This window comes from Lepidochelys kempii, chromosome 10 (genome assembly GCF_965140265.1).
Source record: "Lepidochelys kempii isolate rLepKem1 chromosome 10, rLepKem1.hap2, whole genome shotgun sequence".
Classification (NCBI taxonomy): Eukaryota; Metazoa; Chordata; order Testudines; family Cheloniidae; genus Lepidochelys; species Lepidochelys kempii.
Genome location: NC_133265.1, coordinates 50,989,843 through 51,057,514, shown reverse-complemented (window position 1 = coordinate 51,057,514; position 67,672 = coordinate 50,989,843). Strand labels below are relative to the sequence as shown.

Genomic DNA, 67,672 nt, shown 5'->3' with positions numbered 1-67,672 from the left:
TACTACCCACACTCCTGCTGAATCACACTGCTCAGTCGCTTGCTGTGCACCACTTCCCTTCCCCCATCCTCCTGTGAAATATTGCCATTCAGATTGTAACTTCCTTGGGGCAGGGACCTTGCCCTCATATTTGACCGTAAGGCCCTTCGCACATTTTGGGCTCCAAATAAAGTAACTAATTATTTTTATTACTATAATTAATAATAAATAGTAGCAAAAAATTAAACCTCATTAGGACATAATTGGCAGGATTTGGGAGTGGCTTCTTAAGAGGCTGACTCGGCAGTTTAGGGACTTGCTGGCTGTGAGTTGTACCTGGCTGCCTTTTGTCATGGTTAGGGAAGAACTTGTCCACAAAATTCTTCTTGTCCTTGATTATTCTGTGTAATAGAGACTCCACATACTCTTGAAAATGTTCTGGTAGTGGGATCCATGCACCTGACAGCTCCTCCAAGGAAAATACTGTAGCTTCTTTACTGAAGGAAGAGGAAGTTTCCTTGGTAACCATCTATGATCATACAGAAGAGGTAGGCTACTCTTTCCAGCAAACTGGATCATTTCCAAATTTCATTTACTAACTCTCACCAATGCGTTAAGATTGTGGGAAAGCTGTCCAAATTAACTGATACTGGGACATTAAGTTAAAACCCCTGGATGTGATTCAGAAGGCATTCTAGAATTTGTAATCAGTCTTTACTTGTCAAAATTTGCCTGAGTAAGCAAAGTAAAAACAGAGATGGGACCTTTGCATTTGTCCCAACACAATACTGCAGTAAAAGAATGAAAATCTAGAAAATATTATTTAGTATAATTTCACAATTCTGTGGTATCCTGATTATTTGTAGACTGACTTTTAAGAGATACCTCTGTACTGATTGAATTTTAAAAGTACACACTAGCTACAAGGTGCTAATTAGGAGCCTACCAAAAAGGGAGCTACCCCCCACCAAGTTTCATACAGGAGGTGCACTCCCAGGCGGAGCTCTTAACTGCAGCATTAGTGTGGAATGTGAGTTCTGCAGAGAGGTGCTTCTCCTAGCTTGTGTCCCTGGGACAGGGAGTCAGTGTTCTGTTTACAAACAGAAGTTGGGTGATTAAGACAAGAAAAGGTTGGTAATTAAATTAAGGATCTGGAAATCCTTAGATGAACTTGTAAAACAAAACAAAAAAAAAAAAACAAGGATTACTTGTGGCACTTTAGAGACTAACAAATGTATTTGGGCATAAGCTTTCATGGACTAAAACCCACTTCATCAGATGTATGGAGAATACAGTAGGAAGATATATGTATATATATATATAACAGTACATGAAAAGATGGGAGTTGCCTTACCCAGTGTGGGGGTCAGTTCTAATGAGACAATTCAATTAAAGTAAGCTATTATCAACAGGATGAAAAATCACTTTTGTAGTGGTAATCAGGTGGCTCATTTCAAACAGTTGACAAGAAGTTGTGAGTAATAGTAGGGGAAAATTAGTATGGGGAAATTGGTTTTTAGTTTTTGTAGTGACCCATTCACTCCCAGTATTTATTCAGGCCTAATTTGATGGTATTCAGTTTGCAAATTAATTCCAGTTCTGCAGTTTCTCGCTGGAGTCTGTTTTTGAAGTTTTTATTATTGAAAAATTGCCACTTTTAAGTCTGTTATTGAGTGTCCGGGGAGATTGAAGTGCTCTCCTGCTGGTTTTTGAAAGTTACAATTCTTGATGTCTGATCTGTGTCCATTTATTCTTTTGTGTAGAGACTGTTCAGTTTGGCCAATGTACATGGCAGAGGGGCGTTGTTGGCACATGATGGTAACTACTTGTCAGCTGCTGGAAATGGGGCACCTTGATTGCACTGGCTTTGTTAGCACTACAAAAGTAATTTTCCTTCACTTGGTATTCACCCCTTCTTGTCAAATGTTGAGATCAGGCCACTTCCACCTTAATTGAATTGTGTCCTTAGCACTGACCCCCCACTTGGTAAGGCAACTTCCATCTTTTCATGTGCTATAATATATATTCTTCTTACTGTATCTTTCACTCCATGCATCTGATGAAGTGAGTTTTAGCCCACGAAAGCTTATGCCCAAATAAATTTGTTTGTCTCTCAGGTGCCACAAGGACTCCTCGTTATTTTTCCTAGCCTTTATCAGATGGCAAATGTGCAGGTAACTTTGATTTATTAAGGTCTTGGAGGTATCTGAAATCGTTATAAAATCAGCAGATTCAATAATCAGGAGTTTCAGCTCTGAGGGTTGCTTGAGCTGCACAGGATTCAAACTCAACCCCTGCAGAGCCACTCAGCTGACATGTCAACTCCTTTCTCTCCTCCATAGTAAGTAGTTTAGTGAAGGGGTTTGCTGACCGAGGTACATAGTGCTTGAAGCTCCGTGTGGGTTGCTTGGAAGTGGGCATGTGATTTGTATCGGAAAGGCACGGTCTCTGGTTTATCAGGATGGTGAATATGAAAGGTAGAGTTGGGAATCTGGTCCAGGTAGGGGCAAATTTTCAGGTGCTCAGCATGCACGGGGGGGCCAGATTTTCAGAACTCTGGGCCCGCTAAGGCACCTAAAAATAAGGACCAGATTTTCAAAGGAGCTCTGCACCCAATGTGCTGAAATGTTTTGAAAATTTGGCTGTTTATTTTGGTGCCTTAATAGGAGCACAGCTCTTCTGAAAATTCTGGTCATAGGAGCGTAGCTAGGGAACAGTTTTGGTTTGGGGCTGCATGTGCAAAATATGTTTTGAGCTTTGGGGTATCCTTAGGCTTCTGTGGGGAGAACTGCAGTGTGAGGTAGGTATATATGTCTGTGGGACACACAGAACTAGAACAAGTTGTATTAACAAATGCAAAGAACAGTGTATAAGAATACCCTGTAACTTGCTATATATAGATCCACCACTGGGGGAGCTTTTCAGCGTCTTGACCAGCACCAGCACTAGGGATTGGGCAGGCCCAAGTCTGGTTCTTCTGCAAAAGGTAAAAGGTGAGCTATATTGGCAATAATGGGCAGGTGAACTAGAGGATAGTCTGTGGGCCAGGAAGAGTGAGTGGTGGGTTGTGTGAATGCGTAGCCTGTAATAGAGATACAATGGAGAGTAAATGGGCATGAGCAAGGCCGGCCTTAGGGGTCAGCCACCCAGCCAACTGCCCAGGGAAGCCATGGTCAAGGGGGCGCTGTGCAGCAGCACAGAGGTACGCGCTGCCAGTGTAGAATCAAACTGCTCCCGGCTGGCAGGGGAGTGCTGCATGCGGGGGTGCCAGATTTCTCCCTGCTTCCTCTTGGGCGGGGGGGAGGGTTAGCAGTGCTGATATACAGATACTGCTCACACACACACACCCCGACATTCCTCTGCAGCCCCCTAGGGGGCTGTGAGGAAGGGAGCGAGGAACAACACCAAGCGCTCTGTACCGCCAGGTCACTTTCCCCACCTTGGATGTGCTGTGAGGCAAGCAGCAGGAGCTGCTGCTCTGCTGCCTTCCCCTTACGCAGCCCAGGTGGGGAAAACAACCTGGATGCAGGAAGCCCTGATGTTAAAGTAGCAGCCAAAAAGGGACACTAAATAAAAAATGTTTTTTGTTGTAGATAAAGAATTTTAACCTACATGGCTAACACCTTAAATACGTTAAAAGAGAGAGAAACTTAAAATCCAATTTCATTTTGTATGCGTTTTGTTTGATTACTATTATTATTAATCATGTTGCTATGGTATTGCCTAAGGACCAGTCTAGGACAGGATCCCATTGTGCTAGGTTCTGTACAAAAAAGCAGCAGACAGTCCCTGTCCTGAAGAGCTTAGAATCTAAATAGATAAGACAGAAAAGTTGTTTTTGTTGTGATTTTTTTTGGCGGGGGGTGAGAGAAAGGGTATGAACACGTGAGCAGAGTGAAGTGAGTTTTCTTGCATTCCTGTCAGCTTGGACAATGAAAATCAATGAACTATTCCAGCAGTTTCAGCTTCAATTTCCCTACCTAAAGAGAGCTTGGTGTACCAGAAAGGGACCATTGACAGAAACTGTAGCACCTGCAGCCACCGCAGTGACAAAGGGTTCCTAAACGCAACACTGTCAAGATTCTCAGCCTGTCTCTGGTAACACACATGCAGCCCTCACAATGAAACATTAATCACTCCGAGACTGTCCTTGTTCTGGCAGTGGAGAAGCAGACTGTGACCAGTTGTGGCAGGTGGAAAGAATCCTCTGCTGTCATCTTGGGAATGAATTGAGGCAACATTTAGCACTGCTTTCTCATTCATTTCAGTGGTATCTATCCCTTTCACGCAAGTCTCATCCAAGGACTGGATAGTCACACAGAGAGCATCTGTCTTTCTTGACAAGTATAGTATAAGCATAATGCCAGCAGCATTGCAACAAACTTGGGAAGCAAGGGAAATGAAGATAATAGGAAGATCTTTGTGGATGCAGACATAATCTCCAGTGCTCCTCTTTTGAAATGTGCTGGTTGGGACAGACATGAGGTAAAAGAACATCAGTTTTTTCTGCGGCTTTGTTTCCTGTTTCTTTCTTTGCTCACTTCTTTTGTCTTCCTTCCTTTCCTTTTTTTTTCTCTTGTACTCTTTTCCCTCCCTCCTTGTCCATTCAAAATTCCCAGACCATTTTATTATGGGATTTTACTTAGAGCTAGTCCCAAGCTACAAAGTTGGCATCCAGGTTCAAATCTGAAGTTTTCTAAAGCTCAAGGAGGTTCAGAACTAGGGTTTTGCTTTGAGTCCATCTCTTGCTTTTTCCCAACCCCGTGACTGCCCACAAGACCCTTAAAACTAGCCAAAGCTGCTACACCTTCCATATGGTGGTGCCTGGTCCAGTTGTAACAGATATTATGGGATACAAGGGGATCCGATTTGAAATCACAGCCATTCTCACCCTCAGATTTCAAGTATTGGCACAGGCAAACAGGAGGATGATATAATAGAAACCTTTCCTCCACAAATCTGAAACAACATTACAAATGTCAATGCAGCCTCCTCACCCTGTGAGGTAGGGAAGTATCATTATCTTCATTTTACAGATTAGGAAAACTGAGGCCCGTAGAACTCCAGATATACCCAGGGTCACAAAGTGAGTCAGTGACCGTGCCAAGAGTAGAATCTAGGAGTCTTTTCTTTTTTTTCTCAGTCTCCTGCTCTAGGCCCTGATTCAGCAATGCACTTATGCATGTGCTTAACTTTAAGCATATTTTTGGGAGCTTTTTTTAAGTGATTACTGAATTGGGATTCCATCCAGTGGACAAATCCTGCCTCCCATTCAATTAATAAGCAGTTACAAGTACAGTACAGAGGGCAGACAGCAATTAAGAAGAAAATGAACCTCCCAGAGGCTGAGACTGGCAGAAGCAAGACAATAATAATAATATCTAACTCTTACATGGTGCTTTTCATCAGCAGATCTCAAAGCACTTTTCATACCATTATCCCCATTTTACAGGTGGTGGAACTGAGGCAGGGGAAGGAAAGTATTAGTGAGGTTTATTTTGTGGGTGAAGCTAGGATGCCAATATCCAGAAGTTCTGAAGCTGCATGAAGAGCATGTTATAATATACTTAGCAAACGATAATATCAGAAAACTTTATTGAGACGGGAACCCTGTTTAGGAAGGCATAAAATATTTGGACCCCTGAACCCAGGAATTTGGGGCTGGATGCAGTTTTGTTCTAGCCCTCTTTCCCCATTTCTCTCCCCCCCCCCCCCACCGCCACCATTCTCCTCTACAAATTGATAGCTGTGTCTAATGATGACGACAATAATGCAGTATTTGGCACTTGAGAAAAATCATTCTCTGACTGGCATTGTGTGCAATCCAGCTGCAGTGTGGTTGCATGAGGTGCAACTCTGAGAAGAACTTGCCTTGTACAGTCCCTTCCATCAGAGGGGCTGATGTGGGCAGTGGAATTGGAGTGACTGAACAGCTTGTTCAGGGAAGAAAAGAGGAAAATAAAACAGTTAATTAAACAAATAAATCCTAGAAACTAAACTCCATCCTCCACTGGAAGCATTCACATCCCCAATATTTCCTACAGGGAGAACAAAAGGGTCAGACAGAATTGCAAGCCTTTCATTCTCCTGTTTAATGGCCTTTGTAGGTCAGAGGGAGCCTTTAAGAGCTGAATTGTTTTGGAAGAGGATCAAAAAGTATCAAGAGCAGCATTCCTCTTTGTGAGATACTTTCCAGCTATTAGTCTATGCTTACTGATAACTAAGCCCAGCTAACATTCTCTCCCCAGCTTCTCTCTCCTTCTAATATTGGTTTCTGGAAGGAGAATTCCTCTGTTCTTACCTTCCCTCCGTTGTTCATCGCTTTTGATAGGAATGGCCCTTTCTTGTGGGGGGGTGTAATTGGTTTTGTTCTCACTTAAAGCCACTTTTACGGAAGGGGTTTGGAGAAGGTTTTTAAAATATTCCCCTAGCTCTGAAATGCTGAACTGCTGCAAAATGCAATAGTTCTCAAAGAAACATCTGGTGTTTATTTGTCAGGATTAGAAGAAGGAAATGTTGTGAATGTATCTGTGACTTGCTCTTAGAAGGCACAAGATGTTAGCCCATGATCCAAAACCAATAATGAAACATCCCCACATTTTGATGAGTCTTCTGTGCATTGACATTACAGGAACTTTCATGTTTTGGAAGGTAGTATGTTGGCTTCTTACATGATGTCTTCTCAGCAGCCATCTGATGTAAAGTGTTATCCCCATTTTACAGATGGGGAACTGAGAGATTCAGTGAGTTGCCTGAAGTCAGACACAGTCAGTGGTAGACATAGGGATAGAACCCAGCAGTCTTGACTCTGAATCTATTACCTTACCCCCAGGACCATTGTGCCAGGCTGGTCTCATGGTCCTGTATGTGTAGGGCCCTAGTGAGGTCAGGGAGAGAGAGAGAGAATTATTGCCTGACCTCTGCAAGTATACGTTTTAAAATACTAGACTGGATCTGGGGCAGTCCCGTAACCACCCTGAGCCAGATTCTCTGTCTAGCCAAGCTGCACTCAGCACAGGAATGGAAACAAAGACAAAAGTAGCTTTCTGCCACCTTCACAGTTCCTGGGTGCTGGGGCCAGTTCCTAGCATAAGAGCAGCTACACTAGCTCTCTGCCACTTGGGGATTCCCTTTCATAAAACACTCTCCTGTAATAGGTGACTTAATGCATGTGATCATGTCTCTTGTATAAAGCAGCTGAGGTGGGGGCCAGAATCTGACCACCAACATGGCATCACATTGATTTCAGTGGACTTTCTGTGCGCAGTGCCCAGAGTACATAGCTCTTCAGCAGCCCAAGACACACAGCACATTCCATACATCAAGATCTGTGTAGAAAAACTCAATTAGAGCCCTTCACTGATTGACAGTGAGTGCAAAGGTAGACTGCAATAATTAGCTCAGCCACTATCAAAAGCCTCCCAGTTTTATGTGGTATACTCAGTATTCTGTGCCAACACTTTGGTTATTTCTAGAGTAAATAGAATCTAGGAAGCCTTAATGCCTAATGTCCATTTTTGTAGGTTGCTTGCCGGCTGAATATAAAGACACACACTTGGCTCGACCAGTCAGTTTCTCTGCCACTTAACTCTGTGTCACTGCACTGCTTTATTATTGCAGCCTTCAATGCCACTTTTGTCTCCATCAACACTGTCTCATGCATGCTGTCTGCTTTGATAACTTTACTGGGCAACCACCACTTCCATGTACTCATCCCCAAGTGAGTGAGGCTCATTCTTCTCCAGTTTGTTTATCTGGCTTGCACATCTTTGTGAATGTTGTTGACAGTATTAAACTTGCACAGAGGAGCTACCCTTCAGGATAAACGCCAATGCAGTGCCTGCTCTGGTTCCCATTGAAGTCAGTGGCAAAGCTCCCATTGACTTCAACAGGAACAAGATTGAGCACAGCACATTGACATACCATTATGTTAAGCTGCCTTCATATGAGGTGCTTGCGTCAAAGCATATTATTACAGGGATAATACATGCCTATGGCATCCTTCTCTGGCTGTGGAGACAGGAAGCACTGTTTAAAGCCCTGATGAGGCAAAGCATGCAATTACATCTCATTTATTTTAATGGGACTAAAGTACGTGTTTAAATGTTGTGTTGAATCTCTGCCTAAAATACTGCATGTTGGTGTGTTTTACACTTGTCCCCACTAATGTGAGTTCCTGCCAGGATCATTTCAATCATCCCCAGTAGCATGGTGGCCACAGCTGTTTGCTTTTAGGTTTATAAAATTAATAAAATACCTGACCTTGAAGAAAGTGATGGCTTTGTGTGTTCTGGGCCAGTTGGTGGCTAGCCCTGTGTGCTAGGGGGAGAGAAGGTTTAAAGAGATTGCAGTTCTTGTACATGGGTCCCTGCGCTCTATGGGCTTGATCCAAAGCCTACTGAAGTCAATGGAAAGAGTGCCATTGACTTCATTGGACTTTGGATTAGCACTAGTGAGTGGACAGCTCTTGCCAGCAGCACAAAGACACTCCAGAGTTTGGCATCAATGAACATTGCACCTCCTGTTTTATCAAAAGGCAGGATTTGGTCCTGTGAATGCTCCTATGGGAAAGCTCATTTTCTGAACAGTGCAGCGTCTGAGTTAGTATATTGGGTGGTGACAGGGAATTCCAAACTAGGGGTGGGAGAACTCTAAACTTGGAGTTTGGCTTGGGTATACATACACTCCAGAAGTTCAGACGATCCTCCTAATAGGACATGCAGGTCTACAAAATAGCATGGGAAAACCTATTGGAACAGGCTATCTTGTAATATTATTAGCATTTTCTGCTTTTGGGTGGGCTGAAAATGCCCTGAGGACAGCTTTTACCATGGGGTTTGGGCACTGCTGCTTCCACTGTCTAGATAGAACAAAGATGACTGGGTAAGGTAGCTTTTGTGCCTCGGAGACTCACTAAATATATTTATGATGTTGCTGCTTGAAAGATATGAGCAGGATCCCCAAATACAGTACTTGGGCTTAGTGACTTTCAGAAGTTATTTGAAAGAGAAAAATGTAAGAGTCTGTGTCTGAGCAGGCTAGGGAATTTTAACACCATATTTGTATTCATACCCCAGTTAGCTCAGCCGCAGCTTCCCAGAACTTAGTAATGGAAGGAAGTCATACAAGACATTTCTGTAATGACACCTGGGGATATGGAAGATCAAGTCATCAAAAACATCAGGCCAATGTTGGTTCTGCATGAAAAGTATGACTCATTGACCCAACACTTCTGAGATTGGAAATGAAGAGCAACCTTTAAGGCCCCCTCCACATGCCATCAAACTTTGCAAAGTTCACTAAGTCACTAAACCCAGTTTACCAGCCTTAGTTCATTCCCTACTTCCCTTACTACCTTTACTGATAGGGGGCCTGATACTACACTCCTTACATTTGCAAATCTCTCAGTGAGTAGACTAGGAGCTGTGTCTGATGAAGAATGCAGGATTGGTCCCATACCCAAGACATTAGTCTTCAGACAGAAGCTGCTTTCTGTCTAATTAACTGCTTGGAGTGAAATTCGTTGATTTGCAGAGGGGCCAGGGCAAGTCCTAGGCACCACCTAAGTCCCACTTAAACATTCAAAACAGAGCTTAAGGTGTGCATAACCCTTGTGCTGGCCCCTCTAGGTGCATCTACACTGCAAAGAAAACCCACAGTGCCGAGTCTCAGAGGCTGGGTCAACTGACTCAATCTTTCTGGGCTTGGAGTGTGGGGCTAAAAATAGCAGTGTAGATGTTCCCACTCAGGCTGGAGCCCAGGCGCCGAGACCCTCCGTTCTTGCTAGGATTTGAGCCTGGCTCCAGCCTGAGCCAGAATGTCTACACTGCTATTTCTAGACCAACTGCCAGAGCCCCACAAGCCCATCAATAGACCCAGGCTCTGAGACTTGGCACTGCCGGTCTTTTATTGCAGTACTGTATAGACATAGCCTTACTGCACAGATTGAATTTCACCCCTGTGATGTATCAGCGCAGTGTTTGAGATGCCTCTTTTGCCAGGGAAATAACAGAGATGTCTCAATCCCTGAAGTGACATCGTCGGATGAATTTGGGAAGAGCCTTTGTCTATACTATGGAAACCCCAACCACATATTTCAACACTGGTGCAACTCCACCAGTGGTAGCAATCGTGGAAGCTATACTGTAGCCACTTAACTACCAGAGCAAAGTTAGGCAACATGGAGGGGAAAATGTTGAAGCCCAGTTACAATACAGCTTCCACTATTGCTACTATATTGGAGAAATAAGGGTCTGATTTTTGCCAATATCCATAGAGTGTTAGAAAAGAGAGAGCTGCTATTTCTGACGCACACGTGTTCATATGAAAACAATGGAAAGAGAAGTAGAGTCCAGGACAAATATTCTAGGTGGGGATTTTTGCAAAGGAACCAGTCACTATCTGACGTTCAAATTAAGAGCATGCTGGAATTAAGTAGGGTTGGTTGGTTGTGTTTTTGCTTTGTCTTTTTAAACTATCAGAAAAAACTAGCACACCTGCATGTAGAGGAGTTGGCCTGATCCAGCAAAGCACTTAAAAATGTGCTAACTATGTGCGTAGCCCCATTGAAGTCAGTGGGATTATTAAGCATGTGTCCAAGTGCTTTGCTGGATCTGGGCTTTAATAACAAGAGCTGAAGTTAATAAAAGCTACATCCATGTTTCTCAGTGCAGAAGATTGCTCAAGCCCTGAAGAGTCAATTTGAGGGGACATGCCTGGCTGTACTCCATGTGGAATGAGGTTTTACTGAACTTGCCATAAATGACTATGGATTGCTGGCAGTTTACATAGGACCAGATTTTGCCAGCCCTGCTCAGGAGAGCCTCCCACTGAAGTCGTTTGGAGTTTTGATTTAGGGCAACAAGGTTTGGCTGTTTGGCTCTTAGACATGATTTGTTATATTTCGGTGCGTTAAAGGTGCCCTGTCGTACATTAGAAGAGGGAATGGAAAATGCAACCCTAGCAGCTTGATGGTTCAACAACTGGCATGTAAGCTTTGGTTTGTGCAGCAGCTTTAGATTTTGAAAAGCAGCTTTTCCAACACATGTTTAGAATTGGAATGATTTAAAATAAAAAAAAAATGAAAGATTTCCCAACATAAAAAATAAACACCAGTCAATTCTCATTTCCTTATGCTACTTTTTATATCTGGTCTTCTCCTGAGAAATGGAGCAGGGCCCCAGTAGAAGGGCTTTGCTCTGAGGTTAAGGTGTGTCAAAGTTTGACTCAGACTCACAATTTATCAGACCACTCTGTTTTATTAGCAAAGCTGCTCTGCTAATACATTTAGAAGTGAGCCTCCCGAGTGGGGCTTGTGTCTCTTAATTTATACAGTTTTTTGGAGAACAAGTTACAGAGAAGTTACAGACAAAAGAAGAAAAAGATTTTAGTCACCACCCTTCGAGATCCCTGAGACCAGTCACATATCTTCAATTACCTGCCACCCTTAACAATCTCCTTTAACAGCTTCCAGTTAACTTAACTAATTGCCCTTCACACCTTCCATTCTGATGCCTGCTTCTTAGACGTGCTGGCTCTATCTTAATTGCTTCTCCATTCAAAAGCTAACTGTCCCTATGTGTGCTCCCTCAGATACTTTGTAACATGTTTTGGCATGCCCTCTCATATACAATGTATCCAGCATGTCCCCTTATACAATGTTATACTTCCACAGGTGCTAACGCACAAAGGGGGCTTGCCTGACATATGCTTAGGACCTTGAGTCCTGTATAGCTAGCCCATATTCATCTACCTCCAGGTCCTAGAAGTACAGGAGCAGCAAACAGCCTACTACTCCTCCCTTGTGCAGTGTGAGCCTTGTCTAGTTCCACTGTGGAAGTACATTGCCTTCAGCATTCCCAACCACTTCCCCATGTAATCTGCAGTTGCAAAGGACTCTTCTGTGCAACACACAGGAGGCCAAATTCTTCTCTCACATCCCTGGAGTTACTCAGGATTGAGAATGGTGTAAATGAGAGTCTGGTCCAGTAGGTGCAGTTCCTAGATTAATTACTTTTGTTAATGAAAATATATTAAGGCAACTGCAGTCAAAGTTGCCCCTAACAATGGGGTAAATTCTGAAGTCCTTTCTTATTCACTTCAGTGGAAAGTCTTGCCTGGGTAAAGACCAAATAAAAACTGAGTATACACTTCAGGATTTGGCCTTATCAGTTGTAGTGACCAAGATGTTGGATCTGAGGACCAGATTCTCTGCTGGAGAAAATATGTGAAAGTCAATTGTTAATGGAAAGAATGTGAGTCTGAATATTTATTTTACAGCTTGTATCCACATAAAGAAAATCTAATCTTGTCAAGCAAAGATGTTCTGTTTTGAATTGCAAACCTTTTTCCTGTGTTTCGTGTGGGTATCTGACCAAGTTGTTTTTCAAATGGATTGGGTTATTTTCTTCTGCCTTATAAAGTCATGTTGTATTAAGTCTCTGTAATGAAATCCAATGTGACAGTTCTCTCCATCGAGTGGCAAAAGGAGGCTCTTCCCTTAAAGGAATTAAATCTCTTGGAAAATGTATTCTTGTATCTTTCCAAATGCGACTTCTCAGCAAAATGCTGGAAAGATAATTGGACAGTGTTTTGACTTGTAAGTAGGATCTGCAAGGCAGTCAACAAGCAAAGTGGGGAGATGGGTAGGGATCTGAGATGCACTGTGATAGGGTGGGAAAAATACCCTTTCCATGTGGGGATCCAAATCTTCTCAGACTGTTACACGCAATGGAAAGCACATACAACCTCTTCATTTGGATTGTCTTCCGTGCTACCACATTACCCTTTCTTCTTCTCCTTTTCATCTATGGTGGGGGCTGGATTGTGCAATTTGCAGAGAGTCCTGTATAGGGAGCAAGGTGTAGCAGCACCACCTCAGAGAGCACACACAGAGATTGTGCCTCAAGAAAAATATCTTTTCGATGCTTTGTACACATAGCGAGGGGGTGGGGAAGGAGTGTACTCTCTGCCATCCATTAGGATGGTGCAGATTGCTGTCCTGGTACACTTCCCCCACTCCACAAGCTGGTATAGAGGGTGTTGGAGTCATGGCCTCCCATCTTTCCTGATCCTCTCCAATCCCTTTCAGGCAATTTGCTTGTCAAGGGACAAAGTGGTGAGCACTTCCTGCTCAGTGGGACTGTTATTGTGCCCTGCCTTTGGGCAGGACAGGCAAGACCAGGAAACTTCTGTCCCCTACACCCTGTGGGCCCAGGCAAGAACCAATCATAACCCTGCCCTAAGTGGAATGGCCATGGTACACCTTCCTCTGGGGAAAATGAATTCCATATTCTATATGCAGTAATTGAGACATGTAGGCCTGGCTTGACATGAATAATTTAAACATGGGGGAGGCTTTATATTTTAAAAGACAGGATTAAGGAGATAAATAGATTAACAGACTGAAAACAAAATGTTTGTGCTAACTAGGTAAATGGGTCAGTGAACTAAAAGACAGAATGTCTTTGAACTAACACCCAGAAAACCTTTTACAAAGAACAAGATAAAATGGACAAAATAAGTCGGAAACGTAAAAATGAAGTAAAGAGTAAGTCAAACACGGACAGTGCATAGACAGAGTATGCTGTACAGGGATTGGTTCCTATAAAGTAATCAAGTCAGTCCTAAAATGTAGAATGCAATATGATGTGTAAATGTATGTAAAGGGAGAGGATTTCTGTGTAACTTTAGATCTGTAATGTATCCTGCATCTACGCCCTGCATTTAAGTCTAATCAGTTCAGCATAGCATTGCTGTATGCCAAATAAAAATACCTGCATGATGAAGTTTGGAATCAAACTGTTCTTGGAAAGCCGAGTAAAATAAAGTCTCAGAAGCAATCCCAACATAGTAGTGCCATGACTCAACCCAACAAGACAGATCTACCATGTAATGAGATCTAATCAGAGAGCTATTTATTTTAAGGTTAAGATGTTTAAAATATTAATATTATTGTAATATATTCTTAAGGTGAAGTTAAGGTTGCATCCACATTATTTGCGGTTTGGGTGCATGTTACCTTTCAACAATGATGGAATTATCCCCCCCCCTTACAAATATTGGAAACTCAGGAATGCTGAATTAAAGTTGTACTTCAGATGATCCACCAAAATAATCTTAACTCTACCCCTATAGCAATGCCTGCCTATCAACTTCTCTTCCTTTTGCTTTGAGTATAGAAAATGTGCACCATATATTTACAATCTGTTTTACATACGACTGTTTTCAGTAGCAGATGTGGTGATTAGCACCACACTATCTTTTGTTCTTTTCAGGTAAGGGCTGTAAGCATATGATGTGAGGTTTATATATGCAGAGGTGCTAGCTCGTTAGGTAATGGCAATTGGAGGACGAGCTGCCATGTGTAATTTTTTAGGGCCTGATGCTGAAAGGTGCAGAGCATCATCTATAAGGCACTGCATTCCCCTATATCAAGGGTATTTGCAAGTGCTGAGCATTCTGAAAATCAGGGCACTTTCATTTAGGGCCTACCTAAGGACTAAAGAGCCTAACTTTAGGCACGCAGGTTGGAAAATTTTTGCCTTACTTTCTGAGTGCACCAATTTTCCTATGTGTAAAAAGGGGAAAATAGTATTTACGTACAGATCTCATGTAGATGTTGTGCCAGAAAGTGTGATCATGGGCCTATCCTGTACCCCATTACTTCGGCACTGATCCTGAAAGGGATCCTCTAACAAAAAACCTAATTCTGTGGAAATCAATGGGATTCATGTGGGTTGATACAGTCAGAGGATCAGGACTCTACACAAAATTCTCATTTGCTTTAGCAGGTGTCTTCCCAGACTAGAGAGTGCACAACTGGATTCATAAATGTGTTGACTAATATATGCTGGCTAGTATATAAATATATCATATTAATAATATATATTATCTGCTATATATATAAAATTAGTATGTATTAAGGACCAGTAACATTAAGCACAAATACTATAATCATGATATAGCATAAACTGGCCTATACCGTAATCCTGTTCACTTATGCTAAGTATCCCATAACTCCTTGCATTTGCTGAAGTAATCATTTGGCATAAGCAGAGAGGAAACTTGTCAACATCAAGATAGATTTCTTCTGTGTCTTACTACAAGCTAGGAAGTACCTTCCTGGACCAGTACCTGCCATGCTAATATCCAGACCAAAGAGAAGGAAGAAAGGAATTCCCTAACAAGAATCATCATATAAATAATACTAGCTAAAGTGTATAACTTGAGGCACTCACCTGCGAACAGTGAATGTAACCACTGCATGGGACAGCTCCTTGGAGACTAGCATTGTTTAGAACCTCTTTTCCTGTACATATTAATAAACCTGGCTGACATTATTTGGTCTTCTGAATATGTTTCATAATGAACCAGAGTGTGGTCAACCAATTGACTATACACATTATCAACAAGTGCCAGGTATAATCATAGCATATCTAGGAAGAAAGAACCATTTTTGGCTGAAAGGAAGCTCATGAGTTTGATCTAGGTACCTAACTAATGGCTATATACAGTAATACATTGTTTGCTCTTAAATAGCTGTTTAGCTCTTGTGAACAATCCTCTACTTCAGTATTTGTTTTTACCTCATCCCTTCCACTAACTCCCCTGTGTATGGGTGAAAGATTTTCCCTGTATTTCCTTTGTGTCTACTGTTTCCTTTAATATTCAGCTCATTGTGTAATTGTCTTTGGACTTTTCATGATTTCAAATGGCTTTTCTCTCTGTTTACCTGCTCTGACTCTTTTAATGTCTTGCAGTATTCAATCCCTTTAATAATAACAGTACGTAGCCATCGTAGTGACCAGTATTGTCTTATTGTTTCCTTGCATTCCCCCATCTATCTGTCTGTATCTGTCTCTTGTCTTATACTTGTGAGCTCTTTGGGCCAGGGACCATCTTTTGCTTCTGTGTTTGTACAGCATCTAGTACAATGGGGTCCTGTTCACGACTGGGGCTCACAGGCCTTATGATAATACAAATAATAATAATTAGTAAGTAATAATTCTGTGCAAGATTCTACCTCTCTTAATCACATAAAGTAGTACATTAGTCCTCAAGTAGTCCTGTTGATTTCAATGGGAATACTTGAGGAACTGGGTATTTACTATCCACTGTCAGTATGGGTGGGAGAATCTCACCCTCTATTATTATATTTAAAAATCCTCTCCAGATGACTTCAGTGGGACTGTTCTCAGCCCAGTCTACTCTTTCAGAACAAAGTAACAGGAACAGACGTGTCGACTTATTAACATCTGCTATGAATCAAGTGTATTGGAAAGAGCCAGTGGATAGAAGTCTTGACTACTAACATATCGATTTCCTCCTGTTTCCTAATAACTTGGTTCAGAAAATTATCAGGTAGACAAATTATATTTGAGTTTATTTGATTATGTTTAGAGAGAATTGCAATATTTCTCTGTAGCTGCTTCATTGTACATTCAAAGCCAGATCTAGAGAGAACTAAGTGGAGTATTGTTGGACCTGTACACTGGTTTTATTATTCTTTGTTCTCTCCTCTTTCCACCTTACCCCAGCGATACCCTATTTGCAGTTGCTAGTAGTAGTTGTTCATGATAATGATAGAGCAGTTTCAAAAAATGAGCACTTAAGTGCAATTAAGTGAATTAGAAGCAATCATTGTGGCCCCAGCGAAGCAAACAAATGTTGAGAGATGATTGAAAGTAGCAGTTTTACTGAACAAAAAAAATTCCATAGAATCCATGATTTGGGATCTTTCTAGAGTAGCAGCTGAAATGCATTGTTCTGAATCTCTGCATGGTAAGAGAGAGCTGTGCTAGTTTTTGTTCTTATTGTTTGCACATTTGGTTTTGATGAAGATCTGTTTCTGTTGGTACTATCTATATTAGACTTTCAACATCGGCTTGTGTGGAGAAGATAGTGTGTAAAGATGATAGATCATTAAAGTTTACTTATAATTGTGGTTCTTGAAGAGTTAGCTTTCTAGTAACGTGGGGTGAAAGACCTGTGCATGTAGAATCTGTGGTGCAAAAAGGCTCATGTTCTTGGACTCTGTTGAAAGGCTATAGGTAAATAACTACCCACTCATTCTGATTTTTGTCCTTTAAGAATATTCCCCCATTCTGGCTGTGTTAGAAGTTCATTCACTAATGGCTGCCTTCTTAAATTGGTGGAAAAATATATTTATTTGATTTGTATTTTATGAAATTTGATATGCACTTACTGGAAATGATGTAAAGTTGGCCAGTTTTCATGACATTCAAATAAATTGTTGGAAATATGAATGCTGCTTTATCAAGCAAATCACAGTTACATGGGAAATTTGTTATTATTCCACCTGGGATTACATGATTGTGTAAATCAGGGAAAAGAGAAAATTCGAGAGACAGAGAATTTTGTGGATGAAGATTTCCACCTGTATTTTATGATGGAGAAATTTAGTAGATACTGATGCAGTGGCACATCTGTCTGAAATGAGCTGATCTTGGTAATACTGTTCCAAAAAAAAAAAAAGAATCAATGGCTTCCTAGAAAAGCAAAACAGACTAGTATATGAGGTGAAAAATTCATTTTTGACATATTACATCTCAAGTATTTTGTGCCGCTGGCATTTGGCGATATTAAAATGGAATAGTCCCTGTCTTTTTTTATTTTCTTCTCCTATCTGACCCAAGGCTCATTCTGTCAACATGCCTTCTGCAGGGATGATGGAATTATACTTATTTCTGAAATTCTGTTTCCAAATGCCCCCCTCCTCTCTATCAAATTCAGAGTCTAGCACCTACTGTAAAAGTAAGATTTTTGTGTTGATAATTTTCTCTGCAAATAGCATCCTCTTGAATATGTATAATAAAGAGACATCGTTGGTTTGAAACCATATCAATTTATTTAAATGAGTTAAAACCGTTTCAGATGCTTCACTTGTCCTGGGGCCTCCCTGCCACTGTTTTTGTGGTTTCACAATCACATTTTCCTAATTGGTTTTCTCCCACCACTATTGAGTGAAAGACGCAGTGGAAGAAGCTGAATAATTGAGGCCATGATCATGCAAATGGATCCCTGTGAGTGACCCTTGTGCCCATGCAGAGTCCCACTAAAGTCATTGGGTCTCCACCCAATAGCCAGGGTCTGCTCATACCAATCTAATTGCAGGATTGGGGCCTAAAGGACAAGCTAGGAGAAACTATTAAATTGACCATAGAGTAAAATGCACAGAGTAAAACTGTAAAAATATCAGAAGAATATTTTTTTCTCCAACTCCTTTCAGTTACAGTAATAAGTGTTTACTTACTTGATAACTAAAAATCAGATAGGAGTGTGATTTTTTTTTTAATTGATGGTGCCCTTTAAAGTGTAGCATTTTAATATGAACACAAAATTGAAATAAGAAATTAAACACTAGATCCTTATAATAGCAACAATCTTTATGATTCAGAATAAGAGATCAGGTTCTATTTATATTATTTTTATAAAAATCTAAATATTGAGAATGAGAGAGTAGGACTGAGGAAAAATAACACAGATTCAAAAATTGCTCCAATAGGAAAGTTTGTAGGCTAGATGGCATTGTACAACAATTGTTTCCAACACTTTCACACTCTTTCTACACACACACACAAAGCCTGTCTGACTTATCACCTGCTACCACGCCACATGATGTCTAGAGACTACAAAGAGTCAGTCAAGCAGAGTTGCTTCATAGCAAGCTGCCATATCAAGATTAAATGACCTTCCCTTTTCTGTTGCTGTCAGTGTTCAGGGCCAGGAAATGAAAGGTTTGAATCTATTCTCAAACCTGGGTGTTGATGTGCATCTGCTGCTCTGCTATTGGACCACTACAGCAGCTGCAAACAGTCTTTTAAGTACAATATTCAGACCTATAATACACTTAAATCCATGGTGACGCCCCAGGTAGCTTTATACACTGTTTACATTCCATGTTGTATACACATTCAGAATTGCTAGACCATGGCTGACTTATTGGTGCAATGATCAGTCTTTTTATAATGCAAGACCCAAGCCAAATCATTAGTCACAAATCCTGCCAGGTGCTGAGCACCCCGACTCCCACTCAAATGTGCTGAGCACAGTCATTAACTTCGAGTGATTCCATTGGTACTAGTTGGGTGCAGGCTTTACTTGGATCTTCAGCTGTCTAACCTTTCCCTTTCAGCATGTCCCTCTTCCCTCCATTCTGCCCCCTCACTCCTCTCCTCTCCTCTCCTCTCCTCTTCTCTCCTCTCCTTCTTACCTTTCCTTTCCTTCCATTTCAATCCGTCTGAATTCCACCATGGTAGTACACTTTCTCCTGACATAAAAATGCTTGCTGGAAGAAATGCCACTAGGTACTTAGTTGTGTTGGTTGCCTCCACCTCCCAAAATGTTGGAGATCCAACATGCCACATCAGATGCTTGCCATTGTACCTGCACCCTTTCCTTGCCTCCTCCAAGGTCAGGAACTCCATGCAACGTGTGTGCCAGTTCACTTGGAACTGTGTCTCATTTCAGTCATATTGGACTCTGTTTTTCTGCTCTCACTCACATTGGGTAGGACCTTACTGTGTGCTAGTCCCCTTGACTCCAATCAGTGTGACTACCCACAGAGTAAGGTGCTACTCCAGATGAGGCAGAATCAGGTCCTTTATAACTGTTAAAAAAGGACAGAATTCTGAACCTTTGGCCAGCAGTAAACCTGCTTGCCACAATCATTAGAATATTAATACAGGGAATGCCTTGGAGGTTATTGTGAAAAGTACAAACTGTCCTATTGTAGCCGAAGGCACAGTTGTCTGAAGCGACGACTATATCAGTGTAATGCAAATCCAATCTAATAGTGAGTCATGAGGAGTTTGTATGTTTACAAGTCACCCTGACAGTAATTGTGGATTGTATATTTTTCAGTAGGCAGGAATAGTTATAATTAGCCAATGCAAATGTTCAGTATTGGGATGTGATGTTCAGCCAACCAGCTTCCCAGGGGCAAGCCTTGTTTGTGGAATGCTATTAGGGCTAGTTCCATTTTCACACAAGGCAGGTATGGGGTTCACTTTTGTGCCAGCAGACTTCTCCCATGAACAACAGTGGTCAAAAATAATTCTGGGTGTTTTCACAGCCTGGCCCAATCCCACTCTCTGGATGGACACCAATCTGTTGTGAGTGGATCCAACAGCTGGCTCCCACGTGGTTCTAAACCCCCTGGGTCTGGGCAGTGACTGGTCACTGTTCCTAGTCTGGGCTTCCCAAGCACACTTCCAGGTGCAGACCCTGTGTCTGACACCCTTCTTGGGTAGTGAGGCCCTGCACTCTGCACCTAGAGCCCAGAACCAATACCACAGCCCTCCCAAACCCCAAATTGCTTAGACATGTTTCCCCGAGAATCCACCTGGATGTGGGAGCTCTGTCCCTGAAGGGTGTAACTAGAAAACTGGCAATAAAGCAAGGAACACAGGCTTATCAAAACAACTTTTTATTCACAAATACTTGACTCTTTAAAAAGCACAAGAGAATTACAGATCTGTGGAAAACAAGAAGCTCCTGAATGCAACCCCCTGGATCTGCTGTTGTCATACCTGTGCATCTGTGGTTTGGGCCAAGTCCTTAGACCAGGCAGCCCTTCTGTCCTTCTTGGCTTGGCCATCTTGCTTCTGGAGGTAGAATGAGTTCCTCCTGTCCTCTAAGAAGCAGCCTCCTTAAATTAAAGTCTCTCTTTTAGTCAATCTGGGCCACTGCATGTCTCCCAGCCATGTGCTCTGACTGGGGGATTCCAACACTCCGCCACCCCCCTTCAGAGACAGGTTTCTATGTAGAGCGAGTCCATTCAAAATCAATAGCACTGCTAGGGGAACCCCTATTGTTCCAGTAGGAAAGAACCATTCAATGCTGATGACCCTTGATTGCTCGGTCACAGCTTCTCGGACAGTGGATCCACATAGTCAAGTCTCTGCTACAAAACTGATGCTCTAATCACAAGGAAGGTCATAAATGGTGTTCATAAAACAAAATGGAATTCCTAATTTGGCACAGACCTATCCCCAAACTGTCACAGATGCAAAGGAGGGTATGGAGAAGACAGAGGCAGGTGCAATTAGTTTTAGATGTGTACATGGATTTGCTTGTGCTGACAAAATAGTACTTGCTATTATTTGTGGATGCAAAATGGCAGAGCGATGTTTGTATAGCACCTAGCACAAAAGGGCCCTGATCCTGACTGGGCCCCTGGATGAGACTCTAATGTGAATAAGAAACAGCAATTTAGGGTTAACACTGTATCTGTCGATAGGCCAAAAGTGTCCTTTGTGTGGAAGTATGCTTGATTGATGTACAACAGTATTTAACTATTATTCTCTGGTAAAGAAGGGATTTGGCTTTTAAAATGTTCAGATTATTCAGATTCCTCTTTTAAAATTGATTTCTAAAGCCACAAACAAGATAGTAAATGTACTAAACAATCAAACAGTCTATCCTATACAACATTCACATTGCCTTGATTCTATGACCAGAGGAGCAGACTCTGTTGCATGGTCTGGGAAGCTCCAGAAATTTCTTGTGAAATCATATCAGCGCAGATTCGTTTTAAAAAAACTGGAGAAAATTTTTTGATTTTTTGTTGTTGTTTCTAAATGATTTTTGGTTTTGAAATTTAATTTTATTTAAACACTTTTAAAAACAACTCCAAACGATTTTTTTTTTCTGAATTTCATTTAGTGTATGCTGAAATTTTGGCTTTTCCATCTCCAGTGAAATTTTTCATGGGATGGAAAATCCATTTTCCTGCTAGTTCTGATTACAGTACAATTACAGCATTACAGTAAAATAACCACTTAGTCTTCTCATGTGGTTCTCTCCAGTTGTGTTGCAAATACCCTCCCAGAGTCAATACAAAATCTCACATCTTCCTACGGCTAGAGCTGATGTCTTTACCTAATAGATTTTACTTACCCATTGAAATTGCACATTACTAGTTTCTCTTCACTCTCCCATGAAAGTGGTTTGCGCCACTGTAGATTCACAGCCTCCTTCAGCTCCCATTGAAGTCAGTTGGAGTCTTTCCACTGACTCCATTACCTAAGCAAAGATATCTTCCTTTGGGTTCTCACTCTCTTTTTCTGGTCAGCTGGAAGAAGTCATGTGATCCTTTTGTCTGTGGAGACAAAGATCTTTTGAGAGTTCCAATAATTAAGAAAGTCAGTCACCTACAAAAGATGCACTTTACAATGAAAAAAGAAAAGGAGTACTTGTGGCACCTTAGAGACTAACCAGTTTATTTGAGCATAAGCTTTCATGAGCTACAGCTCACTTCATCGGATGCATACTGTGGAAAGTGTAGAAGATCTTTTATACACACAAAGCATGAAAAAATACCTCCCCCCCCCCAATCTCCTGCTGGCAATAGCTTGTCTAAAGTGATCACTCTCTTTACAATGTATATGATAATCAAGTTGGGCCATTTCCAGCACAAATCCAGGTTTTCTCACCCCCCTCACACACACACACAACTCCCCCCCCCCCCCCCAGACGTTCTTGTTAAACCCTGGATTTGTGCTGGAAATGGCCCACCTTGATTATCATACACATTGTAAAGAGAGTGGTCACTTTAGATAAGCTATTGCCAGCAGGAGAGTGGGGTGGGGGAGGTATTTTTTCATGCTTTGTGTGTATAAAAGATCTTCTACACTTTCCACAGTATGCATCCCATGAAGTGAGCTGTAGCTCACGAAAGCTTATGCTCAAATAAATTGGTTAGTCTCTAAGGTGCCACAAGTACTCCTTTTCTTTTTGCGAATACAGACTAACACGGCTGGTACTCTGAAACCTTTACAATGAAAGTGGTCCAGGGGCATTTTGAAATAGGATGGATTGAGATATGAATAATGCAGTACTTAAACTTTGGGTGGATTCTTCTGAGGAAGGGGCTTTTGATAAAAATGAGGCCCTCTTTGGAGTGTGGCTTCCATCCTGCCTGAGTTTCAGAATATAGGTGTACTGTTCTATGGGGGATGAAAAACCCTTAGTGTGTTCCCTTGTCTTGGATGGAGTGTTCTGCTGTTCTAGGGTATGTAAGGCAAAAGTCCCTATTCTGATTTGACTTGTTGGGTCTTTGTGATCCCTTAGCTAAAACTGAGGGCCAGTGGTGCCAATTCAGATATTTCTTGGAGTGGGAGCGGGGGAGGGAAGAGATAATTCCAATCATCCCCCTGCGGGAACCCTGTACAGAGGGGCAACTGGGTCAGATTTCAGTGGTGGTGTAACCATACAGTGATATGGACCACTTTGGCAGCAGCCATATCAATTCAGTATGGGACTGCTGCTTAAAAGTAATCTCTCACCCCACACCCCCTGCCACCCAACTCTAAGGCCTGTGGAACTTTGAGCAAGTGCAGAAACCTTGGGGGAAAGAGGGGCATTTGCCCTCCCCTAATTGGCACCACTGATGAGGGCCAAGGTTTTTTGAAAATAAGTGTTTACAGTTAGAGGTGGATTTGCTGGATGTTCAGCACCTTTGAAAATCAGGCAGGTTTCAAACTATGGATTTAGGAGCCTGATTTTAGGGTCCTACTTTTTAAAATCTTGGCTGGAGATCTTGGCCAAAATTTTCAAACTTGAGTGCCTAAAATTAGTCACCTAACTGTAAAGGTAGACTCCTAAATAAAAGTGGTCTGATTTTTTCAGAGGTGCTGAGCATCCTTAACTTCTGCTTACATCCAAGGGAGCTACAGGTGTTCAGTACCTTTTAAAAATTGGTCCCCTTTCATTTAGGTGCCTAACTGTAGGCTTTTGTTAAGTAACTTTAGGCATCCACGCTTGAAACTTGTGGCCATAATCATTTGGGCCTTTAAGAATGGCTCTTCAAAACCAAGAGACAAGGAAGTGGCTTGCATTATCTGGAGAGCATCAAGATAACTGTTAAACAAAGAATGCTGCCTTATTCTATTTCAATCTGAAATCTGCCAACCCAGTACTGAGGGAAGGAAGCTTGGGAAACCATGACTTCCTTGTTGGAGACTCTGATTTCAGTTGGAAATGGTCACTCAGTCTGTTTAGTTAATAAGACCCAGAAACTTTTCCTAATAGAAAGAGGAAAGGATGTTAGTTTAGAAGGTCAGAGAGTTAACAGTGGAAGGAGCTGTTTTTCTCCAGGCCATTTTCTGAGCAATCATGAAATCATGGCAATGCAAAGATGGAGAAGAGTGAATAGGAGTCAGGACACCACCAACCTGGAGATACCTAGGGCTGTATCCTCAGCCGGTATAAATCAGAATAGTTCCCTTGAATTTGGCAGAGCTACACTAATTTATACGAGCTGAGGATTGGGTCCTTACATCTTAAACTTATTAGTGCTTTGAGTTAGGATGATGAGCAGTGTTCTAAGGAGCATTTATAACTCTGTAAATTAAATTAAAGGATGGGATTCCTGTTTATCGGTTCCAATTTATATGGAATGCCAAAGTACTCAATATTGTCTGGAAATTAAAAACAAACATTTTCTCTTGGTCTCTCAGTGGTAGTGTGAAGCTTTTAAATCTGGTATATTCACAGCAAGGAACAGGTGGAAAAGGAAAACCTTCTAGGTTTGTGCAAATGGTTTGGGCCTCTGTAGATTCACAGCCTCCCTCAGGTCCCATTGAAGCCAGTTGGAGTCTTTCCACTGACTCCATTACTGAAGCAAGGGTATCTTCCTTTGGGTTCTCACTCTTTTTTGGTCTGCTAGAAGAAGTCATGTGATCCTTTCATCTGTGGAGACCAAGATCTTTTGAGAGTTCCAGTAACTAAGAAAGTCAGTAAATTTGTATCCATCTTCTTGGGCAAGTGAATCTTAACAGATATGGGGCCTCTTCAGAGAGAAGTTGACATGGTTTGATCATTCTTACATTGACAGCTCCAGTTTTAGTAATGCTATTTGTTCAACTGTTTGTTCTGAGTAAGACAGATGAAGTCAAATGGGAAGTGAGGTGACTCCATAGAAACCTCGAAATGTAAAAATCTCTACTTTCTATTGTAACAGTTATCACCATTACAAAAAAAAATCCCACTTTTTTCTGTCTTGGTGCCCATAGACAGAAATCTCAATGCCACAGCCTTAGCTCAGGGTTCTATAAACACCCAAAGCAGGAAGTCTCACTTCCTCCAGGATCATATAAGGTAAGTTACCCACAGTGATGATATCAGATGACTTACGTGAGATCACTCAGTGAATTCACTGCACTTTGCCCAAAGGAAAGGGATGGTTTTCAAGGGCTAATTCGTTGTATATCTCCAGCTCCTCTGACTCAAGGACACACAACCAGGTTTCTATTTAAAAACACTTGACTATGTATTTATTAAAAGACCTCTGATTGGGGAACAGCCACTTGGCCACTGGCCATTAGACACTTCTGCAGCAGTTTATCCAGCTCAGATATGGATTTATTTTATTTCCTAGAAGCTTATGTCAGTATCATGCAGAGTCTTTCATGGGGCTTCCTTGAGTTAGGGGTGTGATGGGGGACAGATTTGGAGAATAGAGACTCATCTGATGGTCTGGTGAAATCTATGTTTTATGGACTCTCCGGCATGCTGCATGGCCTAGGTATTCATCTAGGGAGAAATTCACCACTGGGTAGACAGTCAGCACATGCACCACTTCAGACCCACCTAACCCCAATAAGTGGTGAACAAGCCTTGTGCTGGTTCTCTACAGGGATGACTTTCACCCTCCAGCCATTCCTGAATAAGGATATGGGAAGGGAGGCTCTTTCCTTTGTGGGCTGGAGGCGCACTTACAAGTATGGGGGCGCACTTACAAGTAGCACTTCAGCTTCCTTTGTTGGCCAGATAGACAGAAACAGCTCATTTGGAACCCGGTGAGTCTGATCTCAGTGGTCTACTGACATAAGCTTTAAAAGGGCTGTCTACTGAAAATCTTTATTTAGATGTTGGTCATAAAGCAATAATTATGGTTCTGCATCAGCAGTTTGACTAAATGAAATATCTCCGCAGTTCCACAGAATTCTGCTCCCCCACATGCTCCCCTACAACAAGCCCGTAGCCCTTAGAGGTCGGTGTCTTTGTTCATGCTAACCAACCCAACCTCTAACTCCAGGACACCCAACTCAGCGCTGGTATTCTGGCTGCCCCCTGGAAGGCTCTGGCAGTACTGGAAGAGCAGCGGTGCTGCATCTCCGTGCCGATGTGCATGAAGAGAGCTGGCAGAGGAAGCTTGTACTATGCCTGCAAGCGTTAAGCTAGCTCTAACCAGTGCTATCAGCCCTTTACTGTCTTGGACTCTGAAATTCACTAACCACCCCCTCCCGTTTTTTAAGCACATTATTTACCCAGCAGACCATAACAGCTCTATTTAATTATGTAAATAGGTTTCCTTAGTCTTACAAAATCATCTTTTAAAACTGACAGACTGTAAATGCTCCTTCAAAATCATTCTATTCTGCCTTGTTAACTTTTGCTTTGTTTAACCCAAGGATTGTTGGCCTGATAGACAGACAGAGAAACAGCTCCTTTGGAGCCCAGCAGTCTATGGTCTCAGTGGTTTTCTGTGCATGTTTGTTAAACAGGATTCCTGCTAAAAATTATTAGATGTTGGTCATATATTACTATGACTCTGCATCAGCTCCCTCTCCAAAGCAACTCAGCAATTTGTAGTTGTTTCTCCTAGATTGTGAACTTCATGGAAAGACTCCTGCAAATTGCTAGTCTGGGAAGGGGACTGGTCCTGATTTTCCTCTCACTTGTTTTACACTACTGTAAATCAATTGCCTTCAACTGATTTACTCTGGTGCTGATCCAGCAAAGCACATAAGTGCATGAGCAGCTCCCTGGGACAATTCATGCTTAAAGTTAAGCATGTGCTTAAGTGCTTTGCTGGATCAGGGCTGGAATGCTCAGGCTCTTGTGAGACTGAGCACCAAGTGAGAAGAGAATCAGGGTCCCTGTTCTTAAGGTTGAAAGACATAATATAGTAAGGGAAGTACATTGTATTTTATTTTATAAAAACATATGCAATTTCATTGTATTCCCCTGGCAGGAAAGGGAGGAGACAGAAGGAGCAGGTGGCCAGTTTGAGGCCTGACTTTGGGAGAGAATAGGGGTCAACTGCATTCCTGTTGGGGGAGGAGGTGACATGGGGAGAATACTGGGAAGATCATAGCCATGAGTGTAAATAATCACATTTATTTTTCCATTCATAGTGTAGGCTTATAATAGTATTTTAAACTGATGGACTTTTTACCGTTCAAGCTCTAGCAGTGCAGGGATCCATCCACCTTGCTGCAATAAGAATTACATTGGGGGTGGAGGGAATCTCTCCAGTGTTTTAGCTCAGGGAACAGTGGGTATCCTGTCAGCTGATGCTAAACACAAAACTAATGATGCAGTGACATTTTAATGAGAGTGTAATAGACAATACAAGGCAGAACTGCAGAAATGCTTTTTATTCCGCATACATTTATATTACATTTCATCTATTGTCACGCTGGGAGCCCCATTGTAAATTAATTTGGCAGATAAATTTACGACAGCAATTTGCCTTCCAGATGTATAATTTATTCATGTCCGAAATAATTTATTATATATTCCCTCAGACCAATCTTTTTTTCTGGTACCACCTTAGTAAATAAAATTTATTGTTTCCACTGAGCCTTATGTGACTTTGCAGTGGTCGGTCAATAACCACAGGGGGATAGTTTTGGTCACATTATTGGTCACTTATTTGGATGGATGATGGAGTACCTTGTCCCATCTGTACATATATTACTTTCTTTTGTCTTAGGGGCACTTTTGGGAAGATTAATTAGGTCCATCTGCAAGGAAAGATCAGCCTTAGGGATTCAGGTATCTAAAATAAATGCCAAGGGGAAGAACTGCTGAAGGAGACACTTCGAAAATCAAAGCTATTTTCCACGACGTTAATGGGGAAATATATCTATATAGATTGAAAAAAAAAATAAACCTGCTTCTTAATCTGGGTCATTTTAACACCAGCATGATAAATGCCTCTTATAGACGCTGTGCTAGGGTAAGGATCTGTGCACCTGGTTAGAGTACATGGGCCATATTCTCAACTGTATGTCAGCATAGCTCTACTATTGTCCTTGGAGCTACCCCCAGTTCGCATCAGCTGAGGATCTGAGCCATTAGCTGTCAAATATATTCAAGGCGGCTTGTAAACTGATCAAGATCCATGTGTATACACCTTATTTAGCATGAGCTGAATGCAAAATACATAAAATTTGCTGCAACTTAAGTAATAGCTAACTGCATAACTTGGCCAGTATAAGCTGCGCTCCTTGTACTCTGCAGCATAATGGGATCAATTTCTGGAGCATCTAAATAACAGGGAGGAAAAGGCAAAGGACCATTTTTCTCAGCAAGGCTCAGCCATATTGTGGACTTTCGAACATGGTAAAAGCATTGTATTGCTTGAAGGGCATTTTGTTAGAATGAAATAACTGTACTTGTAGATTTGGGGCCACATTCTGCCCTCATTTACATGAATACTACTCCTATTGACTCTGAAGTGAATCAGTGAAGACAGCGGAATGTGAGGAGAAGGAGATTAGAAAAGAGAATAAGAGAGAAAGGGAGGAAGTAAAGGAATTAAAAGGGAAAGGAAAAAAGCACGAAAGAAGCAAAGCAAAACAAAAAGCAAGAAGGCAAGGGAAAATGCCAGGCAGCATTTGATTTCAGTGTCCCCTCCACTTGGAGAATATTTGAGGAGGATGAAATTTGCTCTGGAAATGCTGATGCCTGTCTCCCCCTCTGTGCTATGAACAAAGCCTCTTCATTCTCAAATCTGGGCAATTCATAGGATGTCTGGATCTTTTGGCTTAATTCTACAGAGTTGTTGATCCCACATCGTACAGTACTTCAAGGAAATGGGGCCTTTTGTACAAATGAGATGCTTGCCTTGGAATGTGTATATATTGCCAGACAAAGCTGATTAGATCGTATATCTGGGCTTTTGTTTTATGAAGGACACTATATAAATGCATAGGCACCCAGCAGCCTTTGGGCATGATTCATAGATACTAAGGTCAGAAGGGACCATTATGATCATCTAGTCCAACCTCGTGCACAACACAGGCCACAGAATCTCACCCACTCACTCCTGTGAAAAACCTCTCACCTATGTCTGAGCTATTAAGTCCTCAAATCATGGTTTGAAGACTTCAAGGAGCAGAGAATCCTCCAGCAATTGACTCGTGCTCCATGCTACAGAGGAAGGCGAAAAACCTCCAGGGCCTCTTCCAATCTGCCCTGGAGAAAAATTCCTTCCCGACCCCAAATATGGCGATCAGCTAAACCCTGAGCATATGGGCAAGATTCACCAGCCAGATACCCAGGAAAGAATTTTCTGTAGTAACTCAGATCCCACCCCATCTAACATCCCATCACAGGCCATTAGGTCTATTTACCATGAATATTTAAAGATCAATTAATTGCCAAAATTGTGTTATCCCATCATAAAAGTGTAATTTATCCAGAAGGATTGACATCTCCATGTGTTGCTAATGCAAAATGGAGCCTTTAACTTCTAAGCCACTTGTTCTTTCAATACTGTTCCAATCTCTAAAAGTCATGACGCTCTCAAGGCTGTTTTGTGGTCTTCATGACATGGGTTGATGGCTTCAGTATATTATCTAGTAGACAAGTACCACATCCCCAGAACACTCACAACTAGCATCAATTGAAACCCTTGTTGGCAGTCTCAGCACAGCAGCAAAGGAATGAATGGGCATGGAAACTAAACTCCCCTCTAAAGAAAAAGACTCCCTCTGCCGCCTCTTCCCTCCTTCCCTTCCCCAAAAAAATCTCTTGGCCAGTTTCTGCTCTCTGATACATGTGGCTGATTCCCATCTGCTTGGGTGGGAGCTACACGTGACAGTTATCTTAGACAGCTAAGGCCCCAGTCCTGCAAACAGTGAGAAATGTGACTTATCTCAGAGTTCTCATATGTGTGATTCTGAATCCTGGATGCAAGGCTGTGTCACGTTACAATGGAGCCATGCAGCCAGGGTGCTGAAGTTAAGGGATGAGGGAGGCTCTCCTGCACAGGTTCCTGGGGAACTGCTAGATTGCCTAGTGGACTGTGCAACCTTTCCCACAAAGGGGCAAAACCTGCCTGCTAGAGCTGCTCTGGAAATGCTTTGTGTCTCTTCCCCCTCCCCTCTCACAAAAAGAAGACAAAAATGAAAATGGTTTTCTTCAGTTTTCATTTTCATTGAAAAAAAAAATGCTGACATTTTTCAGGTTTTGGCCAAAATCTTGGTTGTTACCAAAAACTGGAAAAAAATGTTTTTGACAGAAGATGAAAAATGTAATCACAAATGGACATTGCTCACACAAACTTCCATCCTGATTGGGGAAAAAAATCACCACATTATTCTTTGAAAAAAAATGTTGTGGACAAAAAGCGTCAACTAGTTCTATTGATTTCCCTTCGAAGAAACTACATCTAGAAGGAAAATATCTGTAGAAAACTGACCAAATGCAGACATATATTCAGCCCCCTCCTGCAGTCCTTACTTGGGCAAAGTTCCCCATCAGTTTCACCTGCGGAGGGCCTGGAGGATCAGCCCAGTCTGTGACTGGTGACTCCCCATTTCTAGACATTTGTCCAGTTGTGGACACTTGCTTTAAAATACTCCAAATAACCAAATTATTATTCTGAATTTTCCAGAATCAACCAAACAAGGGAAGAGTAGCTGTGAGTGTGCTATGAAACGGGCTCAGCCAAGTGGTTTGCATAGTAAAATTGCATCAGGCACAGTTGTGGGTCAAACTCAAGAGTCCTTTCTGCATCATTAGAATGTATTATTATGGGAAGGAGGTCTGTAAATAACAGCATGCAGTCAAATCTTGCTCATTTTACTTATAAGACAAGGTGGGTGAGGTAATATCTTTTATTGGATCAACTTCTGTTGGTGAAAGAGACAAGCTTTGGAGCTTACACAGCACTCTTCTTCAGGTGTGGGCTCTGTGTAAGCTCCAAAGCTTGTCTCTTTCACCAACAGAAGTGGGCCCAATAAAAGATATTACCTCACCTACCTTTTCTCGATAATATCCTTGGACCAACACAGTTACAACAACAGTGCAACATTTTACTCATGTGAGTAGTCCCATTACACTTATAAGGTGAGCAGGCTTGGGCCTGGTATGAGAGAGAGAAATCTTCTTTTGCTCTTCTGATACCTAGGAAATGGAGGGATTAAAAGCAGCAGCTATGGAGAAGGAAGCATGAAAGACCTCAGACAATACTTATCTCCTGAATACTGTATAGATACACTTTACCAAACTCATCTCTCTTTCAAATACATGGGAAATAGCCTGTTGTGATGCTTTTTCAAAATGTGTGATTCTGCAATGGGCGCTGCAGTTTCTGATGCAGCTGGAATAATTTCCAGTTCTTCCGATCTTGCTCTGCCGTTTCCAAAACTGCATGAAGACACATGGGAAAGGGAGACATTTTGGCAGTGAGTAGTGGATTAATTTCTGTTACTACCCTAGGCTAACTTAACCTAGGTGAGTAAGAGTGATCTGATGCTTGATTGTATGGAGTCTCATGGATGGGATGGGTATTTATTTAGACCGGAGGGAATAATGGATTTTTTCAGTTTAGGGACCAACTGAAAAATCTGGAAAAAGAAATTGTTGGTTTGTTTTGAACTGAAACTGAATTTCTTTAGTTCTCACTGAAACAAAAAACCAGGGAAAATTGGTTTGTGTTTGGTGTTTTGGGTTTTTCTGAGGTGTGTTTCACCCTTTCCTTGTTAGCTACATTTCTGAGTCAAGGCCCATTTCCGCGTCTAGGTTTTCTGGACCAGAAATATTTGGTCAGGTTCATCCCCTTACACCAGCATGTGTTTGGCCCATGTGCCTGCAAGATTGCAGGATTCTAAAGGGACCTTTCCCCCTTTGGGAGGCTGAGGAGCTGGCCCTGGAGGAAGTAATGTGTCATTCTGGCTATACCCTGCCTGCCTCCCTGGACCATGCCCCAGTTAAAGTCCATCCTGGGCACTGTTCCTCTGCGGATCCCCCTCTGCCTCTTGCTCCTTTCAATAGCTGGTGAATCTCTAGCCGGCTCCCAGCTGCAGGGCGAGTGACAGTTGGGGTCTCCCTTTGGGGAGCCCCAGGAGCTGGCTAGCTGGCTGAAGGCAGGGCGGGCTGATGGATGGATGGATGCTGCCGAGTCCCACGGGAGGAGAGGTGGGGGGAAGTGACTCACACAGCCAGCGCTTCAGCCCGCCCCGCTCACAAGGTGCCGGAGCTGAGAGCAGCCAGAGCCCGGGTCGCTCCGTCCTGCCCCGCCGCCGCGCACGCCCCGCCGCCTCCGACATGCCCAACTTCGCCGGCACCTGGAAAATGAAGAGCAGCGAGAACTTCGACGAGCTCCTGAAAGCGCTGGGTAAGGAGCGGGCGGGGCGCGCGTCTGCCCGGCGCCGGCAGCCTGGACACGGGCTGGGGGCGGCGCCGGCGGGGCAGGGACGCAGCCCGCTGCCCCGGGGAGTTAGCAGCCAAGTCAGCCAGTCTGCAGCCGCGTGGCTCGGCCCCGGGTGCCGGCTGCCTTCTCCCCGCAGCCGCGGGGCGCGGGGCTGCGGAGACCTCGTCGCACGGGGCGGCCGTCCGAGGTGCTAGCCTGGGAAGCGACGTGCCGCCAGCAGGTGGCCGCCAGCAGGTGGCTACCAGCCCGCCCGGCCCATGGCGAGCCGCTCCGCCCAGCCTCGCGCCCCAGGCATTGCCGTCATGGGCCGTGCCAACCTGTCCGGGGTCGGAGTGATTAACGCACCTGCAGGGCTGTGGCCAACGCCAAGCCATTGCTGCCAAGCCTGCTGCTAAACGCCGTCCGCAGCGCGGTGAGCGGTGCTGGAGGGGCCCGGTTAGGTTAATGCTCTGCTTCCTGGTCTCCCCCTCTGCCCAGGTGTCAATGCGATGCTCAGGAGAGTGGCGGTGGCAGCCGCCTCCAAACCGCATGTGGAGATCCGCCAGGACGGGGACCAGTTCTACATCAAAACGTCTACCACCGTCCGCACCACTGAGATCAACTTCAAAGTAGGGGAGAGCTTCGAAGAGGAGACTGTGGATGGCAGAAAATGCAGGGTAAGGGCGGGGGAGAACTGTGTGTGTGTACAGCCTTGGCTGATGGTGTTTTCCCAACAGAACCCCACTCACCTACCCTGGTAATGGGAGTGGAGTAAGAGTCTGAATAGAACACAACAGACCAGAGGTATGATCCAGCAACGAGACAGCTTCCCCTGTGTCCTAGGAAAAGCCCTTTGCTCTCCCAGCGTGGATTTATCTGAGATCTCGGTAATTTTTATATGCGGCAGATAGATACATTTCCACTGGCTCAAGACAATGGCATTGCCGACTTACTCCTTTACTCGGTCTTCTCTGCCTCCTCCATCCCTAATCTGAACTGTTTGGTTTTTGGCCTCAATCTGGCATTGTTCCTCAGGGAGGGCAGTTTAAAATTAAAAGCAGCAAAAAATATCAGGTCCTGAAGTAAGAGCTCAAGATGATTTTACACAATTCTTCTCCCTAACCCTTGCATGCAGAAATTTTTCTGATTGCTTTTCCTTCTCTCTATTTTAACATGTCCCTAGTGGTGAAAGAGATTTCTTGATTTCTGTCTGTTACCATAACAACACACTGTGGATGAGCAACTAAGATCTCTGCCTTGAGTGCTGTGCAGGATTTAGTGGCACAAACTTGCTCATAACTTTTATCCTAAAACAAAACAGGCTAGGTCTCAAATAAGAATTGCAGGATATTTTTAGCTTTTTCCGGACATTCTTTTATCATAGTTCAAACATATATCTTAATTTTTTGCATAGATATTAATTGCTTGTATCTTTGATCTAATATTGTATCGTGATACTTAATTTTATGTAAACTTCAACGGCTGTCAATTGTTATTACACCACTTTCTTTGTTCAGCGTTATCTTTGAGATGCCTCATCTGTTTGTTTTGGTTTGGTTATTACACTTTACTCTGATGAGAAACTCTGGGCCTGATGTTTCCATTGCTTTGTACCTTGTATAGTCATTTACACTTGTGCAAAGTGGGTGTATAATACTACATTCTGATTTAGTTGCAGCTTACATCCAATTTACACTTATATGAATACACAAGACATAAGGAAATAGAGAATTGGTACCTCTGTGGTGGCAGGAGGGGGTTGTATGAAAAAAGTTCACACAGGACCAGGTTCTGATGTCCTTTACTCTCACTGAGTAGCATCTTGTTTCCCAAGTAGTTCCACTGATGTCAATGACACTACTCATCAATGAAAGTGCTACTCAGTGTGAGTAGTGTCATTGATATCAATGGAACTACTTTCAAAGTAAGATGCAACTCAGTGCAAGTAAAGGATATCAGAATCTAGCCCCCCCCCCCTTCCCAAAGTAATATTTTAAAAAGGCAAAATAGTAGCAAAATATTTCTGATCATCCCAGGACCAACTTCTGAGTTCATTTGCATTGATGTAAATCTAGAGTAACTTCAAGTTTAGTACAATTACTATGGATTTAAACTGGTGTAACTGGGAGCCTGATCCTGGGAGATCTTGAGCACCCGCAACTCCCATTGAATCTCTAGGATGAACAAATCTATCAAGAAATATCTCACTGGTTTTGTTAATTTCTTTCTCTTGGTGAAAGTAAAATGGAATTTGATCATCCAGAACACACAAATATTTGACTCCATTTTAAATGAAAGTTTTATTGCTACATATGGAAAAACAATAATTATTGCTTTGAAAGTGGGCAAATTTTTAAAATGTAGTTTTCAGTAAAATGTTTTCCATGTGTGAAATTATATGAGTGAATTATATTGCTGAGCTCAGTAGAAAATTGAGCTGTGGCTATGATACAGAAATTGATAGAAAAATAACATCATAATATAGTTTGCAATACCCGACAAAATAGCTGAATGTTTATAGATCCTGAAACACTTTACAGGAAAAGAGGGTCTTATTCTGCAGTCTGACTTGATCTATTTTTCACACAAACAAATAAGGATTCAGGATAGTTGGAATGAAAAGCATAACATGTATAACTCTGCCATATTGGTTTTAAAAGGCTATAATTTTGAAAGAATCATTGTTCTTTATATAAAAGAAATAGCGAATTTTTATATAAAAGAAAACCTTTTTCCTTTGGAAAGTCAAGGAAATGTTGACTTTAATTTTTTTTTATCATCACAGACTAATGAATATCTCCCATGTGCTAGTTGTAAAGCGATTACTTGTACATTCATTATGGGGCATCCTTCTGCACAGCTGTTCCACTGCATTGTGGAATAATAATTCAACACTAGGAGGAAAAGCAGTGGAGAACCTGTGCTTGCCTGCTTGTTAAACAGTATGAAATGCCATGATTTCTCACCTCAAAATAGCTTTATAGTAATAATTCCAAGTGCTCTGAAAAAATGTCCTAGTGTATTTCAGTTTTCAGACCCTCCCCCATATTCATTTTTAAAAAACCCCAAAATATCCAAATTCGAGTGCAACTACTTTAATTTAGTTGCTGTGTACCCTGCTTGTTAGAACTATATGTTAAACATACAAGTAACCTGGAACAGTGCCATATAGAATAAAGATTATAAGTGGCAAGTACTGCATTATTTATTATTCCAAAATGTTACATTTGATTCTAGCTGCTTTTATGCCATGAGGTGGTAAATAACATGTCAGTTCATGCCAGATCTTTACAAAGATGCTAAGTTATTACATGTTAATAAATGAAGCTTCTCAGTTCTCACCATTAAAATTTTTATGAGAATTAAAGGACTTCTTAATTTGGATGCACGGAAATAAACACAGAGTTATGTTGAGAAGTCATATTTGAAATTATTCTTGTTAATTATATGTATATATCTCCAAAACATCCATCCCCAACCTTTGTTTTGATTTTACTGCTTTCTGTTGATATGCCTTTCTCCCTTGCTATTATCTACCATGTGTTGCTCTTTTACTGCAGCAATTATTCTCTGTAGTGTTCATTGTTGTGTCTCTCCCTCATGCTGCCAGGGAATATAATTAATGTTACTAATGGTTTTCTTGCCTGCAGAGTTTAGCCACTTGGGAGAATGAAAACAAGATCTATTGCAAACAAACTCTTATTGGGGGAGAGGGTCCTAAAACATATTGGACTCGGGAATTAGCTAACGATGAGCTGATTTTGGTAAGACCCTTTCACCCTTCCAGTGCATACATTGTACTAATAGGTTTTGTTGCTATGTAATCGGACTGTTACTTTTTTCCATTAATTATTGTGAAACATGCTGCTTTATATTAAATGCATTTGAAAGGCCAGGATGCTCCTAACCCTCTTTAGTGCAATTCACACACAATGACTTTTTTTAAATCATTGTTCTCAGATAACTTACCAAATTATATCATGTTCTTCTGTTTTAACTGCCTCTAAACACTTAGTGGTAAAATAACCATAATGTGCTAAATCCAATTCTATAAATGCAAAGTAACTCCAGTAATTTCAGTTGTAATTGCAGATTTAATCAACGTAAGTGAGAGCAGAGAATTTGACCTAATTTCTGGAGAACTGCCTACTTTGATTTACCTGGAAATATATCCTTTTCCTTCTCCTTTTTTTGGTACATGTGTTATTACATGCTTCTTATCACATGGTATATGACAAAGGAGTGCCTGGCATACTGTTAGCACTATATAACCTCCCTCTGATAAGTAGGAACATGTCACCACATCCTCTATCACCTCTGACTCCCTGCTCATCTCTGAACTCCATTCAGAATTGCCCTCTATTTTCAAGATTCCTAGAATCGCTCTTTCTTATGTCTGAGCTCAACTATGTCCAGCTCCAATCAATCTGCTTCTTCAGTCCTTGTGATCCCTCTATCCACTCCTACATAACACTCCACACTCAGGCAGGAGCAGCAGTTCTGCCTCATGTATCTGGAACTGGATCCCTCCACCTGAGCCAGTGAGGATACATCTACATAGGATACATCAAAGACCCGAGGCACAGCCACAACTGGACTGGGTCAGCTGACTTAGATTCGCGGGGCTCAGGCTGTGGGGTTAAAAATTGCTGTGTAAATGTTCAAGCTCGGGCTTGAGCCTGAGCCCTGGGACCTTCCACCCTTGCAGTACGGTGTAGATGTACCCGCAGTCAGATTCAGTCTATTTACTTCTCCTACAGTTGTCATCTTGGTACTGATATCCCTTCTCTGAATCTCACCTCAGTGCCCAGCCCTGCTACAACTGCAGCTGTGATCTGTAACTGGCTAGAGACATGGTCACTTTAACTTGATTACAAGTATCACAGTTAAACTTGTGCCCACACAGTAGCCTTTCCCCCACAACAGCAGTTTGCACATCCAGAGTCACTGCATTGCCTGTTTGTGTCAGTGCATTCTGGGTAAATCCAGTAATTTTATCCCAAGGATGGTCCAGTGGTTAGAGCACTAGTCTCCGCTGTGGGAGATCCAAGGTCAGTTCTTGCTCTGACACAGACATCCTGTGCAGCCATGGGAAAATCAATTAGTGCCTCTCTATGCCTCAGTTTGCTATCTGTAAAATGGGGCTAATAGCAGTGCCCTATCTCACAGGAGTGCTGTGAGGATATATACATTAAAGATTGTAAGGTACTCAGATACTACAGTGATGGGGACTATATAAGTATCTTAGATAGAGAGAACAGTACTTCAGCCCGGGAATAGAGTGTCTGGAGGACATGCTGTCTGGGATGGAGGCAGTCAACTGACTTATAGCACATACAACAATGGGGAGGGGATTTTTCGTCCAGAACACTGGGGCATACCTCTGCTCTTACGAAAGATATCAATACAATCTAACCTTCATGTAATCCAGACAGGAGCTCTGTTTTTTAAGATTTCATCTGAAAGGGGAAAAAAACAACAACAACAACAGATCTGACCCTGTGTAGACAAGAAGCTTTTAGAATGTTAAAGTTGTTGTTTCAGATAGTGAGGAACAGTGTTTCTAGGAATGGGGTGGATGTTATTAGTGAAATCACACTGGTTTCCATAAACATGAATATCCAGATCCTTCTGTTTGTTCAACTCTAGTAAGCCTTTATGTTACCCAGATAGCTTAGGAAGCGGGGAGTTCTACCCTCTGTTTCATACCTTTTTTTCCCTTTTTTTTAAACTGATACAAACAGAATTTATTTCCAACTGTCATTTTTCCAGCTCTCTAACAAAGCATTTTTGGATTTTGTCATCTAAGCAACCTACTCACCAGGCATTTGCAAAACCAAGGCCAACTCTTACAGTACAAGCAGGAGATCCGATTGTAATGCTGTCACCTTCTGCAGCCACGACACAAACTGACCCAACTGGGAAAGGAGAGTGAGGTTAAGAAACACAATATGGACTCATAGAATATAAGGCTAGAAGGAACCATTGTATTCAGCTAGTCTAACCTCCTCTATAACCAGAGGCCATAGGACTCCCCAGAATTAATTCCTGTTTCAACTAAAGCGGTGGTTTTCAACCTTTTTTCATTTGCAGACCCCTAAAAATTTTCAAATGGAGGTGCAGACCCCTTTGGAAATCTTAGACATAGTCTGCAGGCCCCCAGGGGTCTGCAGACCACAGGTTGAAAACCACTGAATTAGAGCATATTTTTTAGAAAAATATCCAATCTTGATTTAAAAAGGCTTTCTCTCTTGAAGGTTTTTGCTTGAACCATAATGACTGGGAGCTGAAATTCGCCCTGGTGCAATTTTCTGCAAGCAGCCGTTTAAAGCTTAATGTATCCCAGCTCCAACCTTCTTCTCAGGCCTCCCTCCTCTTCAACACCCCCTTCTCCTATAATCCTTCCCATAGCTCCCCAGTCAGTTTATCCCAGCTCCCTTCTAGCAGAGCTGGAGGGAGCCCCATTCCTGTGCGCCTTGGGGGTCTCTGCAGCTGGGATAGCTGCCTTGCATGGAGCAGAACCTGTGCTGTAGTGTATAAGCCATGCAGGGCTGGTGCCTGATCCTTTGAGAAGACACAGTTCTGAGTTTTTTCAGGTATAGCATCATACATTTCACACCAAGGTGAATTTTTTTTTACATCTCTGTTTTGTGTTCCCAAAAATGATCTTTGCTCTTCGTTCATCTTAACTTGGGAAAGGTGTTATTGGTACGTCAAGAATAAATCTTGTTCGTCTAAGGCCTGATGGTCTATGGAGGCAGGATCAACCCCCTGTTTTGCAAAAGGTCACGTTAACACTTTAAAACTCTTTTTTAAAAGATGCTTTCTCCAGTATTATTTATAGTAATCCCATTGGAAATGTGGCAATGGAGCCTTCATATTTAATAGCATTATTATTCTATATCACAGACTTATTAGTATAGGGTTTCTCAGAAATGTTAACATGGGGGGGTTCTTTGGTTTTGGGTTTTTTAAGTATTGAAAACTTGGATTTTAAATACTTTTGAATAAAAATGGATATAAAGGATTACATGGGATGTGCAAACAAAAAGGGAGGTGAGGAGGGAACTTGTCAAAGTTCAGATTTCTTACCTTGAGAGTATCCTTAACTATCCTTAACTTTAAATTAGACTACAGATACAGGGCCAGATTCTGATCTTATTTGCACGAGAACACTATTCACTAGAGTTATTTTGAATTTATATCAGTGTAATCAGGACCAGAGTCTGACCCAGCATATGTATTTCATGTACAGGTCTAAAAATGAAGATTTATGGTTGAGGTTATTTTAAAATAAGGTCTTTTTTCCTTACTTCCTAATTGTGAGTCTATTGTTTTTTGCTGTTATTGCGCTTTTCTGTGACCTTAATGAGCTGTCAATCACTCATGCAAATTAGGAGGGACAAAGGGTCTGCTCTTACCCAAAATTAAAGGTTGCTGCCTTCAAATATTAGCGGTTCAAATTAAATAATTTATCTTCTATCTTTTCTGTGTTGCTTCTTTCATGACTGCTCAGCCCCTTATCTGTATCGCAAATGCTGTATAGTAGATAATTTCTGAAGAATGGCTTTAAAAAACAGCTTCAAACCAAATTTTGCACAGTTCACATGTCACACAGGGGTTCTCAGAATCAATTTTAGCAAGGGTCAAAGATCAGAAGTTTGAGGGGTCTGAAGCATTGTTTCTATTCCCCTTCCTCTCCCTGGAAAATTCATGCTATAGTTGATTAAAACTGGTGAACTGTGAAGCATAGATGAATGATTGAACATTTTTTAAATGATATTTCTGGATTCTGAAATTAAACATGGCAGGTAAGATGGTCCAACCCAGATTGGAGAGAGATCGCACAGCTGAGTGCCAAAGTGTGTCTGTGTGGGTTTAAGCCTTGGAATTAAACCACTTAAAGGTTTAATGCTTCCTATATTTTAAAAAAGTCTGATCTTAAGTAATCAAGTGGAGGGTCTGCTCCCCAGGGCTTAATTTTTGCTGGGGCTTGCCAGTGCTGAGCCCAACCTCTAGGCTTGGCAGTTCAGAGCTCCGGCAACTCTGGGCTTGCTGCATCAGTTATGAAAGTAAAAAAGATTGCTTTAACCCCAGCACCTCTTTCATTACAAATTAAACATTGCTTCTCCCACTGAAGTCAATGCGGGTTTTGCCATTCACCTCAATAAAAGCAAGGTCAAGCCCAGAACCAGTACCCATCCATGTTTAAGTACTGGAGATACCTAATGCATTATTTGAATATGCATCCTGTTGTAATACCATTTGTAATACAGCTGACTGACTGATATAGGTATTTAATCATATAAGTTAGGAGATAGAGTTATCCATTGGATAGACCATTGGACTGCAAGTCAGGAGATCTGGCTTCTATTCTTGCCTTTGTCACTTCCTGTGTGACATTGGACAAGCCAACAATTTTCAAACTTGGGTATTCTAAGCTTAGGCACCCAAATAAGTGGCCTGATTTTGAGAGGTACTGAGCATTGACTTTGATGGGCACTATAAATGGTAAAGAGGACAGGTCACTGATACAGAGCAATCTGAAAAAAGAAAAGGAGTACTTGTGGCACCTTAGAGACTAACCAATTTATTTGAGCATGAGCTTTCGTGAGCTACAGCTCACTTCATCAGATGCATACTGTGGAAACTACAGCTACATACCACTACATACCACAGTATGCATCCGATGAAGTGAGCTGTAGCTCACGAAAGCTCATGCTCAAATAAATTGGTTAGTCTCTAAGGTGCCACAAGTACTCCTTTTCTTTTTGCGAATACAGACTAACACGGCTGTTACTCTGAAACAGAGCAATCTGACTCACTTGATAAGCTGGTAACAAGCAAATAATATATCTTTTAATACAGGTGAGTGTAGATGCATATATCTAGGAACAAAGAATGTAGGTCATACTTACATGGCGGGGGACTCTGTCTTGGGAAGCAGTGGCTCTGAAAAATATTTGGAGGTCATGGTGGATAATCAGCTGAACTTGAGCTCGCAGTGTGATGCTCAGGTCAAAAGGGCTCATGTGATCCTTGGATGCATAAACAGGGGAATCTTGAGTAGGAGTAGAGAAGTTATTTTATCTTTGTATTTGGCACTGGTGTAGCCTCTGCTGGAATACTATGTCCGGTTCTGGTGTCCACAGTTCAAAAAGGACGTTGCTAAATTGGAGAGGGTTCAGAGAAGAGCCACAAAAATGATCAAAGGATTAGAAACTAATGTTAGTGACACAGTCATAGACTCCAGGAGCTCAATCTATTTATCTTAACAAAGAGAAGATTATGGGGTGATGTGATCACAGTCTGTAAGTACCTTCTTGGGGAAAACTATTTGTCTGCTAGAGGGAAGAGCCCATTATCAAAGATATAACAAGATCCAGTGGTTGGAAGTTGAAGCTAGACAAATTCAGACTGTAAATCAGCTATATATTTTTAACTGTGGGAGTAATTAACCATTAGAACAATCTACTAATGGCTGTGCTGGAACCTCCATCACTGGCCATTTTTAAATCAAAATTGAATGTTTTATAAAAGATATGCTCTAGTTCAAACAGAAATTGTGCTGGGGACGTTCTACAGCCCACGTTATGCAGGAGGTCAGACTAAATGAGTACAATGGTCCCTTCTGGCCTTGGAATCTATGAAAAAGCTGTGGAAGTCTCTCTATTCAAGTACTGGGGACCTGAGCTAATGTCCACTGATGTCAATGGGAGCCCGTTCATGGACTTTGATGTGCACTGGATCAGGTCCTGGGTGAAATTGCAGAGTGTGAATTGATGGATTATCTCATTCTGCCAGGAATCAGGGCCTGCAGCAGAGCCAGGCTCCAAGCAGCCTCATCACTAGAGCTGGCCAGCAGCAGGCTGCCTGATTGGCCATTCCATCTGATTGGCTGGCGGGGCTATGTTGTAATTTCTGAAATAATAAATTTAAGACACTATAATAATTTACACTTAGATACAGCACCTCCCCCAGCACTTTACAAACATTCAGCCTCACTGCACCCTTGTAAGGCGAGTTTTATCCCTATTGTACAGATGGGGAAAATGAGACAGAAAAAGGCTCGTGACTGTTTGCAGGTTATACAGTGAGCTAGTGGCAGAATATATTAATATAAACAAAGTCTTGAATTCCACCTATTATGCTGTTATGTCTCGACAGAGCTGATTCCTGGATTCCTGTTTCACAGGATAGCTCTCCTTTAAATTTGTACTTGCTAGACAGAAGCAAGAGACTGGTTAAAAGGCAATTATTTGGGTTTGGATCCAGATTAAGTTTAGATGAAAATTTAGGTTTGAAGCTTATGAGAAAGGATGGGAATATCAAAAACATCTAAGGGAATTGTGTGCCCAGTTCCCATTGATTACAATGCGTGTTAGGTGCCATGTTCACATGGGCCCTTTTGAAAATCCCACCTTTGTCATTAGCATTGGTTTCAGATTTGACAGTGCTGGACTCTTCCAAGATGCTTTTTGGAAATTTCAGCCCAAGACAGGCTGGACTGTCTGTCTCGATTTCTACCCTCTTGCATAATGGCATTCTTATGAGATCTGCTGTGCTGATGAGATTTCTTCCACATCTCTTCCAAACTAGAACCAAAACCTTAGGGGCAGATTCAGACGGAGAGACTCTCCTGTCTCCTCAAACCACTCCCCATCCCTAAATCCAATGAATTTTAGGGCAGGGGGTTGTGAGATTACAATCCCTCAATCTATCTGTACCTAATCTGTGGGTCTGGATCTATACTGTGCAGAAGTCTAGTCAGAGCTCTTCTGAGTCTCCATTAAAGTTTATTTTCCTCTGTCTAGGAACTGTTCTCATGGACCAGCACTGTGCAGAACTCAATGGGCGTTACATGTAGGGAAGGGCTTCAAGATCTGAGTTTCTTGGTAGTTTAGAGTGGAATGTTAAATTGATTTAAGGCTTGATTGTGCCATTCTTATGAAGGGGACCACTTATATGATCAGTCCTGTTGATTTTAATGGGACTTCTCACAAGACTAGATGCTCACCAATGTATGAGGTGTACAACTGTGTCCTTAACATGTATCTGTGAAGCAAAGTCATGTGTAACTTTAAAGAAAAGGAATGCAGAAAGTATGAGTACATGTCCCTCCAACACATAACTTTCTCTGCTCAACAATATGTTTTAATGCCATTTCACTAATAATGCTACTATGCTAAACTTTTAGGCTTTTCAAAATTTTCCAACATGGGTGCCTAAAGTTAACAACTTAAATCCACTTTAGGCACCTAAATAAGTAGCTCTACTTTCAAAGGGGCTGGAAATCAGACCACTTATTTAGGTGTCCAACTGTGGATTTAGGTGGCTAGCTTTAGGCACACAAGTTTTAAAAATATGAACTTTACCTATAAAATATAAAACATCAGAGCTAAAAAATGCAACACATTCCTATAGCATCTGAGAAACCACATAATCTGGATTGGCTCTTCAGGAAAGGAACAATGTCTAGCTCTGTTTGAAGGGTCATGTCAATGGCACCTGATAGGTGACTATTAGCAAGTAGTCTTCTAAATCCTGTGCAAACGTGTTTGATCTCTTTGCATGTGTAGCTAGGGAAGAAGTCTATAGGACTTTTGTCCCCTACCTCTTGCAGAGAATGTGTGCACAAAGTCAGTTTTATTTTGTTTTATTTCTATTAGTATTATTTTTATTCTAGTAGCACCTAAAGGCCCAACCCCCATTGTGTTGGGCACTGTACAAACATAATAAAAAGACAATCCCTGCCTCAAAACTCTTATAATCAAAATAAAATTGCTTAAAAACATCACAGTAATAAAACTCCTCCGGGTACCATTCCTACACTCCTTTTTCTGGCATAGCTCCTGCTTAAGTTATCTGGCATGTGTGCATATTTTTGCAAATGTTGTCAGGAAGCCATGTTAAAGTGGGGTAAATCTGGTGGGGTATTAGTGCGCCATGCTGGATTATATGGCTGTGGGGAACTGGTTGAATCCTTTAACTGCTCATTTGCAGGGAATGAGTTTGCCTCAGACAGATTCCGAGTCGATAAGTGTCCATGTCAGAAAACATCAGCAGAACTGGCAAGTTTATTGGTAGACTCAGCAGAGGGGCCGAGGATCGAATGGGCATTGCAAGGAGACTAAGCTACCCTCTCACTCCCAGAGGAGAAAGCTCCAGGTCAGGGTCAGGACTCCCCGTCAGAGCAGTGTGGGGATACTCACATTGATGCTGTCTACACTATAGCTGGAAAAAGAGGATTTCAGTCTGTAGGTCTGTCACGTCAACATCTTGCAGCAGCATTATCCAATTACAGGTTTTATATATATAGTGGTATATATGGACCAGATCTTCAGCTGGTGTAAATCAGCATTGCTCCATTGATCGCACTGGAGCTACACTGATTTACACCAGCTGAGGAACTGGACAGCTAAGCAGTCAGTCTTGTACGTGCAGTCAATCTGATCTGAATCCCACCCTAAACACCCTTAATTCAGACAAAGCCATTCAAAGATTGTGACTGTTTTCAAATATAAAAACCTAGTACATTCCAACTTCTCTTGCCATTCACAAATGCATGCCAAGAAACTGTAGAAAAATTATGAGGTTCCAGGCTATTTATCTCTCTGACAAACTTCGTGTCTGGGAAAGAGAACCACCTTCAGTATATTACCCTTTCAAAACTTACGTCTTTGCTTCGGCAAAGTTACAATCTAATGTCTGCTATACCACTAGCTACTATGGTAAAATTAACATACTCCTGAAAAATTGTATGTAATTTTTGCCTATTACCTCTCTGCTGATTGATTTCTGTTTCTTTTCAAGACTTTTGGTGCCGATGATGTTGTGTGCACAAGAATTTATGTAAGAGAATGAAGAACACCAATTGACTTGTCATCTGGGATGGAGTGGAGGATTAAGAGGCAGCCGTTGTGAGAAATCCTGCATAATGAATATCTATGTGTACTGTTACTAATGCAGCATTGTATGTGACCAAGTGTGTCATATCAGAATCCCTATCTGCTGTTAAGTGTATTTTGCTTTTGTTTTGCATAACAAATATTGTTCCTTTTGACTCTTATGCCGTCACTTTTCAGTCTACTTTGTATTTTGTAGTTACAAATTTGTATCAGTTATTAAATTTATTGGGCATAACTCACAGCTGTTTTGTTAGTTGTTCTGGATTGAAAGCCCAACAAAACATCTAGGGCTAGTATGGGCCAACTGGACACAGCCCCATGTTGGGGGCAGTGCAGCGTCCCACTGACCCTGGGAAGTGCTGGAGGCTCTCTGCATGCCTTCCAGAGCTCCCCAATGTGTAAGGGGAGTGCACAACTGCTCCCCCTTTTTAAGGGATGCAGCATGTTCCCGCAGAGCCATGGTTCTGCTTACTCTCTACCCCTCCACACCCCCTCTAGGGCACCATGAGGGAACAATCTCTATGCTGCTTTGAGTGGAGGGACTGCCATTCTGTTGCAAGCCATGCAGTGTGGGGAAAGCTCATCCCACTACATTTCCACAATAGAGCTAGGCAGGAACTACCCTTTTAACACTGGCATCAGTCAACCTTCCCCAGTGGTGACAGCCATTAGCTACTCACAGTAAGACCCCCAGCTTAATTTAAAGGCAAACAATGTTTTCATAATTTCTCACAGTGATTGCTGTCACACCAGGACATCTTGGATCTGCCCAGAGAGCAGTCAGACCCAACACACCTTGCCTACTATCCTTAAAGGGTAGAGCGGAGGAAAGCCTACTGAGACCCCCACCCCCACTGAACTTTTCCTTTTGTGGGTCACTTATAATGCTGAGAATTTCTTGTGGACCCACAGCAACCCTCAGCACCCCCTTCCCGCTCACTACGTGTGACTCAGTATTTCAACCTATGAAGAGCCAGAAAGGGCTTGGTGGACCATAGCTTGAGAACCACGGAAAGTATCTCCATGCCTAATGAGTGGAGCTCAGACACCAGCACTGTTACGGTTTAGATCCAAGCTGGAAGTATCTTCAGGGCACTAAGATGTAAATGAGCCAGGCACTCCTGTTTTCTTCACAGTCTCCCCCTCCGGTATTACCACAGCAAATGTTGCTCTTTCCCTTTAAAACATATATAATGAAGTGTCCAGGAAAATGGAATAGAAAAACTGGCTATTTCTATCCCAGGGATTTCTTGCGAACAAACTGTCAACTCTGTTAATTAGCGTGGTGTTTTTCTGATGGGGATAAGAAAATTAGTAGCTTTTAGAAATGCATCTGTGGGTAAACCCTGCTACAACCAATACCCACAAAAATGTACAGAGCTACATACCGCTGCAAATCTTGCATGCCTTCTGTGGCTTTCAGAGCATCCCACAATATGCCAGGTTAAAAATATCTGTCTATCTGTACAGAATCTCCCATGTCCTCAATGTTCCTCTGGTATCTGAATGAGGAATCCCTGGGTACTCTGTCTGTGAAGATCCTCCTTCAGGTTCAGTAATAATATGAACTGCAGCATGAGTAACTTTCTTCCTGCAACATGGAGAGAATGCATCTTACAGTTACATGGAACTAACATTTGCCCTCAATGTAATAATTATCAAAACGTGGCTTTTTTGACAATAATACGCACCGCTTAGACAGGAAGTGAAGAACAGCACATCCACTTACTTGCTGTTCTGAACTGGCTTGAATTACTGGGGATGCAGGCATATAATAAGCTTAATAATAATAACAAGCAAGAACAATCCTACCAGCATGGGGCTGTTACAAGCTGAATAGAAAATTTGCTTAGCTGAGGAAAAATTGTTGAGGGGAAAAAATATTTTTTAAGAATTGCATTAGTCCACTACAATGTCCATTCCAACAGTAATCCATAGGAGAAAGAATAGTCTTGGCTTTAAGGCACTGGGGTAGGATTCAGGAGAGCTGAGTTCAATTCCTAGTTCTGCCATGGATGTGCTGTGAGAATTTTTGGGCAAGTCACTCATGATCTGATTTTTTCAGACATATTGAGCACCCTGTCTCCAGCTGAAGTCACTAGGGGGAGTTGCAAGAGATTGGCACATTTGAAACTCAAGCCACCAGTTTCTCAGTGCCTTAGATCTGTAGAATGGGAAATATGCTGCCCTAGTTCACCAGGGTGTTGTGAGGGACCTAGATACTGTGGTGATGGGGCAAAACAGATAGAGAGGTCCATAAAGATAAGAGAGAATATTTATACAGGCAGACCATCAGTATCTGAAACATTTGGACCTAATCTGCACCAGAAAATGTTTGCCTGTATAGCTATACCAGTGAACCTTCCCAGTGTACACGCAGCTTATACCTGAAAAAGGGAGCTTTTGCCGATTTAGCTTATACTAGTCCCACGAATGAAATAAGCAATACTGGCAAAAGCACTCTTTTGTGTTATAGCTGTGTCTATGTTAGGGCCCAGATCGTTGCTTAAATCGGGGGAGTTAGGCATTTAAACACGGGTGAAGATCTTGGCCTAGGGCTTTTGCCAGAGTAGAAATGTTGCATAAACAAAATCGCATCCCTAACTAACATTACTATCCCAGGAAAAGCTTTGAGTGTAGACCAGGCCCTGATCGTCCGTCTTCTGGTGCCTTGACCAGACTTCTCACACTACCTACACCTGAACAGAATGGAATCTACCTTGTAAGAGACCGTTTTTCTCTCTCTCCACACAAAATATGGCCACAGTATGTAGCCCAGCAGAATGTGGCCCAGCACGTTTTGGCTCAGATGGAAAAGTCACACACTTGTCTGGAAGGGAGAGCAGAACCCGAGGTTGATTATGACAATTGGCATATTTTATCCAGAGCTTCTTAATTGTTTTTAAATGTGGTCCATTATAGATGCATCTGAAGAGTAACCATGACCTCCTAGTCCTGCACTCAGCTATGCCACTGGGGTTGCTCCCCAGGGCAGGGTGCCAGCCATTGGATCCAGCTGAAGGATCAGGGCCATCGCTCTAACATTTCCTACAACAAGTGAATGTATGTAATGGAAGCCATGAGACTAGAAAGGATAGTGCTAAATGACTCTGCTGTTCCAGCAATTATCCTTTTGAGAGTTTTCATGTTGATTGTCAAAAATGGTCAGATATCCATCCAGTTGGCAATTGCTCTGTAGCAAAGCACGAGCCATAAATCTGAGTTGTGAGGTTATGATTAAAAGCAGATTCTTGAGACAGGGATCGTTTTGTGTAACAGGAAATTTATCTGCTTTAGTGCTGGAAACCAGCCACAGAAATGAAGTTTTGCCTGTAGCTTAGCATTGCAGCAGTTCCCTACTCTCTTAGTGCTGTCACAGCAGCTTTGCAACCTTATCGATTTAGGGTTGCCAATTTTGGTTGGACATATTCTTGGAAGTTTCACCACATGACATAATCTTTAATTAAAGATTAATCTTTAATTCCTGGAGGCTCCAGGACAATCCTGGAGAGTTGACAATCCTATTGTGTGGCATTGCATTAGATTTATGCCGGTGTAAATTGAGAGCAGACTCTGGCTACACTCCAATCAGAGGTGCGACGGCAGCAAATCCCCAAGCTAGCTTTGCTCTAGCCAGCTCAAATACCAATAGCAGGGAAGTTGCAGTAGCACAAGTGTCAGCATGGGCTATACACATCCACGTGGGGTCCTGGGTATGGAATCAGGTGGCTAGCCCATGCTGCCATGTTGAGATCACACCTCTGATTGAAGTGCAGATGTACCTTCTGACCCAAGGCGTTTGTTTTATTCTTACAACAAACAGTTGGAAGATCACAAAAGTCAAACAGCACTAGTGAGTCCCCTGACTCTTTACAATACAGCAATATTCTAAATCTAATTGCAAGGGATTTTGAATGACCATTGGCCAAAAACCTTGGAAAAAGACTTCTGGCTTTTTTTATTTGCTGCAGTTAGGCCACTTTTGGGAATTATACAATTTCAGTGTAGCAGTTACAAATAACCTGCACATCTTTGGCACGTTCCAGCTCAGCGTGCTGTACAAACATCAGTGAATGACGTCCTTCAGAACATCTCTGTGAGTGAAGGCAGGAGGGTATCATTATCACAGCTTTACAGAGCATCATTATTAAGGGTCTGATCCAAAGCCCACTGAGATCAAAAGGACTCTATTTACTCTGACTTCCATAGGCTTTGGCTCAGGGCCCCAGGGATGTGCCCAAAGGCACACAGCAAGGCTGTGACAGAACCAGGAGGCAGTTCAGTGCTTTAGCCAGCAGGCCATGCCCCTCCTGCAAAGCAGAAGCTACTTTTGCCATCACCAAGCTATATTCTGCAGGCAGGGAGTGTCAAAGGGCTTAGTAGCACTTGAGGTGAAACATGAAGTTTGCCGCTGCCATCTGGACACATTGGTGGCTGAATGATTGCAATAAGCATAACTGTTCATGACGTGTCTGCTGTCTTACCAATCCACCTCAGCCTGAGGCAGTCCTACTTCTCATCTGATGACCAGTGCCTGTTGCCAAGTGGCTTTCTGCTTGTGTAGCTAGGAAATGTCTGACAATGCAAGTGAATGCGCGAGGGAAACAATCTCCCATGAGTTGTCACATCTGATGATGACACAAACTTGGGGTGTTACTACTGAATAAGAATTGCTTATACAGGGCCAAGAGAGAATGAGGTGTTCCCTAAACATGTCTGAAAGACAAGATCCCTGCCTGGGGAGCTTGTAATCTAAGGGCCTGATCCTCCAAACACTTGACCAGTCTGTGATGTTGAACTCCACATGCTTTATGAAAAGATGCTTGGAACGTGAATATGATGTAACTGGAATATGCTTTATGCGAAAGGTCTCTTGTAAGGTATCGTTACAAATCTTATAATCTACTGAGTTTGTTCATCCTATTTGTATGAATGTCTCATTCTTCTATCTAAAACTAGAAACATGACGTTAACTCTGAGGTCCTATTATAATTATGCAAGGTGTGGCCCATTAATGGTGATTTAGAATCTTGATGGCATCCATTGACTAGGACAATTGGCCGTACAGTAACTCCCCACTTAACATCCTCTTGCTTAACATTCGTTCGATATTATGTCCCTGCTCCATTATAGAACATGCTCGTTTAAAGTTGTGCAATGCTCCCCTATAACGTTGTTTGGCCGCCTGCTTTGTCCACGGCTTGCAGCCCCACTACATTGCCGCCCCCCCCCAGTGCCTCCTCACTCCTCCCCCCCAGCCTCCTGAATGCCACAAGGCAGCTGATTGCCGTGGGCAGGAGGCAGGGGGAGCAGGCAGAAGGTGCTGATCTGCGGCATCCACCAGTGGGCCAGAGGTGCAGGGGGGGGGGTGTAGGGGAGCTGATGGGGGGCTGCCAGCCTGTTTAATAGCCGTATTAAATTGCTTGTTTAAAATTGTTTAAAATGTATATAATGCCTTTTGGCTGGAAAAAAAAAATTCCTGGAACCTAACCCCCCTATTTACATTCATTCTTACGGGGAAATTGGATTTGCTTAACATCGTTTTGCTTAGGGTCGCATTTTTTAGGAACATAACTAAATGTTAACTGAGGAGTTACTGTAGATGGTTTATTTACCTGTAAGCCTCCTTGTGGACGTGGGAACCAGCCTGTGGGTAATGAAGAATAATATCTTACAGTGACATGTGACCATGTCACCTGATACTGGAATCCATCTTAAACCTGATGCTTTTCCATTTAGAAGGAGGGATGGGAACCCACAGAGACAAAGGAGTCCCACCTTGGGCCAAAGCTATAAAGGGGGGTGGAACAGAACAAAGGAGGCTGCAGTCATGAGAAACCCCTAGTTACCACCTGAGCTGAAACTAACAAGAACTGTACCAGGGGAAAGGATTGGGCCCAGACTAGGAAGGAGTCTAGTCTGTGAAATAAGATTATTGGAATATCTCTGAGGGTGAGATTTTACCTGTATTCAGTTTCTTAATGTATTAGGCTTAGACTTGCGAGTTTTTGCTTTATTTTACTTGGTGACTTACTTTGTTCTGTCTGTTATTACTTGGAACCATTTTAATCCTACTTTTTATTCTTAATAAAATCACTTTTGTTTATTATTGAACCCAGAGTAAGTGATTAATACCTGGGGGAGAAAACAGCTGTGCATATCTCTCTATCAGTGTTATAGAGGGCAGAATATTTATGAGTTTACCCTGTATAAGCTCTATACAAAGTAAAATAGATTCATTTGGGGTTTGGATCCCATTGGGGTTTGGGTGCTGGAGACAGGAGTACTTGCTAAGCTGTTTTCAGTTAAGTCTGCAGCTTTGGGGGCATGGTTCGGACCCTGGGTCTGTGTTTCAGCAGGCTTGCATGTCTGGTTCACCAAGACAGGGTTCTGGAGTCCCAAGCTGGCAGGGAAGACAGGCTCAGAGGTAATTCCAGCAGGTAAGGTGACAGTCCCAAAGGAGTCTCTGTGACCAAACCCATCACACTGTCTTCTACTGATTTCATTGGCACTACTCATTGAGTCAAGTAAATATTTGTACAATTGGGCCCACCATGCTCATTGCATGGAATACTGAGAATGACATGCTATAAAGGCATCTATAAAGGGTTAGCCTGATCTTTACGGAGATCTCCAGTTAACTTGTGTAACTTCAACAACAACAAAAAATCTGTTTTGCATGATTCAACCCTTAGGTGGCTGGGACACACTGGGATATCAGGCCACATCATCTGCCCTAGGACAAGAAGGATTCAGATTGGGAATATTTCTCTGATTTCACTACACTTGGTTGTTATAATGCTGTTCTCATAAAACTTTTGTTTTCTTTTCTCCAGCAAAAACAAAGAAAGACAAGCCAATAAACAGAACAGGCAATGATGTTGGATTCAAACTAATTCACACTGGGAAAGCAAAAAGAGAAAAGGAACAGCTCAGCCAGAGATGTGATATTGTAATGAATTGGTTAGTGCAGCAGTTCTCAAACTGGCTCCGCAAACCTCTGGCAGTCCATAAGTCATGTCTGACTCCAGGGGATCCGCAAGTCATGTCCAGGGCTGCTGACCCCGCTGACCAATTCCTCCCCCTTCCTCCCAGTGCCTCCTGCACACCGCAGAACAGCTGTTCAGTGACATACAGGAGACGCGGGGGGGGAGGGGAGTGGGGATGGGGTGTGCTCGGGGAGGGGGCAGAAAAAGGCATGGAAGAGGAGGGGCGGGGGTGGGAAGAGGTGGGGGGCATTGGGGGAAGGAGTGGCATGGGGGCCAGGGACTGGGGCTGAGCATGGGTTGAGCACGCCGAAGGAAAATTAGAAGCCAGCTTCTGTGAAAAATTTTAAATCAAAATGAGAGGTCCTCGGGTTGCTAAAAGTTTGAGAACCACTGGGTTAGTGTACAAGTAACCGCATTTTTGCCCACTATTGGACAGAAGCCAAACTGTCCAACTGCATGTTCGGGGTGGTTCTTAGGTTCTGTACCAGTGAGTTTCACAGTCTTGGACCAGCTCTTGCATCTCCTGCACAGAGTAGTACCCTGGCTGTAGACAACTCCATGGTGCTAGAGGAATGGGATTGACTTTGGCAGTTCCATTCTAGTCTACATAGGTTTTTATACCACTCTTTGTGATCTTGAAGCTCGAGATAATCTTTTCAGTTCTTTGGACCCGAATTGTTAAGAGCCTTGAAGATAAGGACCAAGATCTTGACCTCAGTGTGTATTCACTGGAGAATACAGATTGGAGGACAGGTCTGATGATCTTGCAGTAAGTTTTCCCAGGGCTGGAGTTTTCATGCCCCAGTAAATTACATTGCTGAAAGGTGATAAAATAATGACAGATATCAAGTGGTCTCACAGGATTGCCCATTTTATACAGCATACAGTACAGCAGGACGCAGGTTGAGAATACACATAGTGCTGCTCATTTACATGAGTTCCCTGCTCCCGAAAAGTTCTCCAACTCCTTCCTGTGCATTTGGTGCATTCTTTTCCCACCCTCAACTTGGCTGACAATCTCCAGGGGCTGCATTAGCTGAAGAGCAGCTGTGTAGGATCGCCAAACCAAGCTGCTGAATTGAGGGAGAGAGAAGGCTTTTCCTTCTAATCTCCTGTAGGCAGTTTCCCAAGGCTTTGCATTAGAGAACAGAAAGCAGCACTGAAGTCAGTGAAGTTTTGTGCTGAATAAGGACTGCAGAATTTGACCCAATATAAGTGAAATAAACAGCAAAACAAGCCTGATGCTCTTTGCATGTTGAGATTTCATTCTTCCATTACAATGAAGGCCTAAAACATGCACTAATGCAGGGGTGGGCAAAATTTTAATGCAGACAAACTTTTTAATGCAGGGGTGGGCCATGAATGCTCACAAAATTGGGGTTGGGGTGGAGGAGGGGGTGCGGGCTCTGGGGTGGGGCTGGGGATGAGAGGTTTGGGATGCAGGAGGGTGCTCTGGGCTGGGATCAAAGGGTTTGGCGCTGGGGAGGGGGATCAGGGCTGGGGCAGGGGGTTCAGGCGTGTGGAGAGACTCAGGGGGTGCAGGCTCCAAGCAGCACTTACCTCAAGTAGTTCCCACAAACAGTAGCATATCCTTTCTCCAGCTCCTATGTGGAGGCGCTGCCAGGCAGCTCTGCATGCCACCCCATCCACAGGCACCATCCCTGCAGCTCCCATTGGAGCGCATAGGAGCCAGAGCAGGGCCATGCCGCGGCTTCCAGGAGTCATGTGGTGTGGCCCCCAACCCAGCGCCCCGGCCAGAGCACCACAGCGGGGCTGAGCCGCATGCTATGGGTCAGGGGCAGGCTTAAAACGGCTCGTGGTCTGGATCCAGCCCACAGGCCATAGTTTGCCCACCCTTGCACGAATGGTATTATGGTCTAATAATAATATCCAGTTCTTATATAGTGCTTTTCATCAGTATAGCTCAAAGGACTTTACAACTGAGCTCAGTATCATTTCCCCATTTCACATATGGGGAAACTGAGGCACAGAGAGGGGAAGTGACTTGCACTAGGTCATCCAGCAGGCTATAAGGAGAGGTGGAAATAGAACATAGGTCTTCCGAGGCCCAGTCCAGTATCCACTAGATCACACTGCCTCTAGCATGCTACCTCCGAAGACAAAATGATTTACAGTGGCAATTCCTTATAGCAATCTTTAGCCAGTATTTTATTGCCAGTGTCAATGCAGAGATGTTCATATTACCAGGAGGTTGCTGGTTATTGAAGCCATTTCTTTTGCTATATTTAGGAACTTTTAAAATGTTCTGTGTGTGAACATCTGTGCAGAATATGTACTGTGCCACAGTGACAATTAGTGAATCAGACTACAATAGGGCAATTTGCGAACAATTAGATAAGTTGCACATAACTTTGCAGCCCATAATCACATGAAACTCGCAGTGATCTAAATGACACTTCTGCTTAAGCCAGGACTGCACATATTCAATGTGAGTATCTAATAATTTTAGTTTCATCGGTTTTAACGCTGAGTTCAAACTCTCTTTAGCAGGACATTGCCGGAGGACTTGGACATATTGCAGATATTATAGAGCCTGAAGGCCAAGTCCTTTCCAGGCACGCCAGCAGACAACGTGCTTACATAAAACGTTGTGGTTTAGTGAAATAAATTGGAATCATCTGGAGCTGATTGGCACGATAACCTCTGAAATGTCATTTACTTCCCAATTCCAGTAACTAATTTGATGTCAACAGTTTAGTGCCGGCACGAAGGATAATAAAAGTCTGCAACTGGCCCCTTAGGACAGATTACCACAGAAACCTTGTGGTTGATGGCTTCATGCAACAGCTGTTAGAATCTTCAAAACAGGCCATGATATAGTCCAGCCATTGGAATGCTAAGAGTGCCGTACATGGACCACTTACATGGACAGCCCTATTCTTTCATGTTATTGTTTGAATAACTGTAGGAAGTATTAGAAGAGTGAATAGTTCCTGGTAGTTCACTCTGCTGGGTAAAATACCTGAGAATCTCTCAGTTCCCCAGCAGAGGAGGGCAGGGCTGTGTCTGCGAGTTGTCCGGCTCCTCTGCTCCACTATCTGCAGCTGGCTGCATCCAGGCCCCACACAGCACCCTCTACTGCTGGGCAGGAGGCCCAACAGGGGGGGGGTCACTCTTAGCTGCTTTTGTAGCCACTGCCAAAGCTGGCCAAAGTGCTGCCACCTCCCTCTCCGCAACATGGCACCAGAGGCCCAGCTCCTGCTGTGGAAAAGCAGACACCCGGACAGCCCCTCCCGCAGCATGGCAAGGTGGCCTCAACCTGACACGGTTGCTGTCACACATAGGCCCAGCAAAGGGGCTAGGAGAAAATCAGGCCATCACAAGTCCTACTCAAATGCACTGAGGTACGCAGAGAACAGCCCTTTAAATTGCAGCTGTAGTGAAAAGGGGAAAGGGAACTGCACATTGGGGGGTTGGGGAAAGGATGGGATGGGCACAAGTGAAATGGGGAACCGCATAGCAATGAGGGGAAGGGGGAACTCCATAGAGAGGGAGGAAACGGAGAAGAAAGGGGAATGTTACTGTGACTGAGGAGAAAGGGGAACCCACAGCAAGGAGGGATATGTAGGAAGGAAAATCCACAGTGATGGGGAAGAGGAAACCCTGCACTGTGGGTGGGAGAATACAGGAAAAGGGAGAACCTTAAAGCAATGGAGGAGAAAGTGTGCAATGAAGGGAGAGCAGAGGAGACCCATTAAAGGTGGCAGAAGGACATGACCGTGAGGAACATTAAGGGGTGTTTGAGAGGAGAAGATGCTCCATGAAAACACCAAAGGAGGGAGCAAGTTTGGGGTAGCAGGGCCAGTGAGCTTTTCTCCAAGAAGGTAACAGCCAGGGAACAGAGGAAGGGTGGTTTTGAGTAGGAGGCTCATGGGCTTCCTGTAGTGTCTCTAGTTTCTGATAAGTATTTGTAGTGTAGATGTAGAGAAAGGGTGGTTCGATGGTTCAGGCACCAGACTGGGATTTAAGAAATTTAGGTTGAATTCCCTGCTCTGCCACAGACATCTTCTGTGACCTTAGGCAAGTTACTTAGTGTCTCAGTTCCCCATCGGCAAAATAAGGGGGAATAGCACTGCCCTGCCTCACAGTGTTGTGAGGATAAGCACACTAAAGATTGTGAGGCACTTAGACACTATGGTAATAAGGCCATATAATCACTTTAGGGTATGTCTACACAACAAAGAAATAACTCGCAGCAGCGACTCTTAGAGCCCAAGTCATGGGCTCACGTTGCAGGGCTAAAAACAGCAGAGTAGATATCCAGGCTCAGGCTGGAGACCAGGCTCTGAGATCCAGAGAGGGGAGAGGGTCTAGGACAGTGGTGGGTAGCCTGTGGGCCACATGTGGCCCATCAGGATAATCTGATTGCGGGCCATGAGACATTTTGCTGACGTTGACTGTCCGCAGGCACCACCCCCCGCAGCTCTCAGTGACCCCTGTTCACTGTTCCCAGCCAGCAGGAGCTGTGGGAAGCAATGGCCAGCATATCTCTGCAGCCTGCTGCTTCCCGCAGCGCCCATTGGCCAGGAACGGCGAACTGCGGCCAGGGGAGCTGTGTGGGGTGGCAGGGGGCCATGCCTGTGGATAGTCAACATCAGCAAAATGTCTCGTGGCCCGCTAGCAGATCACCCTGATGGGCCACATGCGGCCCACCGGCTGCAGGTTCCCCACCACTGGTCTAGGAGATCAACTATAATTTTTAGCTCCATAGCATGAGGCCAAGTCAGCTGACCTAGGCCATGAGAGTCTCTGACATGGGTGTTTTGTTGCTGTGTACACATACCCAGAGATAGATGGAACTATAATTGAGCTTTCTTTGTGCTGGCCTCATGTTAGTTTCCATTTTTCCACTGAATGCATCCGATGAAGTGAGCTGTAGCTCACGAAAGCTTATGCTCAAATAAATTGGTTAGTCTCTACGGTGCCACAAGTACTCCTTTTCTTTTTGTTAGTTTCATGGTTCACCAGAGAGATCACCCACAAACTAGTTTTGTTCCCTTTAAAATGGATTCTAGCAATCACCTTGAAACAGGTCTTGCGCCAGCATGTCCCTGCCTCACTGACATAGTACATTTTACCAACACATTGTTGGCTGTCTGAAGAGTTAAAAATATGATGAGAGATTTGTGACAGACACCATTTTGTTAACAGAGTGGAATACTGTACAGTCCAGCAGATTTTAACAATGGATAGCACTGCCGAAATGTACAAGTAATCCCGTAATTTTCATAAAACATTTAAATTTGGCTGTGAAAACCAACATTGTTGTAAAGCAGTTTTATATGCTTCAATTCTGTGCAAAAATATCCATATATACCGCTCCCCAAATAACAGCCACAGTGGGAATTAAGTGCATTTGGTACTGCAGATATCTGGAAACACAGAAGGGTCTTGCTTGTGAACAAAGCCCCTAATCAGCTCCACAAAAGAACAGTTCATCATTTCTTCCCTCAGGATTTTTTTTCCTTCTTGATAAATATTAGGTGAGAAACAGCGTTTTAGGAGCAGTTAGAATTCTGTGCAATAAATTAAAGGCCTGAGAAATAGCTTCATTGAATGCCTTAAAATTACATACATGTGACCAGATTGCTGTATAGCTCCCTAAACCATTTGACATTTCCTCTTGTTAGGGTGAACTGCTGCTTCATCTACTTTTGACCCTGATATCTTATGAAAGAGCAAGTTGCTCTCAACTAAGTTTAAATAATGACATGTACTAAATGCTCATAATAAGTGCAGTGGCCTGTTAAATGAAGTTTGAATTCATTCAGGATATGTTAATTTTATGAATACTTTTGAATAAGTAATTATGATCTTTTTGCCTGAAGCTTGTTGTTGGGATGCTGAAGTAATTAAGGTACCACTTAGCCAGTTTTTATTTGTGTGCTACTGCAAACCAAAGGCGAAAGGAAATGTCTAGGGGAGAAATATCCAGATATATTTTGGGAAAGGAGAGGATTTGGGGATAAGAATTAGAAAACATTTATCAACAGGCAAATAGTGAATGAAATAAATTCCTGGAGCTGATTAAATAAAGAGATGGTTGAAGAGTTCTCACTGCAGCTGGGTGACCAGAAGCAGAAGCACCAAATGATACTTTGGAATGGTTGGGAGCAATTCTTTCATGTGGAATGGAGCATGACTGTCTCATGGTAGCTCACTAGCATATGTCTGGTAAACGGGACAATTCACATCAGCTGGCCATAAACAGATGAGATCAGCCTGCTGTTTAGAGAAAAGGGTGAGAACCTGGAAATATCCTGATGCTCACTGGCTGAGAATTTCATGCATCTCCTTCCTTTTTGACAAGTGCCATGGTGTATCCACTAAAACCTGACAATCTATTTTGAACAAATGGTTATTGATTTCTATGTTCTGTTGTAATAATTTTGTTAGATCCTTTTCTCAAGCATCCTATTTATTACCATCCAACTAAGGCCTCCTTCCTGCAGCCCTTACAATGAGTACTACTTATTCACACAAGAAGTCCCACAGAAGACATTAGGGCAACTTGCTTAAGTGCCACTCAAAGTAAGTGTTGCACAATGAGGCCATTATATTATGGGGGTGGGGGGATCTGTCTGTTAAGAATCCATCTCTAATATCTGTAAAGTGCCATGCACATGTCTGACTGTAAAAGTAACAGAGAGACAAGGTAGGTAAGGCAATCTCTTCTAGTGGACCAACTTCTGCTGGTGAGAGAGATGAGCCTTCAAGCTACACAGAGCTCTTCTTGATCTCTGTACAGCTCGAAAGCTCATTTCTCTCACCAACAGAGATTGATCCAATCAAAGATATTGCCTCACCCACCTTGTCTCTCCAATATCCTAGGACCCACTCAGCTACAACAACATTGCATATAAAATTAACAAACAATCCTAAGTGCTATGGGGTAATAGAAATAAATAAATAATAATAATAATATAATGTGCTAAGTGTGTATGACTTTAATAACAATATTTGCCTTATGTTAGCATAATAAATGCTTCCCTCCAATTCTGGATGTGGCAACAGTAGCCAGAAGGCATTGATTGGAGTCTGCAAGAAACCTGCCACACAGACTTTGTATTGTCTGTAGCATGTGATGAAGTACAGTACACTATTGTTTCTGGAAATACTTGGAACCTGGATGTCTTGTTCAGTTGTCTGGTCATCCATGACCACGATAAACTAAGTAATCATAACTATTACTGAGAATGTAGCTATGAAAACAAAGGATTAGTTTTTCTCTTCAGATTGTTTGGGGAATAGGGTGATTTATTTCTGAAATTCCTAGAGTTGAGGGGAAGCCATAGAAAAGTCTCACAGCTGAGGTAAAGAGAGCGTTGTCAGATATTCAGTGAATAATACAAACCACAGAAAATAGAGGAAGGAAAATATCATAGGTTAGCTGGTCCCTGTTCATAGACTAGGCCTAGCAGCCCTGGACCAGAACAGGTGTGTCCAATCCAACCAATTAAAAAGGGCTGGGCAACACCTAGGCCTATAAAAGGCTGCTGGGGGGTAGGAAGAGGAGAGATAGAGTGAAACAGGTGGTGGGGAGGGTCTCCTCAAGCAGTGGGCTAGATGCGCTAGGACACAGTCCTGAGGTTGCTGCCTTAGAGAGGAAGAAGAGCTGGGAACATGCTAGAAGCCCCTGAGCTGAGTGGAAATTTGAAAGTAAGGACTGAGTTAAGACTATTTTATTGTTTGCTCTCTTTTGTTGAAAAAACAAACCTCCTTGCAAGACAGTGGGAGTAGCAGTGTATGTTTTGGAGCAGGGGAGAAATCCTGCCTGCTTATATGAAACATGTACATTTCCTGGTTGGGAAACTGGCATCAGTTTTGAGCCACAGAACTGATGGGTGCATGTGAATTTCCCAAGCTTCCAGTTGCTGCAAATCTAGGACAGGGTGTGGTTTTCCTGAAACAACAATTTCTGTCGTAGGGAAAATGGTCCATTCCTCACAGAGCTTGCTGAGCAATGGGTATCTTATAAATACTCCTCCCCAGCCACGCACTAAACTGCAACCAACAATGAGACAACCAGTTTCATCATCCCCACTATTTCAGTGCCTCCCTTCTCAACTTTTCATGTGGAGCTGGGACTCCGGCCCATTCCACACCACTTTCACTTTATTGGGTTCAACAGATGTGGCTCAGTCCAGAGGTGCCCAGACCTGGCCCATTCCATGCGATTGATTGATTGGAGTCTGAGGACAGCACCTAATTTGCATGGAATGGATCCATACTCAGCTTTAATCTGAAGGTATGGCTAAGTGCATCCACCTTTCTGCGTGGCCAGGCTGGCTGGCCAGGCCTGATACACTTCATGTAGTGGAAAGCAAATGGCCTAAAGCAATAATTGGGGCTCTTTAATTGCCCGGCCATGTGAATCAATATGGAACATTACATGTTAGAATCTGTGGTCTCCATGGACCTCAACCCCCATATGAAAGGTGAGGGCAGCTGGCTAGAGAAAGGGTCACAGTCTTACCTCAATCAATACCTACCAACATTTAAGTCCCAAAAGACACTGCTGCATCAAGTTAGGATTCCCTTCTCTACAGCCTATTGGCTGTAATGAAATGACCTGAAAACCCTGGTCCCAGGAGAGTCAATGGCCAGATGTCCCTGGAAGGAAGCTTATCGCTTCTGCCGCTCCCCCCTCTTCCCCCCCCACCCCCCGCCTGCCCAATGGCTCTAATTGTTACTGTAGTTGGTTTCCCTGTGCCTTAGCGAGTTGCATTGAGCTTTCTCCTAGAATAAATTACTCTGCAGCAATAAACCCAATGAATTCACAAGCAGATGATCTGGATGCTAGTTTTTTCTTTATAGTACTAACATACACCTTTTGTGGGTGCTCTTGGAGGTGTCACATACCTTTGAATTTGTATGTACCTGCAGAACTGCCTGGAGTAGGGTGTACAGAAATGTTTCTCTTTACTAACCCATGGGTAGGAGCGCTGTTTTCCAAATCCATGTTCAACTGTATTCTCTCTGGAGAGGTTCAAGGAATGGGGTGATGTACCAGCAAGTCTTTAATTGAGCCATTTTCTGATGAGATTAAGGGTCTGAGACTTTGCAAACTGAAAATTCTGATGTCAGGAATCTCTGCTCATTCTCTAAAGGAGGGGAACGACTGCTGTGGAGGGCTGGGAGGAAAGGCTTTGGGCTCACTGTGGCAGAGCTGATTGGGAGGGACACTAGATAGGTGAGGAGAGGGGTTGGTTTGGAGAAATGAATAAACAAAAAGCACAAGTTGCCAGGCATGTTAGGTGTGGCTTATAGCTGTGTATAAGTACTATATTTAGCTGTGTTAAATACCTGCACTTTCTTCCCAAAAGGCTGTTTCAAGATCATTATTTCCATGAATAAATCTAACGGACTGCATCAGGTTAAAATGGTTTTATAATCTGATTTCAGAGTAGCAGCCGTGTTAGTCTGTATTCGCAAAAAGAAAAGGAGTACTTGTGTGCATCCGATGAAGTGAGCTGTAGCTCACGAAAGCTTATGCTCAAATAAATTGGTTAGTCTCTAAGGTGCCAGAAGTACTCCTTTTCTTTTTATAATCTGAGGCTCTTTCTATATATGTTTTTTCCCCACCATATCGTCATCAAGTAACCCAAAGGAAGAGACTAATGCATGTATCTTGTATTCTGCATGGTTGGTTTATTATTGACTATATGTCATTCCACACAGAATATGTGGTTGGATTGGCATATTGGTTAGCATAGTAAAACTGGGGTACATAGTAATTGCTGAGGCATGATTAACAATCTATGTAATGTTTTTGCAGGTATTTGTGATTTTTATTTTCTACTTGCAGGTTCAATATTTATGTTTTAAAATTCTGGAAATCTGGAAGAGCCATGTATACATCTATGGCTCTGCAGCCAGTGGCAGATATGATCTTGGAGAAAGAAAGGACCTATGAATATTATGGCTCATCTCCACGATTTCTGCCTTGCATATGAGTCTGTCTCTAAGAACAAGTAACTAGTTGTCTGTTCAAAGACAGACACACATGCAAGGCAGAAATAGAATCACTCATGCACAGATCAAGGAGCTGGGGGATGAGTGGAAACTAAGGTCAATCTGGCCACAGGTTAGGCTCTAGATTAGTTTCTGCTGAAATGTCATGAGAAACCATTTGCTAATAATATTATGGGAACACAATCTAGGTCACAGCCAGGGAGGGAGTCTATTTGAGGGAGAAACTGAAGGCAAAAGGGAATACATCAGACATGTTTGGAGAGAGAGTAGGGTTCACAGTCTAAGCGTCAGGCTTGAAACACTTAGACTCCCTGGGAGTCTAAGTTTGTACTCCAGCAGAGCTGACTCAGCCCTTCATCATTCTTTGACTGATGAGTAACTGAGTTGAAGGAAAGGTGACCAGATAAACCCAAATGTGCATGTGTCTAAACAATAACCTTGCAGTTGCACAGATAAAATATGTGCTGGTACCAGAAGATCTACACTTCAGCTCATGCAGTTTCAATACTGGCAAATATCTGGAAAAATGAGACTCATACAACAACCAAAATAAAGTTTCACAATATTATTGAGATCCCCACTTTGTTAGATGCTTCTGAAACTTGGCCAATGCTAGACACCCATAATAGGAAATGTAACACACTAATGCTGATGCGTTAGGACTGGCCAACAGACTGTAGGGATAATGATCTGAAAAAGAAGGCTGAAGTGGTTTGGGCATTTTGTACGCATGTCAAAAAAGTATTCCTAGACAAGCCTTAACTGGGTATCAATTGGTGGAAAATGGAAAAGAGGACAACAGATGACACATAAGAAAACTATTGAGAGAGATGTCACTGTCATGTTCACAGACACAGTGGAGCAAGAAATGTGGCACTAGACAGAGGTGGAAAAACTGGGTTGCTTCATGTCACCAGGCAGGAGAGCATCTAATAAAAAGTGTATTGTAATTAGAGGTATGTGCTTTACTGAATATCATAGCTCACTCTTGTTTTTATGCTTTTTTTTTCCAGTTTCAACAGTGTGGAACATTTAACTCCTCCCTTCATTTGAAACAAGCAAAGATCCTCTGAAACCATGATTGTGAGCCAAAAGACGATACACAGTAATGCTATTAGAGTTTACAAATCTGGGAAAGTAGAATAATTCAGCACAATAAATACTTGGAGCTACATTTGCCTAAAAACCATTTGTTTGCTAGCTGTGACACAGATGCACTGGAAATAGAGTGAGCCATGAAGCTGCAAAAGAAAAAAAAACCCTCACATCAGGGTAAACAGATTCAGAATCCTAATTCTACAAAGCTCCCAATGATATCAGATTGAACTGAGGGCTCTTGGCATTTCAGTAAATGAAAGGGTAGGCTCTGGATTTGCGTAAAGCCAAGTATTCATGTGGGAAGGTGCCTCAAAAACCCATGCATAAAAACAAGCACTTTAATGTACCTTCCAAAAATTATTCCAGATATGGCAGCAGATAATAGAGCCAGACTCTTTCCAGAAAATGTCAAGAAAATAATGAAGAACCAAAAGAGCCTGAAAATGAACTAAGCCTAGAATTCATCTCAAATGTAGATGACGATTGCAACAAGGATAATAGCATAATAGGAGGCAGAAGTGCACAATATATACAGGGGCAAAGTCATTTAAGATTACTTTGCCATCCTTGTCTCTCTTGTACTTAGATCACAATCATAGTTGTAGTAGTGATAACACAAAGAGAATGTGCTGAGTTACTACAGGAAATTGGGACTTATTTTCCTTTGCATGCAGGGGGTGTGAGGGGCATCTTTAGTGCCCTCTCCAAAATGAGAGTTCTCTCCAACTAGCATTTGATGCAAAACAATATGAAGCTCAGTGTCTAAGCACAAGCTGCTACCCAAGCAGAGAGGAGAGCGGATTTGACATTTCCAGCAGAGAGATGTCAGTGCTGGGCAGTCTCAGAGTTGATCTCAACCTTTCCTGGAGTTCCTGGGACTGTCTTTCAATGTTCAGGAGTTTGGATCAATCCAATTCTTAGGAAGTGGGGATTGTGAAGCCTCTAAAGAAAAATGACCAAGGTGGAATTGTCCCTTGCTCTTTTATTTGAATTCATCAGAGTGAAATTTTATAATGGTATTTCCAGAGCCATGTGGTTCTTCCTTCTTACACAGAAGAGCAGTGCCACCTGCTGAAATGAGATGTGTATGTAATAATGACTTGTGACTCCAGAGACCAAACACTCAGGGCCTGATTCTCCACAGCCTTACACCTTGTACAATAGTGAGGGTGAAACACTACGAAATCAGAGTAATAGCACTTTACACCTCCACAAAGTGAGTGTAAGGGACAACCCAAGGTGCAGAGACTTACACCCTAGATTATTGTCCTATGAACAACAAGATCCCCACCCCCACCTCAGTGATCACCTTCAGAAGAGGATATATGTGCAGTTCATGATATCAAGACAGTTTGCCGCTGTCCCATTGTAGCTGACCCTGGGTTTTTATATAATTGAGATGGTCATTTAAGTTCTAGTTGAATTTATTAAAACTGGAGATGGGTCTGAATTACAAGGCTGAGACTGATTCAGCCTGTCCCACGCTCTTGTGTAGAGAGATGAAGGTTTGGCTACACACAGAACTGGGCAGCAAGATGTCTTCCTCCCCCAACCCCTCCATCAAAGGCTGATTAAAATTCAGTCATTGTAGAACCTTGGAATATAAGAAGCCCTCTTGAGAGAATGATCAATTTTGGTCTTGGTCCAACATCTCCCTGAAGGTTTCTCTACATAAACATGCTGGTTGAGAGTGGGACAGAAGGATTGCTTTGCCCTTTTCCATGATGGGGTCTTCTGCTACTGAGGAATGGGTCTCTGCCTTTAAGGTTTTCCAGAGATTTTTTCTGGTTTATTAATTACTCTTCTTTGGAAATTCTAGAATTCAGGGGTTCTCTCACTTTAGTATTTATAAATACCAGCCCCCCCAGATAAATTGCCTTCCCCACCTCACAGTCCCAAGAGTGCAGCAGTGATGTCATACTGGGGCTAACCCATTTACCTACCTTTGTCTTACACCTGAATGGAAGGCCAGAAAGCCTCTAGCTTGCCCTGTGCTTGCTAGGAGGTGGGGGTATGAGCAGTACTTGGTTGCTTTTGAGCAACCTGAGACATTTGGAAAGGTTTGCCAGATTCTCTTGTATATACAAAAATCTATCAATACTCTCTATAGTACTTGTAGTCTTCTAAACAGTCTAGTGCATCTGGACTGGCTACTGTTTTATTACTGACAATATCTGCATTGTTCCTTGTCATACTGACAAAGTGAGTGAAATTCTAAAACTATGGAGAGAGAGTGAAGGCATTTCATGTTAGTGATTAAATGTGAAACTTTCTTGAGAGGCTGTGTGAATCAGCTGGCATCCTCTCCAACAGGGGGCAGGGTAAGTGAAGCTGTGATCCCTTCTCTTCTGCTTCCTTGGCTTTCTCAGTTCTCCCTTTGCCCATCTCATACCTTCCTCCTTCCTGGCTGGTCTGTCGCCTTCCCCACTCCCTTGATGTTTTGTTACAATCTGTTGTGGAATGTCACTGCTCCAGAATGACTAGTTAAAAGGTGGTTGCATTTGCATGGAAGGCAAAAGATCCCACTGCCACAGAATCATGGACGTTGGAGATTTGGTCCATTTCCATGACATCTGGGCTGCAATGCAATGCAATTCTTTGTGGAATATTCTTGAGTATTTCATCCATTCTGAATGTAAATTCTGGACATCCTGTATCAGATTGTTCAGGCCCCTGCGGGTCCTCCAGGATGAAAGGTACCATATTTAAGGTACATGATAATTAAATGATAACACATGGCCTGAGCTCTTTGTATTTAACATGTTTGGGGGCCGGTTCCAGGGACCGTTCTTTTCTCTTACAAAAACATTTGGGATTAAAATTCAACATACCTAGTGCTGAGGGATTAATTTCTCCAGGAAGACCAAGTGGAGAACTAACCTCGTGTTGAGGCATCTTAGAGAGCTGAGGAGGGAGCTCAGGGGCTCCTTAGTTGAGATCAGCCAGGCCACTTCTGTATCCTGAGACGAGAGATTTAGAATGCCCCAAAATAAGTTCCACCTTCCAGAGAGGAAGGTGTCCTCTTCCTTGCTTCTGCTGCACTAAAGAACTCCCCTTCCACCTGGCAATGTTCCTCACTGAGACCCTGTGTCTTGGCTTCAGTCTTTCTGACCATGAATGGGAGCCATAGTCATCAGCAGTGGATATTTCATCTGCTTGTCCTTAAATGGCAGGGCTGATATTCTTCCTTACTAAGGTTTAACTCATAAAACTGTCATCTTCTACAGATTGACTGACTGCTGCTCTTGGCTGCCATTGTGTTGTTTGCTCTTGGCTTACTCCTAGGGAACATACTTGTCTGATCAGTAACACACTAATTACAGGTGAGAATTCATCTGGTTTTATCTTAATTCTGTAATGTAGTTGCCAACAGCCCCCATAATCTCCAGTATCCCAGAAGAGAACAGTCTCTCCATCCCAGCCAGCTTTGCTTTTATATGCTAACCCTTCCATTCTATGTTTTACAAAGACACCCATGTGTGCTGGGACAGTTTTAATACTGTCATCTCTAGCCTCTGTAAAATATCATGTACGCTTGCTGAACGAAGGGTCACCATCAGGACAGGGTAGAATATGCTTTACAGAATTTTCCTCCAAACAACACCTTGGATATTTTTGTTCAAAAAGATAACTAGAAAGGTTATTAGTAAACCAGGTACTAAACTTGAACCCAAAGCAATAAAGCCTGGAACAGATATCTGAGATAGAGGATGAGAAAGCTCTTGGGGCAGGGACCATCTTTTTATTCTGTTTGTATAGCACCCAGTGCAATGGAGTCCTGATCTATGACTAGGTCCCCAAGCACTATGTTAATAAAACTAATCAATAATAAGAACACTACAGAATTGTCATAAATGTTATTTCTAACTGGGGTCTTAATTCCCTCTTTTACATATTGGTTACAGGAAGAGGGACATCTAGATTCTAAGTGTTCTTTTCTCCTGGATATTACTTAGCAAACAGTTTTGAAGGGTCTGCTTGTGTTCATTTTAAACAAAATGTGATTTAGAAGGTACTTAAGCATAAAAAGCATGATGTGGCTCACCACCCTAGGAACATTCTAGAAAAGGCCAAAGGGAGGGGTTCAACATGTGGAGTGGAGAAGTATAAGCATGTGATGAACAAATCCTATATAGAAAGGTTAAATATGATTGGTTAGAGGTTTGTGTTATGTAACTTGTTATGCAACTGCCACATGCTATAAAATAGCAATGGGAGGGGCTGCTTGCTGGAGAGACTCTGGCTGATTTTTGTACCGGGGCTCTCCGTTTGTGCACATTGAATAAAGTCTTGTTGAATTGAATCGA

General features: G+C 42.6%; 1 protein-coding gene across 1 annotated transcript; it reads left to right on the top strand.

The window, feature by feature from the left end:
* The first annotated feature begins 32,100 nt into the window (after positions 1-32,100).
* Positions 32,101-45,521, top strand: CRABP1 (cellular retinoic acid binding protein 1). Its single transcript, XM_073361467.1, has 4 exons — positions 32,101-32,359; positions 32,873-33,051; positions 36,025-36,138; positions 45,188-45,521. Exons 1-4 carry the CDS (start codon positions 32,122-32,124, stop codon positions 45,236-45,238), a joined length of 582 nt encoding a protein of 193 aa, XP_073217568.1. The 5' UTR covers positions 32,101-32,121; the 3' UTR covers positions 45,239-45,521.
* Positions 45,522-67,672: the final 22,151 nt, after the last annotated feature.

What these genes read in the sequence shown, in the direction of transcription:
- CRABP1 (XM_073361467.1), top strand. Translation starts at nt 32,122, where the DNA reads ATGGATGGATGGATGCTGCCGAGTCCCACGGGAGGAGAGGTGGGGGGA. An exon ending in CGAGCTCCTGAAAGCGCTGG is followed by an intron (nt 32,360 to 32,872) that starts GTAAGGAGCGGG and finishes CCCTCTGCCCAG; the next exon opens with GTGTCAATGCGATGCTCAGG. An exon ending in TGGATGGCAGAAAATGCAGG is followed by an intron (nt 33,052 to 36,024) that starts GTAAGGGCGGGG and finishes TCTTGCCTGCAG; the next exon opens with AGTTTAGCCACTTGGGAGAA.